Genomic DNA, 72,089 nt, shown 5'->3' on the forward strand with positions numbered 1-72,089 from the left:
ACATTAAGATCCTTTTGGGATCTTCGGTGTCTGACCAATGGAACAGGAACTCCTGTAATCACAGAATGTTAAGAATTTAGACAAAAAACTCATAAATCATAACAAAGGTAAAGATCCCGAAATTCCTATATGGAGGGATCTGCATGGGATTATGATTATCCACATGGTGTATTTACCTAATTTTTGTGTTAACCACTAGTGACCAGGCCCTTTTTTACAAATCGGCACTCCACAACTTTAACGCTTTATTGCTCGGTCACGCAACTTGGCACCCAAATGAATTTTACCTCCTTTTCTTCTCACAAATACAGCTTTCTTTTGGTGGTATTTGATTGCTCCTGAGATTTTTCGTTTTTCTGATATTAATCAAAATAGACCACAATTTTCTCAAAAAAAGTGTATTTTTAAGATTTTCTGGTAAAATTGTTCAAATATAATTATATTTCTATACAAGTTTATGTCAGAATTTATTGTGCTACATGTCTTTGATAAAAAAAAATCCAATAAGTGTATATTGGTTTGTGCAAAAGTTATAGCGTTTACAAACTATGGTACAAAAATGTGAATTTCCGCATTTTGAAGCAGCTCTGACTTTCTGAGCACCTGTCATGTTTCTTGAGGTGCTAGAATGCCAGGATAGTATAAATACCCCCCAAATGACCCCATTTTAGAAAGAAGACACCCCAAAGTATTCGCGGAGGGGCTTGGTGAGTTCATGTATGATTCAAATTTTTTTACAAGTTAGCGGAAAATGACACTTTCTGAGAAAAATAAAATTAAAATAAAGTTTCCATTTCTGCTAACTTCTGGCCAAAAAAATAAAAATCTCCCACGGACTCACTATGCCCCTCAGTGAATACCTTGGGGTGTCTACTTTCCAAAAAGGGGTCATTTGTGGGGTGTGTTTACTGTTCTGGCATTTTGGGCGTGGCTAAATTGTGAGCAACCCTGTAAAGCCTAAAGGTACTCGTTGGACTTTCGGCCCCTTTACGCACCTAGGCTGCAAAAAAGTGTCACACATGTGGTATCGCCGTACTCAGAAGAAGTAGGGCAATGTGTTTTGGGGTGTATTTTTACATATACCCATGCTGGGTGAGAGAAATATCTCTGTAAATTGACAACTTTGTATAAAAAAAAATGTAAAAAGTTGTCATTTACAGAGATATTTCTCACACACAGTATGGGTATATGTAAAAATACTCCCCAAAACACATTGCCCTACTTCTTCTGAGTACGGCGATACCACATGTGTGACACTTTTTTTTATTGCAGCCTAGGTGCACAAAGGGGCCCAAATACCAATGAGTACCTTTAGGATTTCACGGGGCATTTTTTACACATTTGGATTCTCATGCTTTAGGGCCCCTAAAATGCCAGGGCAGTATAAATACCCCACAAGTGACCCCATTTTGGAAAGAAGACACCCCAAGGTATTCCGTGAGGGGCATGGCGAGTTCATAGAATTTTTTTTTTTTGGCACAAGTTAGCGGAAAATGATTTATTTATTTATTTTTATTTTTTTCTTACAAAGTCTCATATTCCCCTAACTTGTGACAAAAAATTAAATCTTACATGAACTCACCATACCCCTCACGGAATACCTGAGAGAGCTGCCGCACTGACGCCTTTCGGCGTTAGTTTGATGGCAGGAGGTTAAATAACATGCCAAAACCAGTGTTACAGATGGGTAAAACTAGCCTAAGTTACAACGTAGGATGAGGCAACAGGGGATTTGTTAGGAAGGTGCCCTATAGGGTATTGTGGCTGGGTTATTGACGTGTAGGGAAACCAAGCAAAAGTTTGGAAATGAGATAAGGGGTTATTGGATGGTGTTATGTTGGGTATATAATTTTTTGTGGCTGCCAGTGTTATGAAGATCTGCTGCCAGCCCGCCCTCCCTCCCTGTTGATTTAGTTGTCACGGTCACTTTTTTATTAGAAGGAGGGGTAAAGTCGCTTGCTGATAGGTGGCGAGCTGACTAGATTTTTATATGCTATTTAGGCAGAGTTTATCGCTGGTCTATTCAGTGGTTAAAGGGAGTCTTTCATGTAAAATCATTGTTTTACACCACTAACATCAGGATCTCCCTTACCTTCCCCCTATTACAATCTTACCTTTCATATTGCATTTAATTAGTGGTTTATGAGGTTAATTTACTGGGGTGTGTGTGTATATACAGTACAGATCAAAAGTTTGGACACACCTTGTCATTCAAAGAGTTTTCTTTATTTTCATGACTATGAAAATTGTAGATTCACACTGAAGGCATCAAAACTATGAATTAGCACATGTGGAATTATATACATCACAAACAAGTGTGAAACAACTGAAAATATGTAATATTCTAGGTTCTTCAAAGTAGCCACCTTTTGCTTTGATTACTGCTTTGCACACTCTTGGCATTCTCTTGATGAGCTTCAAGAGGTAGTCCCCTGAAATGGTTTTCACTTAACAGGTGTGCCCTGTCAGGTTTAATAAGTGGGATTTCTTGCCTTATAAATGGGGTTGGGACCATCAGTGGCGTTGAGGAGAAGTCAGGTGGATACACAGCTGATAGTCCTACTGAATAGACTGTTAGAATTTGTATTATGGCAAGAAAAAAGCAGCTAAGTAAAGAAAAACGAGTGGCCATCATTACTTTAAGAAATTAAGGTCAGTCAGTCAGCCGAAAAATTGGTAAAACTTTGAAAGTAAGGGCTATTTGACCATGAAGGAGAGTGATGGGGTGCTGCGCCAGATGACCTGGCCTCCACAGTCACCGGACCTGAACCCAATCGAGATGGTTTGGGGTGAGCTGGACCGCAGAGGGAAGGCAAAAGGGCCAACAAGTGCTAAGCATCTCTGGGAACTCCTTCAAGACTGTTGGAAGACCATTTCAGGGAACTACCTCTTGAAGCTCATCAAGAGAATGCCAAGAGTGTGCAAAGCAGTAATCAAAGCAAAAGGTGGCTACTTTGAAGAACCTAGAATATGACATATTTTCAGTTGTTTCACACTTGTTTGTTAGGTATATAATTCCACATGTGTTAATTCAGTTTTGATGCCTTCATAGTCATGAAAATAAAGAAAACTCTTTGAATGAGAAGGTGTGTCCAAACTTTTGGTCTGTACTGTACATAAATACTATTCAATATTTTTTTATCAGAAATATATTTCCACATCTTTACTTTATTTTGGCTGCACTCACAATAAATTTTTACTTTTTATTTTTTTATTTAGGAGACTTTAAATTTTAACATAAATTTTAAAATTTAAAACCCATTTATCTATGGGTGTAATGAGTTTTTAGACCCCCTAGTTTTTTAAAGAAATTAATGCTAAGAAGGTGAAAAAAAAAATTCATTTTCATTTTTTACACAAAAGTGTCAATTTAAAGACAGATTTTTTTCTACAGAGCACATAAAAATGAAGATGTACACTGCAAAATGTATCACCCCGTTTCTCCTGTCTTCAGAAATACCCCCATTGTGGCCCTAATCTTATGTCTTGACAAACGGCAGGGCCCAAACATAAAGGAACACCCAGTTGTTTTCAGAACACAAAATTTGCTTGAAAATGGTTCAGGCCCCATTGCACACTTGTAATGGCGTTGAGCTGCCAAAACAATAGAAAACCCCCATAATGGACCCCATTTTGAAAACTAGACCCCCTAAGGTATTCATCTAGGGGTGTAGTGAGCATTTAGACCCCCTAGTTTTTGTATAAATTAATGCTAAGGTGAAAAAAAATGTAATTTTCATTTTTTACACAAAAGTGTCAATTTAAAGACAGATTTTTTTTCTACAGAGCACATGAAAATGAAGATGTACACTCCAAAATGTAAGGAAACAAATCAGAAAAGGTAAAATTAATTCCAATGCCTGGAAAAAAAATTTGGCTCCACGACCCATCCCAAAGGGATCCCTCCCTCCCTGGAAAGCCCACAAACTAAAGAGAGAATGAGAATAAATTGAATTCCTGAACCTCCCCCCCCCCCCCCCCCCCCCCCCGTATGGTACGTTTCAAAGCAGGGGTAATTACAGAGGCCTGGTTGTGATGGGCAACTGGAGCAGTAAATCCGGGTGTCCCTCCTCCTTCCATGTTTGCTACACACCCGGCATCTTTTCTGTCGATAAGTTTTGCTGGTAGTGGCAGGGACGGGGTGAGGGAAATGGCGTTCTGAAAGCCTTTGAACGTCCTCCGATTCGAAGGCTTGCCTAGGTGCGGGGGACTCAAACAGGAGACTCTCAATCACCTTCTCCTGGTACTCGAGGAAGTTGAGGTTTCCCTGGGACTTTTTAAATAAAATAAAACTATTGTAGGTAGCAATCTGGATGAGGTAGATTGCTACCTTTTTATACCAGGCCCTGTTTTTTCGCTTCACCGGGTAGGGGTGAAGCGCCTGGTCCGAGAGGTCTACACCTCCCATAAATTTATTATAGTCTGTCACACAGATTGGTTTGTGCTTGTCTGCCGTAGCCCCCCTCTCCCTAACTGCCACTGTGGTGTCTGCATGCAAGGTGGTCAGTATGTAGACATCCTTCCTGTCCTTCCACTTCACAACAAGCAGCTGTTCACTTGCGAGGGCGAAGGATGTTCCTTTCTCCAAACGTTTGGAGACCAGCGGTTGTGGGTATCCAACTCTATTTTTGCGGACTGTCCCACAAGCCCCTGTGTTTGCAGCATAGAGGGATTTATAAAGGGGTATACTGTTATAAAAATTATCTGTGTACACATGGTACCCTTTGTGCAGGAATGGCGGCAATAAATCCCACACAATTTTTCCCGATGTCCCAATATTTTCGGGGCAGCCTGGGGGTTAAGTTGGGAGTCTCTGCCCTCATAAATAGACAGACCACAGGTGTAGCCGGTTGTGCTCTCGCACACCTTATACAATTTTACCCCATATCTGGCACGCTTGGAGGGAATATATTGACGGAAGGAAAGGGCGGCCTTTAAAACTAAAAAGGGATTCATCAATGGATAATTTTTTCTCAGGGGTATATCATTTCAAGAATAAATCTGTAAGGAGGGAAATAAGGGGTCTCAATTTATTTAGGCGGTCGAAGGCTGGGTCAGTTCTGGGGGGGACTTGGGAATTGTCAGAAAAATGCATGAACCGCATTAGGACTTCATAGCGGTTACGGGACATAACTGCTGCAAACACAGGGGTTGAGTGGACAGTACTCGCAGCCCAACAGGATTGGACAGAGGTTTTTTTTACAATGCCCATGTCCAGGGTAAGCCCCAAATTTTTTTTTATTTCAGGGACACTTGTGGGGATCCACCGTCTTACATAAATAGACGTGGGCTTTTGTACAGCAAACTGTGTGGTGTACAAATTAGTTTGCTGCACAATTAACTCAAGGACGTTATCATCCAAAAATAAATGAAAAAAATCATAAGGGGTAAAATTGCCGACATCCACATTAATTTGGGGAGTGGATAAAAATGTAGGTACTTGGGGGGAAAATTAAGTTGCAGGAACCCACGTAGCAGAAGGGACGGGACCGCTGGGTGGAGAATGAGAGGAGGTGGCGACTTCTACCACCATAGGGCTATGGGGTCTGGGGATGGAATCGGAGTCCCCGCTATCTGAAAATATTTCCGCCTCTGAAGCGGTGCCAGATTCAGAGTGGTCAGAGCAGAGAAATTCGTATGCCTGCTCCGCACTTAACAATCTCCGAGCCATTTCTTTTATTTATGTACAGCTCAGAAAGAAATTCAAATAACTGACCGTCCCTAAAAATGACTGACACCCACCGACTGACTGACACCCACTGACGGAATGACACCCACCGACTGACGGAGTGACACCCAACAACTCACTGATACCCACCGACTGACTGACACCCACTGACCGCCAGTAACAGACGGACACAGGGTCCCTAATAAAGATAATTGACCGTAACTAATAGACGTCTAATGACGGACGCCTAATCACGGACACCCACTGACCGCCAGTTACTGATGGACAGTTTATAATTTGATTTTTTTTCATTTTTTTTTTCACACTATGTATTCACAGAGCCAGGACAGAAGTCTGATCTCTTTCGCCTCACAGAACAACTGCGCTGAGGGGAGAGAGAAGCACAGCCCCTGTCCTGGCTCTGTTTTGTAAATATAATGGATGTGATCTCCATGATAGGTTTATCATGGAGACCACATGATCAGGGACCATTATTGGTCCCTGATGGTTACTGTGCTGAAGGCAGATCTTCAGCACAGTAACCAGTGCGCATGTTTGCGCCATTTTTTTTTTATTAGATGGGGGGGCGCCCTAATAACTTTATTGAAATATATCTGAGGGCCATATTGACCCGATCGGGGTGCTGGGGGACCCGATCGGGGCATAATTTGAACTTCTCTCTCCTCTCCTGAGGAGAGAGACCTTACAGTGAGCGGCGGCAGCCGGCTTTAAGTCTGCGCATGCGCCGGGCCGCCATCTTCCTTGAGGGTAAGAGGGAGTGGGGGGTGAGGATCGGGACCCAGCTTAGGACCTGAAGCGGTGGGGGACCCGATCCTAGCACTGGAGACTTTCTCCCTCCTCTCTTACATGAGAGGAGGGAGAAAGTTTAGTGCAGGCATCTCCTCTGCCGGCATTTTCGGTGATCGCCGTGACAAAGTGTATCACGGCGATCACGTGATCAGAGACCGCTTGTCACGGTCTCTGATCACTGCCCCGAGCCCCAGCTACCTCCGGTAGCTGCGGGCACGGAGCTACAGCGATAGATTTTATCGCTAACTTGGGCTGAAGTGCCGCCGTAAAAAGGCGGCGCTCCAGCCCAAGGCCCCTTAGTGACCGCCGTAAAAACACGTATGGGTGGTCACTAAGGGGTTAAACGTTTGGTAAATCAAATCGAAGAAAAACAACAGTAGAACTCAGGGCTATGTTTAATAGTGAAAGTAAGAGCATTTTCACACGCACAATGCAAAGGGGAACTCAAGGGATTGGGACTGAACAGCTGTGTAGCTGTAAGAAAACCACTAATCAGTGAGGCAAACCAGAAAAAACGGCTTCAATTTGCTAGGGAGCATAAAGATTGGACTCTGGAGCAATGGAAGAAGGTCATGTGGTCTGATGAGTCCCGATTTTCCCTGTTCCAGAGTGATGGGCGCATCAGGGTAAGAAGAGAGGCAGATGAAGTGATGCACCCATCATGCCTAGTGACTAATGCACAAGCCTGTGGGGGCAGTTCTATGATCTGGGGTTGCTGCAGTTGGTCAGGTCTAGGTTCAGCAACAGTATGTGCTCCAAGAATGAGGTCAGCTGACTACCTGAACATACTGAATGACCAGGTTATTCCATCAATGGATTTGTTCTTCTCTGATGGCACGGGCATATTCCAAGATGACAATGCCAGGATTCATCGGGCTCAAATTATGAAAGAGTGGTTCAGGGAGCATGAGACATCATTTTCACACATGGATTGGCCACCACAGAGTCCAGACCTTAACCCAGGGATGCTCAACCTGCGGCCCTCCAGCTGTTGTTAAACTACAACTCCCATCATTCCCTGACAGCCTACAGCTATCAGCCTACAGAAGGGCATTGTGGGAGTTGTAGTTTTTCAACAGCTGGAGGGCTGCAGGTGGAGCATCCCTGCCTTAACCCCATTGAGAATCTTTATTTTTATTTTTATGGCGACTTTTTTTGTGGACAGGCTGTTTTTGCAGTAGCCTTTTTTCCCATTTTAATAAATTTTTTCCAGTAACAAAGCAAGGCTTAACAGCCAAACAAAACTCTATATTTATTACCCTGATTCTGTAGTTTACAGAAACACCCCATTTGTGATTGTAAACTGCTGTACGGGCACACGGCAGGGCGCAGAACGAAAGGAATACCATATGGTTTTTGGAGGGCAGATTTCACTGGGATAATTTTAAGTTGCCATGTCACATTCGAAGACCCCCTGATCCACCCCTAGAGTAGAAACTCCAAAAAAGTGACCCCATTTTGGAAACTACAGGCTAAGGCGGCAGTTTTGTTGGTACTATTTTAGGGTACATATGATTACACTTTTTGTAAGGCAAGGTGACAAAAAAATTGCTGTTTTGGCACTGTTTTTATTTTTTGTTTTTTACAATGTTCATCTGACAGGTTAGATCATGTGCTATTTTTTAGAGCAGGGTGTTACGGATGCAACAATACCAAATATGATTTTTTAGTGTCTCCATATTCTGAAAGCCATACTTTTTTTTTCCAGCAACTGTCTTATGTAGGGGCTCATTTTTTGCAGGATGAGATGAAGGTTTGATTGGTACTATTTTGGGGTGCGTATAACTTTTTGATTGCTTGGTATTACACTTTTTGTGATGTAAGGTGACAAAAAATGGCTTTTTTTACACTTTTTTTATTTAATTTTGTTTACGGTGTTCATCTGAGGGGTTAGGTCATGTGATAATTTAATAGACCTGGTTCTTACGGACACAGCGATACCTGATATGTCTACTGTTTTTTATTTTTTTTCACTTTCAACACAATAAAAGCATTTTTCTAACAAAAAAAATCATGTTTTAGTGTCTCCATATTCTGAGAGCCATAGGGCCAGATTTATCATGACTCTGACAGCTCACTCCACTTTCACATATGGCTAAAGTCAGTTTTAGCCAAGTCAGATTTATGATCGGCCCTTTAAGACTGTAATAAATGTGGTTTGACGGTAGCAGTTTATCCGTCAGTAAGCAGCTTTACAAAAGTCGCACGTTTTTATGAAAAAGTCGCACGTTTTTATGAAAAAGTCGCATGTTCTATTAAAAAGTCTCATAAGATAAGCATGGTCCTCACTGGAGTGAAATTGCGACTTCTTTGCGACTTTTTAAATAGTCCCAATAGTAAATCTGTCTAGAGATTAATTTACATAAGAAAACACGCCCACTTTCAGAAAACTGGCGAGCATAGTGCAGAACAGAAAAAAGTCGCAAATTTGTGGGACTTTTTCACACCATTATTCTGACCTGAGCTAATGATAAATCTGGCCCATAGTGTTTTTATTTTTTGCCCAATTGTTTTATGTGGGGACTCATTTTTTGCGGGATGAGGTGACGATTTGATTGGTACTATTTTGGGGGGCATATTTTGATCGCTTGGTGTTTCACTTTTTGTGATGTAAGGTGACAAAAAAAATTATTGTTTTAGCAGTTTTTATTTTACTTTTTTCTACGGCATTCAGGTGAGGGGGTGGATCATGTGATATTAACACTCCTTTAAAAATTGCCCTTACTAGTTTACTGTTTCTAATAGACTGTGACCCTATTTAAAAATCTTAGCTAGTTTTTGATCTATTGCTGCTGTTATTATCTTTCACAGCAGCCCTGAGTCGTTTGAAACACTGTAGCTATTTAGCCATGTGCACTTGGGCTGGCTACATTTTACTCCGCTGACATTCTAATTGCTTTCTTTTTTTAGACTACCTGTTCGCCACTGAACCAAAAACCACACATAGACAAACGCCCTGCTTCCCAACATGTTTTGCTGGAAAACCAGCATCTTCAGGGGATCATACAGGTATGTGTGTAGGTATAGGACGTCATAATTTTCCAGCGTACTACGCTGGTTTTTACTCCCAGCGTACTCCAATATTTCACAAACCTGCGCCGCCACTGGTCAGTCCTGTCTCCTTTTTAAAGGAGTGTTAATAAAAGTTGTGTTTTAATTAGCAGCACATGAAAAGGACGAAATATGGTCTAAAGACGAATATGAAAGTATACATCCTACATATGCTGAGAGGTCCTATTATTTTTCTATAATTAAAAAAGTTATTTTGGGAATACTTAATTTTTTTATTATGAAAAACACTTTTTTATACTTTTCTTTCTACTTTTTATTTTTGTCCCACTCTGGGACTTCAACTTATGGCGTTTGATGCCCTCTGCAAAGCATTACAATACAACCTGTATTGTAATGCATTGGCTGTCAGCTTTTATGCTGGCAGCCTGCCTGTGAGACCCAGCCTAAGGGCTAGATCTCACAGGCTTCTGTAGAAGGCAAGCCCTGATGCCTATGGAAGGCATCGGGCTGCCTTCTCTGCCATTAGGTTCCCACCACGGCAGCGCGGGGACCCGATGGAGATGCAGAGGGCACGCAAACCCTCGGAATGCCACGGTCAGCTTTGACCGCAGCATACAAGGGGTTAATACGCCGGCATCAGTATTTTCACCGATGCCGGCATATGCAGCAGGGGCCTGGCTGTCAGTGACTGCCGGGTCCATACCGCTGATTGGGCGGGTGCAGCTCCTGCACCCGCCTGATCCGCCTGCCATACATGTCATTATATGTTCTTATATTAAGGGGTTAATATACACAAAATCTCCAAATATATCTCCAATTCTCTCACTATAATCTTCTAATACTGTCCCTATCACATTATATCAGTGACTTACATATGCAATTGTTTTTTGGCAGACAGAGCCACAGCACAACATCCTTTACGTAAAGTTTGGAACAAATCAGGTTCTATTAGAATCAGTTAGCTCTATTCAATGCAATTTATTTGCATTGCACTTATTTAATATTAAAACATTTTTCCAATAGATTTTCATAAAAAAATAAATGTTTGAGCGTTTGTCTTCTACAGCCTGCATGCTATCTCATATAGTCTGCTCTCTCCCCTTTGGAGTGAAATTCGTCGGAGTGAAATCCTTTGGATGTGAAACCCCTTTCTCTGCTCTCTTGACAGCTCATAAACACTCATGTAAGCAGAATTCTGATTTATTTGATAATAATTCAATGAAAATATGTTTTTATGAGCTCTTAGAAGTACAGAAACATACAATTACACTTACTGGTAATAATTTTCTAAAAGTCTCCACGAGAGCACTACTGAAATCGCCACACCCTGAAGGGACAGGAAAAACACATGCAGAGAGGATAAAAGGCCCCATCCCCTAAGCTTGACACCTTGCTGAGTACCTTTCTATCCTGTTTTACTCGGCTAGCTCTGGAGCTCCCATATAAATTAATGGAACAGCTGTATGCATGTGTGAACAGCTGCTCCGTTCATTTCAGGGGGAGCTGCAGGGGGTATGAGGCGCCCATTCTCATGATCAGCAGTAGGACCCCCAAGTTATCCCCTATCCTGTGGAACAATACCGGCTGCATGCACAAAGCACTGAAGCTGCAAGCCAAAACACAGAGGCAGGTCCACACATCCCTCACTCATAGAAAAAAATGGCTTTAAGATATTTTAAGTAAGTTCCTATGGAATCATTGCACACCCCGTATTGTGTATAGGGTGCTTATTTAGCGGAGGAGGCAGGGCAGTTTTGGTCTACCAGATATTTTTACCTTGTACCAGGCTGTTATCATGTTCCACACTGGTTTTTGCATTTAAAATATCTTGAATCCACACCAGCCATAGGATAGCTGTAGAGTTCAATCTGTCGCACTGTCTGCTACAAGAAGCACCAAACTTATGTAGAGGCCTACACCTCTATAAAACTTTGGCACTTACTCCAGCAGCGCAGAGGGACTTGAGACCAGCATGGAAAACGCCAGTCTTAATAAATGTCCCCCACAGAGTCCCAATACTCTTGACCTCTTCTTCCATTATTCCACATTATTAGCTACGGATACATAATTCTGACACACGGTCACCTAAGCTTTCTAAAAATGTATAACCCCTGCTCTCATCCTCTGCGGCTCCTCTTCTTAGGTTTCAATAGCTTGAAAAATACGGTTTAAACTTTTTTCTCATCAGAAAGATATCTGCACAGAAATTTAAAGCAGTAACTGAACCATGGTTTTTCGGATAAAAATCTGGTTTTATTTATAAAAATCACAATAGTTTCCATCTAAAGCAAAAGAGATGTTACTTGTATTGCTAAATTGCTAGATATGATTCATGATTCAGGTGGATATCAGGTTAAGATTTTCTCTGCACGGACCAACGAATTGCACCATTTTAATGTGTCCATCTGCTGTCAGGACAGTACATGGATGAAAAATACTGTTGTGTGGGTAAAGCCTTAAAATATTTTCTGTGTTTGTGGAAATCCAGACATAATCCCGAGAATATGCTAGTTTTAGTGCTCTCCCTTTGCATGTTGTGCTTGTCCCACCCTCCAACTGAATATGACCCTTTCTAATGATTGTTTGCATCTCAGAGGGTAATTCCCATAGAGTTTTATGATATGTTCTATCATAATTTTGTAGCAATATAAAATGGTATATCTTCTTATTTAAATCCATCAGCCTATGTCTAATTTTCCATAACACCTTAGAATTTGCATACCAACTACTCTTATATCTATAAGGACAGGCATTTAGAATTTTATTAGACTTTGTGAGGTCCACCATGTGCCCATTCATTTTTAAGAGTAGATGTCTTAGGCTACTTTTACACTTGCGTTTTGGCTTTCCGTTCCTGAGATCCGTTCAGGGCTCTCACAAGCGGTCCAAAACAGATCAGTTTTGCCCTAATGCAATCTTAATGGAAAAGGATCCGCTCAAAATGCATCAGTTCAGTCTCCATTCCGCTCTGGAGGTGGACACTAAAACGCTGCCTGCAGCACTTTGCTGTCCGCTTGACGAAACTGAGCCAAACGGATCCGTCCTGTCACACAATGTAAGTCAAGTCACAAAGTAAGTCTGGCACAATAGAAAACGGATCCGTCTCACATTGACTTTTAATTGAGTTCAAGACGGATCCATCTTGGCTATTTTACAGATAATACAAACGGATCCGATCATGACAGATGCATGCGGTTGTATTATAGTAACGGATCCGTTTCTGCAGATCCATGACGGATCTGCCCAAAACGCGAGTGTGAAAGTAGCCTTAGTCACACCCATGTTAATAATGCCACTGAATAATAGTTTTCTTCTTTGTTGCAAAATCCAAGAGGACAAACAATAAAATTCAAGAAAGTAACTGTTCATATACTGTATTTACTAGACTATATATGTGTTCTATAGAGATGGACTTTATGCTCAACTTTTTAAATATCTAAGGCTATATTCACATGGCAATGAAAAATGGCCATGCGACGGCCATTTTCAAAACAATTCAGATCTATGGGTGTATTTACATGTACAGGTGAAACTCGAAAAATTTGAATATCGTGGAAAGTTCATTTATTTCAGTAATGCAACTTAAAAGGTGAAACTAATATATAAGACTCATTACATGCAAAGCAAGATATTTTAAGCCTTTATTTGTTATCATTTGGATGATTATGGCTTACAGTTTATGAAACCCCAAAGTGACAATTTGAGGTACCCTTTGCTCAGGAGATATGGATTAATGAGTTGATTAGTGTGTGACACTTTGAGCCTAGAATATAGAACCTTTTCACAAAATTCTAATTTTAAGCTGCATTAATGCTATTCCTTTTAATTTGCATTACTGAAATAAATAGACTTTTGCACGATATTAAAATTTTTCGAGTTTCACCTGTATATTGTTTCAACGGACTGATGAACCCCATAGAAGTCAACTGGCCTGTTTTAACAGCTGTTCTACAGAATGGAATCCAGCTGATAGAAAAATGGGTTGGCTGCTAGGAGATGCTGAGGAAATCCCCTGTGGAGTATTGTTTGACTGTATATTCACACAACAGTAAAGAAAAATTGGGCATAAAAAATGGATGGTGAATAGATGCCAAACAGCCATTAGAAACGGCTAGATGGATAGGAAATGGACTGACAAAAACAGACAATTTAAACGGGTTGTCTTTTTTAAATTTTTTATATTGATGACCCAGCACTCACAATATCAGATTAACGAGGGGGACGGGTTCCGGCACCCCCACCGTTCAGTTGTTTGATGAGAACGCAGAACTTGTACGAGCACTGCCTTCTCTTTATTGTTTACCTGCTTGCTGTCGCAACTGCAGTGGTGTGCAGGTGTAATTACACCTAAGCAGTCCCACTCACTTCAATGGGATGGCTTCTTCTTATTCACTTGAATCCAGAGCCATCCCAATTAAGTTAATGGGGATGGCTTAGTTGTTATTACACCTGCTCCCCACTGTGTTTGCGACGGTGAGCAGGTAAACAATGAAGAGAAGGAAGCACTTGTAAGAACACTGTTTTCTGTTCATATGCACAAAGAAAGTCCAGCTCACCCAATTATCCAAACACCCGCGTGCACGGAAAAGGCTGGTGAGCCTGTATATCCTTAATATGAAAACAAATGAAGTTCCAGCACTCACGATTTTTGGTAGCTAAAATCTTCGTCTTTTATTCAGGCAGTAGACAAAATAGAAAGGACATCCACCCACAAGTGTAGCAAACTTGACGCGTTTCGAACAGAAGTTCATAGTCGTAACAATGAATAGTGTCTCCTCAGGTGATTTTATACTAGTCTTAGAAATAATTACTCTCCCCCCACCTGGAGGGCGGGGGAATAAAGGAGGAGGAAAGCATTTTAACCTCTTGTTTCCTGGTTGAGGCACTATAGATAAATTACGCATCCATATAAAGTCACTAATTTTTAAATATATATATATAGATATAAAGTGAAAATAACCACAGATAAAACAGTGAACATATTTAAAATTGCAATAATGTATCAAATGTCGAGATAGAGATATAATACAACACTAAGTATACATGAACAACTTAATTAATATAGATTCATATGTGTTGATATTATAATATTGATCTCGACATGAAACCTATATCTCTATTACTATTCTTAGTGGAAATGGAAATTGGATGGACAAAAGGTGAGAGGGGAGATGAAAGTAGAAAAATCGAGTAAAAAAAAAATGCATGAACTCGTTTTTCATATTCAGGTCGTTTGGTCCATTCACACGTCCGTTGTTTCTTTCCTGATCTGTTCCGTTTTTTGCGGAACAGATCTGGACCAGATCTGTACCCATTAATTTTCAATGGGTCCTGAAAAAAAAATCAGACATTGAGCTATCCGATTTTTTTCAGGACCCATTGAAAATGAATGGGTACAGATCTGGTCCAGATCTGTTCCGCAAAAAACGGAACAGATCAGGAAAGAAACAACGGACGTGTGAATGGACCCTACAATGGGTCCTGAAAAAAAATCTGACATTGAGCTGTCCGATTTTTTTCAGGACCAATTGAAAATGAATGGGTCCAGATCTGGTCCAGATCTGTTCCGCAAAAAACGGAACAGATCAGGAAAGAAACAACGGACGTGTGAATGGACCCTTAGTCTCGCAAGTCGTTTAAAATCTCCCCCTCTTCTTGGTAGTCTCACTTGTTCGATTGCAAAAGCTTTGAAATTTCGCACTTGGCGTTCATGTTTGCAGATAAAATGTTTAGCCGCATTGGATGTGTTCACACTGTGCAGATTTTTGATGTAGTTGAGATGCTCCAAAATTCTAACTTTGAATTTTCTAGTGGTGCATCCCACATACATCATGTCACATTTTATGATGTATATTACCCCTATTGAGTTACAATTAATATATGATTTGATTGGATATATATGAGAATTATTTGCATCATGAAAGGTTTTCGTATTTACTGCATATGTACAAGTGCGGCAGCGTGAGCCTCCGCATCTAGTAAAACCTTTATATATGAGCCAATGATCCTTTTTTTGTTTATCCCGTTGTATATACATCGAGGGGGATAGGTCATTTCCTATGGTTCTTGGTCGTCTTGACACAATTCTACAACCTTGTTTCAGCATACAGTGCAATACTTCATCATCATAAAGAATAGGCAGATACTTTTTAATTGTTTGTTGGATTACTTCGAACTGCCTGCTGTATGTTAGAACAAGTGTAGGTAAGTTTTCGTTTTTGTCTTTTTTTTTTTTTGGTGTCTGTTTGTAAATTCTTTTCTTTTTGCTTTCTTTTTTGTCTTTTTTATCACCACTGGCAGGAGGGGCAGGGGTTAAAAAAAAAGGTAGATCTTCTCTATTTTTCTTCTTAGTTATAGCTAAGCCTCTAGATATCATCCATTTAGGGTATGCTCTCTGTACCAATCTATCTTCAATAATCTGAGCCTCCCTTTCAAAAGCCGCTGCGGTACTGCAGTTTCTGTAGGCACGTGTGAATTCTCCCACAGGGATTGATTTTATCGTGTGGGCAGGATGATGGCTATCTGCACGTAATAGTGTGTTTCCTGTTATTTCTTTACGAAAAGTTTTTGTTTATATAATCTGATCGGGTATTCCCGAAAGTGTAAGATCAAGAAAATTAATATATTCGGGATGCTCAGTATATGTGAATTTTATATTATATGGATTATTTTTGAGATATTGCATGAAGTGTTGTATGGCAGGCACATCGCCTCTCCATATTAGGAGCATATCGTCAATGTACCTGCCATACCAGACCACATGATTGGATAATTGTTTGGATAATTGGGTGAGCTGGACTTTCTTTGTGCATATTCACACCGCTGGTGTATTCCGTGACTCACCCTCACACCTGATGGTTGAAAAGCTAATCGTATCAGGCAACACAGCACATGGGCTGTGAGGACTGAAAAACCCACGTCAAGTGTTATGCAACTTGTTTTACAATGGCCTTTTCTCTATTACCGGACCGAATGTCTAAAGCTGACCTAGTATTTTCTGAAAGTGATAAACAAATACAAGATGTCTATGATGTGAAAAACAAGATGTCTGAATTGGAAAAATTATTATCACAGGAAACAAGATTATGGTGGGATCACACCACCTTGGTCAAATATCTACAAAAGTCCATGATTCCCAGAGGCCTCAGGATTAAAAAAAATTCCTACAACTATATATTCGGCCGATTTTACAATACAATGGAACCAGCTACTCTCAAATTGTTCGTTACAACTTATGTCACTTAGAGTAAAATGTGAAAGTGAAAAACTGCTACAACTGCAGGATGAAATCGAGCTTTGTAAATCGTCTCTAAAACCCTTTGAATCTAGTGCTGATTTCGAAAGTCTGCAAACAGAAATGTTGAATACTATACATCAAATGGAAGAATATATCACAGATATTAAACACAAAAAATTTCAAAGAGATCTTTATGATTACAAACATGATCAAGTATAAGAATGGGGCAGGAAGGAAAATATCTACTCGACCCCTAGATCTATTCTTAAAAATAAAAATAAATCGAATAAAGGCAATCGAAATTATAAATCAAAGCCACAAAGTAAATCGCCAAGAGTGAGTTTTTCCTCTGAGTTAGATACTGTCGATACTTCTGACTGCTCACAGGATTCATCACAAAGTCTTCAACAATCTATAGAATATGGAGCTAAACCCAAATTATCGTATTACAAAAAATCCAAAAACATCAATATGGAGACCAACAAGAAAGAGGACATTGCGACAACTTCTTCAAAAAACGAATACGCCGGGCGGGACGCAAACATAAAAATGCCACAAACCAGGTCCACACGCCATCAGCAAAGATAGTCGATTGTGCACAATTAGATGTGATAAATTTGTCTGCTACAGTCCTCTCGACTGAACAAATTGAAGTTCTTAAATTGGGTTTAAATTTTGTACCTTCTGTTAATTTTGATTTGTTTTCCATTCTGTTAGACATAAATAAGTTTATAAGACAACTGATAGTTGCTAGACATTTCAGTGACATTGACACGAATGAACCCATACAGGGTATCGCTCAGACATGTTTGGAGAATAAGATCAAAAACGAATATCTTCATTTATCATTCCAAGAACAATTGGCTCTAACATGTCTCAGCGATCTTTACGGGGAATCATTCGATCATGATACGAATATTAATGCTCAAAAGTTTAAAACCTATAACCCAGGTTTTTATCCAATTATGTCCAGAACAAACAAACATGGACTTTTTCAGGATATTATAGAGAGGGAGCTGAAACAAATACATAGTCGCATCCAGGACGAGGGGGGACATACCAACCTGTCGACCAACCATAAAAAGGCGATCAAGGAACTATCTGACAATGACCGCATAGTCATTAAGATGGCCGACAAGGGGGGTTCCGTTGTCGTCCTGGACAGTGACATGTATTGCGATCAAATGATCAAACTTCTTTCGGATTCCACAGTGTATCAAAGGCTGGACTTTGATCCTTTGCCCAAATACAAGGTGGAATTTCTTGAAATTTTGCGAATGGGCTTGGAACATGGCCATATTAATCAGAAACAATTCACTTATTTAAATGTGGAGACCATAGTTACGCCCATAATGCATGCCCTCCCTAAAGGTCAGTTCCCTCCCCCCTTACGTCCCATAGTCAGTGGGATTGGATCTTTGACAGAGAGGCTGGGTGATTGGCTAGATTGTAGCCTACAGCCCCTTGTTAAAAGAATCCCAGGCTATGTTAAGGACACCTCATCGATTTTAAAATCCTTCTATGATATGACCTGGGTTAAAAACTATAGATGGTTGTCTATTGATGTGGTGTCACTTTATCCATCGATACCACACCATGTGGCGATGTTAGCACTCGAATTTACCTGCATAAATATAGCGGTTTTTCCGATGATCTTATCGATTATACTCTGGCCGTCACTCAATTCCTCATGTCTCACAATTATTTTTCGTTTAATTCTACATATTATGTACAAATCTCAGGTGTATCAATGGGTGCGAAATACTCACCTTCCTTGGCTAATTTGACTATGTCCTACTGGGAGGAGGCATATGTATATAATATCAAAAATCCTTTTGCAGAACATGTGGTCTGGTATGGCAGGTACATCGACGATATGCTCCTAATATGGAGCGGCGATGTGCCTGCCATACAACACTTCATGCAATATCTCGAAAATAATCCATATAATCTAAAATTCACATATACTGAGCATCCCAAATATATTAATTTTCTCGATCTTACACTTTCGGGAATACCCGATCAGATTATATAAACGAAAACTTTTCGTAAAGAAATAACAGGAAACACACTATTACGTGCAGATAGCCATCATCCTGCCCACACGATAAAATCAATCCCTGTGGGAGAATTCACACGTGCCTACAGAAACTGCAGTACCGCAGCGGCTTTTGAAAGGGAGGCTCAGATTATTGAAGATAGATTGGTACAGAGAGCATACCCTAAATGGATGATATCTAGAGGCTTAGCTATAACTAAGAAGAAAAATAGAGAAGATCTACCTTTTTTTTTAACCCCTGCCCCTCCTGCCAGTGGCGATAAAAAAGACAAAAAAGAAAGCAAAAAGAAAAGAATTAACAGACACCAAAAAAAAAAAGACAAAAACGAAAACTTACCTACACTTGTTCTAACATACAGCAGGCAGTTCGAAGTAATCCAACAAACAATTAAAAAGTATCTGCCTATTCTTTATGATGATGAAGTATTGCACTGTATGCTGAAACAAGGTTGTAGAATTGTGTCAAGACGACCAAGAACCATAGGAAATGACCTATCCCCCTCGATGTATATACAACAGGTTAAACAAAAAAAGGATCCTTGGCTCATATATAAAGGTTTTACTAGATGCGGAGGCTCACGCTGCCGCACTTGTACATATGCAGTAAATACGAAAACCTTTCATAATGCAAATAATTCTCATATATATCCAATCAAATCATATATTAATTGTAACTCAATAGGGGTAATATACGTCATAAAATGTGACATGATGTATGTGGGATGCACCACTAGAAAATTCAAAGTTCGAATTTTGGAGCATCTCAACTACATAAAAAATCCGCACAGTGTGAACACATCCAATGCGGCTAAACATTTTATCTGCAAACATGAACGCCAAGTGCGAAATTTCAAAGCTTTTGCAATCGAACAAGCGAGACTACCAAGAAGAGGGGGAGATTTTAAACGACTTGTGAGACTTAGAGAGGCTTTTTTGGATTTTTAAGTTGAATACCAGACATCCAAACGGCCTGAATATGAAAAACGAGTTCATGCATTTTTTTAACTCGATTTTTCGACTTTCATCTCCCCTCTCACCTTTTGTCCATCCAATTTCCATTTCCACTAAGAATAGTAATAGAGATATAGGTTTCATGTCGAGATCAATATTATAATATCAACACATATGAATCTATATTAATTAAGTTGTTCATGTATACTTAGTGTTGTATTATATCTCTATCTCGACATTTGATACATTATTGCAATTTTAAATATGTTCACTGTTTTATCTGTGGTTATTTTCACTTTATATCTATATATATTTAAAAATCAGTGACTTTATATGGATGCGTAATTTATCTATAGTGCCTCAACCAGGAAACAAGAGGTTAAAATGCTTTCCTCCTCCTTTATTCCCCGCCCTCCAGGTGGGGGGAGAGTAATTATTTCTAAGACTAGTATAAAATCCCCTGAGGAGACACTGTTCATTGTTACGACTAAGAACTTCTGTTCGAAACGCGTCAAGTTTGCTACACTTGTGGGTGGATGTCCTTTCTATTTTGTCTACTGCCTGAATAAAAGACGAAGATTTTAGCTACCAAAAATCGTGAGTGCTGGAACTTCATTTGTTTTCATGTTTTCTGTTCAAACGGCTGATCTGCGGGAGTTGGCCGCCCCCCGCCGATCTGATATTGATGACCTATCCTGAGGATAGGTCATCAATATAAAAAATTAGAAAAAAACAGACAAACCTTTTAACCGTTTTTTAATGGCTGTTTTTCCTCCACTGTTATGTGAATATAGCCTAATTCCTACTACAGTTTCCATTTCATTTTGAGCAAGAACTCCTTAGAGACCATTCTACAATTTCCCCTCTCTATGAAGTCGCTCATGTTTTCCTAAAGAAGATTTGTCACTGTAACATTTTCCACAGTATGAACAAACAAATGGCTTCTCCCCGGTATGAAGCCTCTGGTGGATTACTAGGGATGACTTATCACAGTAATTTTTGCCACACTCCATACACATAAACTTCTTCTCTCCAGTGTGAGACCGGTAATGCCGCACCAAATTCCGTTTCTCACTGAAATGTCGCCCACATTCCGTACAAGTGTACTGATTCTCCTGTGAGTGGATGTTCTCATGTTTTGTTAGAGAGGACTTGTACGTATAGCATTTACCGCACTTAGAACAAACATATGGTTTCTCACCAGTGTGTATCCTCTGATGAATGATGAGTGACAACTTATTGCTCAAATCTTTACCACATTCAGAACAACGAAATTCTTTCTCTTCCAAGTGAGTTCTTTGGTGTCTGGACAACTTACCTTTCTCTGCAAAACATTTTCCACATTGTTTACATTCAAATGGTCTCTCACCAGTGTGAGACCTTTCATGCCTCACTAGTTTACCTTTTTCAGTAAACCGTTTGCCACACTGCATACACGCAAAAGGTTTTTCACCTGTGTGGCTTCTCTGATGCACCAAGAGTTGGTTATTGCTCTGAAAACATTTGTCACATTCCGAACACTCGAAAGGTTTCTCTCCTCTGTGAATTCGCTGATGTACGGCAAGTTGGGTAGTATCTAGAAAATGCTTTCCGCTTTCTGAGCATCTTTCATCTTTGTGAGTTTTTTTATGCCTGTCTAGTTTGCCTTTCTCAGCAAACTGTCTACTGCACTCTACACAGGCATACGGTCTCTCGCCAGTGTGAGTTTGTTCATGTCGGACTAACTTTCCTTTCTCAGAGAACCGCTTTCCACAAGTACACTTAAACGGCTTTTCTCCTGTGTGTTTTTTTTTATGGACAAGCAGTTGAGAATTAGCGTGGAAAACTTTATAACACTGTAGACATTCATATGAACTCGGATTTTGGATGTCTTCAGACTCTGAGTCAGAATTGTGAAATACCTTCTGCTTAACATGATGACACTGATGTTTTCTCAGATCTGAGATATCACTAAAACTTCCTTCACAGTCAACACATATAAACTCACAGTCTTCAATGTTCCTGCTGCTTTTATTGGGAGGAATAACTGAGTTGTCCTGCTTAATGTGAACACCCTGAAGATGAGATAAATCTGTACTCTCTCTAAGTGCATACCAGTTTTTGTCCAACATATTCTTTTCACTAAATGAATCTGGTCCCTGCTTTATGTGAGTCAACAGGCACTTTGTATCACTTATGACTGAATTAATGTCAGTGTTTGGCGCGTCATTTAAATTGGACTCCTTAATATCATGTGGCAGATATTCTTGTGCAAGATCTACTGGCTTATATACTTTAGGATTTATTATATTTTCTCCATCCCATGAGGCTGGTTCCTTTTTCATTTTAACTAGTTCCTGTTCTGTATGACATAAAGTGGTGAGACCACCACTATGAAATGGGTCTGATTCTTCCTTAATAGGAGAGGACAGATCTTGTTTTCTATAGTCTGTGGGTATACAGCTGTCTGCATTGATAGAACTACTTCTGTCAGATGAATCATGTTCCTCCTTAGGAGTAGATGTTTTTAGTGTATGATCATTCTGTGTACATGTGGCATTGTTCCAGAGATGTGTGATATCACATGAGGTTGGTTCTTCTTTAATGTAAGAAGATGCTTCTTGCAGTTTATGATCTGTGATTGTATAGACAGCACGGTATGTAGGATTATCTGTATCACATGAGACTGGCTCCTCCTTGACGATTACAAATGAATATTGTCTTGAATTATCTACTGTGCCATTGCCATCTTCAGATAAGGTGAACTGCTTGTCTGCCATCCTTACAGATGGTTGCATCCCATTTGGGTAGTATATTTTAAGGATTTCTGTTCTGTTTACAGATAATGATTCAAATCCTTGTCAGCAGCTATGAGATCAGTTTTTTGGTGTGACAGGTTTCCAAATACATCTGTTGAGGTGAAAAATGCATTTGTTAAATATTGCTATCATTCTAGTATAACAATTATACCTGTTATTTGACAGGCAGAGGTATAAGAAAAAGTATGTCTACAAATATTATCCTTACGCTGGATTCCAGATTAACAACTGCAACACATGACTATGTGCACTAAGTGCCATATATACATGTATCACATGGGCATTAGGACCACTGGAGACATGGACCAGAATAGTGCAAGCCCAGAGGAATTCATTTCACCATGGATGTGTTTGGTCTGTGTGCAGTCCTCTTCGCACACAGATGGAAAATATGGTTGTAGCTCCTCACATGTCATCATAAAATTACTCTAGTACCTTTCTCTTTAATGTTTAGTAATCATCAACGTGATCGAGTTACACAAGTGTCCAAGGCTACATTTCAGAACTTCAGATCCCCACTAATCCTAAACTTTTGCACTATTTTGCTATGGCTATCATATAGGTATGGATTCTGCAGGAATATCATTGTCTACAAGTGTAAATGTATCATCAATCAACAGTTTAGTGGGTTTTCTGGACTTTTGTTTGCTTCTTAAAGGGGTATTCCGGTTATGTAAAGTTATCCCCTATCCATAGGGTAGAGAATAACTAATACATTGGTGGAGGCCCTATCCCGTAGTCGCCCCCCGAAATGAATGGAGTGGGCGACGGGCAAGCGCACAGCCGCTCTATTCATTTCTGTGGGAGTTCCCGAGATAGCTGAGTACCACACTCGCTATCTCCAGAACTCCCATAGAAATGAATGGAGCATCTGAGCACATACCCGACCAGCTGCTCCATTTATTTCGGGAGGCCCCCACAGGTTATAGGATCCCCTTTCTTGTGATTGGTGGGGGTCCCAGCGGTAGGATCCCCACCGATCTAATACCAGTAGCCATCTCCTAATCTGTAGGTGGGTGATAACTTTACATAACCAGAATACCCCTTTAATGTCTAATAAAAATTTACCTCCGAATAATGGGTTTATACACTCTTGGCATTCTCTCAATAACCTTCATGAGGTGGTCGATGGGAGTGGTTTTCAATTTCTTGCCTTCGTAATGAGTTTGAGACCATCAGTTGTGTTGTGCAGAAGTAGGACAGTTACACAGTTTCATACATTATGGAACTCTCTGCCTGAGGAGGTGGTGATGGTGAATTTGAGGGGCCTGGACGTATTTCTGAAATGTAATAATATTACAGGTTATAGTTACTAGAGAGGGGTTGTTGACTTTTTTTTTTTTTGCCTTCCTCTGGATCAACTTGCAGGATAACAGGCTGAACTGGATGGACGGGTGTCTTTTTTCCACCTTACAAACTATGTTACTATGTGTTTAGCCCTATTCTACTAAACAGTGCCTTGAAAAAGTATTCGTACCCCTTAAACTTTTCCACTTTTTCCCCACAAAGGGATTTTGTGAGCAGCAAATGAGCAAGTATGTGTGAAGTGAAAAGAAAATGATACATGGTTTTCCAAATTTGTAATAAGTATGGGATGCATTTGTATTTAGAACCCTGAACCCTGATATCCCTAAATAACATCCAGTGTGAACAACTGCCTTCAGAAGTCACCTAATTAGTAAATAAAAGTGTTTCCTGTGTGTCATTTATTCTCAATATAACTACAGCTGTTCTGCGAAGGTCCCAGAGGTTTGTTACAGAACATTAGTGAATAAACAGCATCATGAAAACCAAGGAACACACCAGACAGGTGAGGGATAAAGTTGTGGAGAAGTGTAAAGCAGGGTTAGGTTATACAAAAATATCCTAAGCTCTGAAGATCTCATGGAGCACTGTTCAACCCATAATCTAAAAATGGGAGGAGTAACGCTCAACTGCAAACCTACCACCACATCCGTCCACCTAAACTGACAGCCCAGGCAAGGATAGCACTAATTAGAGAAGCAGCCAAGAGGCCCTTGGTTACTCGGGAGGAGCTGCAGAGATCCACAGTTCAGGTGGGAGAATCTGTCCACAGGACAACTATTGGTCACGTACTCAATAAATCTAGCCTTTATGGAAGAGTGGCAAGAAGAAAGCTGCAGATGGATCTGGATAGATTGGAGGCTTGGGCAGAGAAGTCGCAGATGAGGTTTAACACTGACAAATGTAAGGTTATGCACATGGGAAGGAATAATGCAAGTCACCAGTACATACTAAATTGTAAAACACAGGGTAACACTGACATGAAAAAGGACCTAGGAATTTTGGTGAACCGCAAACTGAGCTGTAGAAGCCAGTGTCAGGCAGCTGCTGCCAAGGCCAATAAGATAATGGTTTGCATCAAAAGGGGCATAGATGCTTGTGATGAGAACATAGTCCTAGCACTTTACAAATTACTAGTCAGACCACACATGGAGTACTGTGTACAGTTCTGGGCTCCTGTGAACAAGCTAGACATAGCAGAGCTGGAGAGGGTTCAGAGGAGGGCAAATAAAGTAATAACTGGAATGGATGGACTACAGTACCCTCAAAGATTATAAAAATTAGGGTTATTCACTTTACAAAAAAGACGACTAAGGGGAGATCTAATAACTATGTATAAATATATCAGGGGTCAGTACAGAGATCTCTCCCATCATCAATTTATCCCCAGGACTGTGATGAGGGGTCTGGGTCTCTGCGTCTGGAGGAAAGGTTTGTACACAAACATAGAAGAGGATTCTTTATGGTAAGAGCAGTGAGACTATGGAACTCTCTGCCTGAGGAGGTGGTGATGGTGAATTCATTAAAAGAGTTCGAGGGGCCTGGATGTATTTCTGGAGTGTAATAATATTACAGGCTATAGCTACTAGAGATTGGGTTGTTAATCCAGGGAGTTAATCTGATTACCTAATTGGAGTCGAGAAGGAATTTTTTCCCCTAAAGTGGGGAAAATTGGCTTCTACCTCACAGGTTTTGCCTTCCTCTGGATCAACTTGCAGGATAACAGGCTGAACTGTATGGACAGATGTCTTTTTTTCAGCTTTATAAACTATGTTACTATGTAAAAGCAATCCATAAGGAGTCTCATTTGCAATTTACCACAAACCATTTAGGGGACACAGCAAACATTTAGAAGAAGGAGCTCTGGTTAGATGAGACCAAAGTTGAACTTTTAGGCCTAAAAACAAAACGCTATGTGTGGTGAAAAACTAACACTGCACATCACCCTGAACACACCATCTCCACCGTGAAACAAGGTGGTGGTAGCATCATGCTGTGTGGATGCTTTTCTTCAGCAGGGACAGGGAAGCTGATCAGAATTGATGGGAAGATGGATGGAGCTAAATGCAGGGCAATCCTGGAAGAAAACCTGGTAGAGGCTGCAAAATACTTGACACTGCGGAAGAGGTTCACATTCCAGCAAGACAATGACCCCAAATATACAGCAGAGCTACAATGGAATGGTTTAGATCAAAGCATATTCCTGTGTTAGAATGGCCCAGTCAAAGTCCAGACCTACAGTCAGGTCCATAAATATTGGGACATCGACGCAATTCTAACATTTTTGCCTCTAGACACCACCACAATGGATTTGAATTGAAACAAACAAGATGTGCTTTTACTGCAGACTGTCAGCTTTAATTTGAGGGTGTTTACATCCAAATCAGGTGAACGGTGTAGGAATTACAACAGTTTGCATATGTGCCTCCCACTTGTTAAGGGACCAAAAGTAATGGGACAGAATAATAATCATAAATCAAACTTTCACTTTTTAATACTTGTTTGCAAATCCTTTGCAGTCAATTACAGCCTGAAGTCTGGACCGCAAAGACATCACCAGACGCTGGGTTTCATCCCTGGTGATGCTCTGCCAGGCGTCTACTGCAACTGTCTTCAGTTCCTGCTTGTTCTTGGGGCATTTCCCCTTCAGTTTTGTCTTCAGCAAGTGAAATGCATGCTCAATCGGATTCAGGTCAGGTGATTGACTTGGCCATTGCATAACATTCCACTTCTTTCCCTTAAAAAACTCTTTGGTTGCTTTTGCGGTATGCTTTGTGTCATTGTCCATCTGCACTGTGAAGCACCGTCCAATGAGTTCTGAAGCATTTGGCTCAATATGAGAAAAGAATATTGCCTGAAACACTTCAGAATTCATCCTGCTATTTTTGTCAGCAGTCACATCATCAAATAAATACAAGATAACCAGTTCCATTGGCAGCCATACATGCCCACGCCATGACACTACCACCACCATGCTTCACTGATGAGGTGGTATGCTTAGGATCATGAGCAGTTCCTTTCCTTCTCCATACTCTTCTCTTCCCATCACTCTGATACAAGTTAATCTTGGTCTCATCTGTCCATAGGATGTTGTTCCAGAACTGTGAAGGCTTTTTTAGATGTTGTTTGGCAAACTTTAATCTGGCCTTCCTGTTTTTGAGGCTCACCAATGGATTACATCTTGTGGTGAACCCTCTGTATTCACTCTGGTGAAGTCTTCTCTTGATTGTTGACTTTGACACACATACACCTACCTCCTGGAGAGTGTTCTTGATCTGGCCAACTGTTGTGAAGGGTGTTTTCTTCACCAGGGAAAGAATTCTTCAGTCATCCACCACAGTTGTTTTCCGTGGTCTTCCGTTGTTGCTGAGCTCACCAGTGCATCCCTTCTTTTTAAGAATGTTCCAAACAGTTTTTTTTGGCCACGCCTAATGTTTTTGCTATCTTTCTGATGGGTTTGCTTTGTTTTTTTCAGCCTAATGATGGCTTGCTTCACTGATAGTGACAGCTCTTTGGATCTCATCTTGAGAGTTGACAGCAACAGATTCCAAATGCAAATAGCACACTTGAAATGAACTCTAGACCTTTTATCTGCTCATTGTAATTGGGATAATGAGGGAATAACACACACCTGGCCATGGAATAGCTGAGAAGCCAATTGTCCTATTACTTTTGGTCCCTTAACAAGTAGGAGGCACATATGAAAACTGTTGTAATTCCTACACCGTTCACCTGATTTGGATGTAAATACCCTCAAATTAAAGCTAACAGTCTGCAGTTAAAGCACATCTTGTTCGTTTCCTTTAAAATCCTGTGTGGTGTATAGAGCCAAAAATGATAGAATTGTGTCGATGTCCCAATATTTATGGACCTGACTGTAAATCCCATTGAGAATCTGTGGCAAGACTTGAAGATTGCTGTTCACAGACACACTCTCCATCCAATCTGACTGAGCTTGAGCTATTTTGCAAAGAAGAACGGGCAAAAAATTCAGCCTCTAGATGTGCAAAGCTGTTAGAGACATACTCCAAAAGACTGGCAGCTGTAATTGCAGCGGAAAATGGTTCTACAAAGAATTGACTCGGGATTGAATACAAATGCACGCCACACTTTCCAGATCTTTATTTATAAAAAAAAATTAAAACCATGTATCACTTTCTTTTCATTTCACACATACTTGTTACTTTGTGTTGGTCTATTACATAAAATCCCAATAAAATACATTTAAGTCTACTTTCACACTGGCGTTTTGGCTTTCAATTTGTGAGATCCGTTCAGGGCTCTCACAAGCGGTCCAAAACGGATCAGTTTTGCCCTTAATGCATTCTGAATGGATAAGGATCCGCTCAGAATGCATCAGTTTGCCTCCGTTCAGTCTCCATTCCGCTTTGGAGGCGGACATCAAAACGCTGCTTGCAGTGTTTTGGTGTCCGTCTGATGAAACTGAGCCAAACGGATCCGTTCTGACACACAATGTAAGTCAATGGGGACGGATCCGTTTTCACTGACACAATCTGGCACAATAGAAAACGGATCCGTCCTCCATTGACTTTTAATGGTGTTCAAGGCGCATCCGTCTTGGCTATGTTAAAAGATAATACAAACGGATCCGTTCAGAACTGATGCAGACTGTTGTATTATGTGAACGGATCCGTCCATGACTGATCCACACAAACCGAGAGTGTGAAAGTAGCCTAAGTTTGAGGGTGTAAGGTGAAAAATTCAAGGAGTATGAATACTTTTTCAAGGCACTGTACATCATCATCAAAAGGGCACTCACTCAGCTCTTTTCAGAAATCCCATAGAAGTGAATGAAGTAGGGCTGCAGCTAACGATTATTTGAATAATCGATTAGTTGTCAATAATTTCATCGATTAATCGGGAAAAACACCAAAATAACAAAAAAGGGGTTTATATGACTTTACTTGAAAAATTTGGTTCAAAGACCATATTAAAACAAATTTAGGACTTACATATGTCCACATGGTCAGGGCTGAGGCTAGCTCTCTTCTTACACGCTATGTTGCCTGTAGCAGAGAAGAGGCGTTCCGATGGTGTGGATGTACTTGGGATAGACAAGTATGATATTACAAGTTTAACTTTTATGGGGGATCTGTGGATGACACACTGTTATAGGGGATCTGTGGATGACACACTTATGGGGGATCTATGGATGACACACTGTTATGGGGGATCTGTGGATGACACACTGTTATGGGGGATCTGTGGATGACACACTGTTATGGGGGATCTGTGGATGGCACACAGTTATGGGGGATCTGTGGATGACACACTGTTATGGGGAATCTGTGGATGGTGCTGTTATAAAGGGGATCTGTGGATGGCACTGCTATGGGGAAGGGGATCTGTGGATGGCAGTGGCACTATTATGGGGAGGGGGATCTGTGGATGGCACTGTTATGGGGGGGGGATCTGTGGATGACACTGCTATGGGGGGGATCTGTGGATGGTGCTGTTATGGAGGGGATCTGTGGATGGCACTGCTATGGGAGGGGGATCTGTGGATGGCACTGTTATGGGGGGGGATCTGTGGATGACACTGCTATGGGGGGGATCTGTGGATGACACTGCTATGGGGGGGATTTATGGATGACACTGCTATGGGGGGGATCTGTGGATGACACACTTTTATTGGGGATCTGTGGATGGCGCTGTTATGGAGGGGATCTGTGGATGGCACTGCTATGGGGAGAGGGATCTGTGCACTGCTATGGGGAGGGGGATCTGTGGATGGCAGTGGCACTGTTATGGGGAGGGGGTTCTGTGGATGGCACTGTTATGGGGAGGGGGATCTGTGGATGGCACTGTTATGGGGAGGGGGATCTGTGGATGGCACTGTTATGGGGAGGGGGATCTGTGGATGGCACTGTTATGGGGAGGGGGATCTGTGGATGGCACTGTTATGGGGAGGGGGATCTGTGGATGGCACTGTTATGGGGAGGGGGATCTGTGGATGGCACTGTTATGGGGAGGGGGATCTGTGGATGGCACTGTTATGGGGAGGGGGATCTGTGGATGACACTGTTATGGGGAGGGGGATTTGTGGATGACACTGCTATGGAGAGGGGGATCTGTGGATGACACTGCTATGGGGAGGGGGATCTGTGGATGACACTATATAGCATCTTATGCTATATGTGTTGTCCACAGATCTCCCCCATAACAGTGTCTTCCGAGTCCCAATACATCGGCCCCGCCGCTCACAGCAATATCTAAAGAGTATTCCTTAACCGTTATCCTGCAGTCATTTTTACACCTGGTTCACACTTGAGCATTTTTGATATGCGCGTTTTACGCAAGTTTTTGTTGGACGTATTCGGGGCGTATTACAGCGCGTTTTTGGAAATGGGAAACGCGCATCGTACGCGCGTTCTTGCGATTGACCACAGAGGCGTCTAATGAAAAAAAGAGGTGTTTATGTACAGAACGCGCGACAATACGCCCCAAAGAAGCTCCTGTACTTCTTTGGGCGTAGGGCGTTTTACAGCGCTCAGGTGTAAACCAGGCCTTACTTAAACTTTAAATCAGCACTATGAATTGATCTTTAATACCTTACAAAATCAAATACAATGAAGCTCCGGTAACAGGCAGAGCGGGCGGCGGCGTAATGTCACTCACTCACGTGACGCGCCTCCTCCGCCCACTTTATGAATGACGCAGGCGGAGCAGGCGCGTCACGTGAGTAAGTGACGTTACACCGCTGCCCGCTCTGCCTGTTACTGGAGCTTCATTGTAAGGTAAAATAAAGATGCGCTAATTTAAAGTAAACCGTCCGCCCGCATAGCATCGAAACAGCAATCATTCGATAACGGGATTCATCGACAACGAATCCAGTTATCGAATATTATCGATAAATTTGATTAATCGTTGCAGCCCTAGAATAAAGAGCTTATGCCCTGTATGCCAGAGGTCGCACAAGGTTTTTTCAATAAGAGTAAAAACACTCCTCTTACAATTTTTGAGGAGTATTTTTACCCGAGGAGGAGTACGAAAGTTGCGGTAATTCAAATACATAGTACATAGGCCTGCACTTGCCCACATCCGCTTTGAAGGCTGCGTTTGGAGCCTCTGTGGCAGATTCTGTCGAAAGACTAGACAAAAAAGCCTCATATGCAGCACTTTTTTATAATCTGGTAAAAAGACAGATCCCGAACGGAAACTGAACAGACTCCATCATAGTCGGCTGAGTCTGTTGTGCTTCTTCCCTGTGGGGTGACAGGAAGAGGGGGCAGGGTCACCAGTGGGGTGACAGGAGGAGGGGGGTGCAGGGTCACCAGTGGGGTGACAGGAGGAGGGGGGAGCAGGGTCACCAGTGGGGTGACAGGAGGAGGATGGTGCAGGGTCACCAGTGGGGTGACAGGAGGAGGGGGGTGCAGGGTCACCAGTGGGGTGACAGGAGGAGGGGGTGCAGGGTCACCAGTGGGGTGACAGGAGGAGGAAGAGGGGGGAGCAGGTTCACCAGTGGGGTGACAGGAGGATGGGGCAGCAGGGTCACTAGTGGGGTGACAGGAGGATGGGGCAGCAGGGTCACTCACTAGTGGGGTGACAGGAGGACGTGGCAGCAGGGTCACTCACTAGTGGGGTAACAGGAGTACTGGGCAGCAGGGTCACCAGTGGGGTGACAGGAGGATAGGGCAGCAGGGTCACTCACTAGTGGGGTGACAGGAGGACGTGGCAGCAGGGTCACTCACTAGTGGGGTGACAGGAGGATAGGGCAGCAGGGTCACTCACTAGTGGGGTGAAAGGAGGACTGGGCAGCAGAGTCACCAGTGGGGTGACAGGAAGATAGGGCAGCATGGTCACTCACTAGTGGGGTGACAGGAGGACGGGACAGTAGGGTCACTAACTAGTGGGGTGACAGGAGGACGGGGCAGCAGGGTCACTAGTGGGGTGACAGGAGGACGGGGCAGCAGGGTCACTCACTAGTGGAGTGACAGGAGGACGGGGCAGAAGTGTCACCAGTGGGGTGACAGGAGGATAGGGCAGCAGGGTCACTCACTAGTGAGGTGACAGGAGGACGGGGCAGCAGGGTCACCAGTGGGGTGACAGGAGGATAAGGCAGCAGGGTCACTCACTAGTGGGGTGACAGGAGGACGGGGCAGCAGGGTCACCAGTGGGGTGACAGGAGGATAGGGCAGCAGGGTCACTCACTAGTGGGGTGACAGGAGGACGGGGCAGCAGGGTCACTCACTAGTGGGGTGACAGAAGGACGGGGCAGCAGGGTCACTCACTAGTGGGGTGACAGAAGGACGGGGCAGCAGGGTCACTCACTAGTGGGGTGACAGGAGGACGGGGCAGCAGGGTCACTAGTGGGGAGACAGGAGGATGGTGCAGCAGGGTCACTCACTAGTGGGGTGACAGGAGGACGTGGCAGCAGGGTCACTAGTAGGGTGACAGGAGGACGGGACAGCAGGGTCACTCACTAGTGGGGTGACAGGAGGACGGGACAGCAGGGTCACTCACTAGTGGGGTGACAGGAGGACGGGGCAGCAGGGTCACTAGTGGGATGACAGGAGGACGGGGCAGCAGGGTCACCAGTGGGGTGGCAGGAGGATAGGGCAGCAGGGTCACTCACTAGTGGGGTGACAGGAGGACGTGGCAGCAGGGTCACTCACTAGTAGGGTGACAGGAGGACGGGGCAGCAGGGTCACTCACTAGTGGGGTGACAGGAGGACGTGGCAGCAGGGTCACTAGTGGGATGACAGGAGGATGGGGCAGCAGGGTCACTAGTGGGGTGACAGGAGGATGGGGCAGCAGGGTCACTCACTAGTAAGGTGACAGGAGGACATGGCAGCAGGGTCACTAGTGGGGAGACAGGAGGACGGGGCAGCAGGGTCACTCACTAGTGGGGTGACAGGAGGACGGGGCAGCAGGGTCACTAGTGGGGTGACAGGAGGATAGGGCAGCAGGGTCACTCACTAGTGGGGTGACAGGAGGACGGGCAGCAGGGTCACTCACTAGTGGGGTGACAGGAGGACGGGGCAGCAGGGTCACTCACTAGTGGGGTGACAGGAGGACGGGGCAGCAGGGTCACTCACTAGTGGGGTGACAGGAGGACGGGGCAGCAGGGTCACCAGTGGGGTGACAGGAGGATAGGGAAGCAGGGTCACTCACTAGTGGGGTGACAGGAGGACGGGGCAGCAGGGTCACTCACTAGTGGGGTGATAGGATGACGGGGCAGCAGGGTCACTCACTAGTGGGGTGACAGGAGGACGGGGCAGCAGGGTCACTCACTAGTGGGGTGACAGGAGGACGTGGCAGCAGGGTCACTAGTGGGGTGACAGGAGGATGGGGCAGCAGGGTCACTAGTGGGGTGACAGGAGGATGGGGCAGAAGGGTCACTCACTAGTGGGGTGACAGGATGTCACGAGGGTATCAAGAGCCACGTCTGACTCCGTTATACCCGGGGTCAGGAGGTCGCAGCGGGTGGCTGCGCGCTCTATATCTAAAGATCACGTTGTTTCTTAGTGATTGTTTTCTGTGTTTGCCTTGCTATCCTTTTTGTCTCAATCAGGGATCCGTAGCTTCTCCTCCTCAGCTGTTTCTTGTCTGCCACTCCCAACCTCCTTATATTCTCCCCTCACACTTCTCTAGTTGCCAGTTATAGAGCTTCCTGCCTGGACATCTATACTGACCCACTGGAGTTGTGAATCCTGGTTGTCGTTCCAGAGTGCTACCCTCCGGATCCCTGTTGGGCTTCTTGTTGTCTCCTGTTGTCGCCCACCTGGGATTATATGTTGAGTTTGTATTGTCTGTCCTTCCCTTGGTGTTTTCCTTTAGAGCTAGTGGTGCGGACTAGTGTTCCCACCGCCCTGTTCACTATCTAGGGCTCAGCTTAGGGAAAGCCAGGGCTTTAGGCACGTGATCGGCGTACGGGTGAGGAACCCGTCTAGGGACGTCAGGGCAGCCAGGTGCCAGCCGCTAGGTGAGTCAGGGGTCACCACCTTCCCTCTCACTTGGGCAGGGCCTTCCTTGTTCCCTCCCTCTGCGTCACGTATGTGATAGTCACGCCGACCGTGATACAGGAGGACGTGGCAGCAGGGTCACTCACTAGTGGGGTGACAGGAGGAATGGGCAGCAGAGTCACCAGTGGGGTGACAAGAAGATAGGGCAGCAGGGTCACTCACTAGTGGGGTGACAGGAGGACGGGGCAGCAGGGTCACTCACTAGTGGGGTGACAGGAGGACGGGGCAGCAGGGTCACTCACTAGTGGAGTGACAGGAGGACGGGGCAGCAGGGTCACCAGTGGGGTGACAGGAGGATAGGGCAGCAGGGTCACTCACTAGTGGGGTGACAGGAGGACGGGGCAGCAGGGTCACCAGTGGGGTGACAGGAGGATAGGGCAGCAGGGTCACTCACTAGTGGGATGACAGGAGGACGGGGCAGCAGGGTCACCAGTGGGGTGACAGGAGGATAGGGCAGCAGAGTCACTCACTAGTGGGGTGACAGGAGGACGGGGCAGCAGGGTCACCAGTAGGGTGACAGGAGGATAGGGCAGCAGGGTCACTCACTAGTGGGGTGACAGGAGGACGGGGCAGCAGGGTCACTCACTAGTGGGGTGACAGGAGGACGGGGCAGCTGGGTCACTCACTAGTGGGGTGACAGGAGGACGTGGCAGCAGGGTCACTCACTAGTGGGGTGACAGGAGGATGGGGCAGCAGGGTCACTCACTAGTGGGGTGACAGGAGGACGGGGCAGCTGGGTCACTCACTAGTGGGGTGACAGGAGGACGTGGCAGCAGGGTCACTCACTAGTGGGGTGACAGGAGGATGGGGCAGCAGGGTCACTCACTAGTGGGGTGACAGGAGGACGTGGCAGCAGGGTCACTCACTAGCGGGGTGACAGGAGGACGGGGCAGCAGGGTCACTAGTGGGGTGACAGGAGGATGGGGCAGCAGGGTTACTAGTAGGGTGACAGGAGAACGGGGCAGCAGGGTCACTCACTAGTGGGGTGACAGGAGGACGGGGCAGCAGCGTCACTAGTGGGGAGACAGGAGGACGGGGCAGCAGGGTCACTAGTGGGGTGACAGGAGGACGGGCAGCAGGGTCACTCACTAGTGGGGTGACAGGAGGACGTGGCAGCAGGGTCACTCACTAGCGGGGTGACAGGAGGACGGGGCAGCAGGGTCACTAGTGGGGTGACAGGAGGATGGGGCAGCAGGGTTACTAGTAGGGTGACAGGAGAACGGGGCAGCAGGGTCACTCACTAGTGGGGTGACAGGAGGACGGGGCAGCAGCGTCACTAGTGGGGAGACAGGAGGACGGGGCAGCAGGGTAACTAGTGGGGTGACAGGAGGACGGGGCAGCAGGGTCACTAGTGGGGTGACAGGAGGACGGGGCAGCAGGGTCACTCACTAGTGGGGTGACAGGAGGACGTGGCAGCAGGGTCACTCACTAGTGGGGTGACAGGAGGACAGGGCAGCAGGGTCACTCACTAGTGGGGTGACAGGAAAATGGGGCAGCAGGGTCACTCACTAGTGGGGTGACAGGAGGACGTGGCAGCAGGGTCACTCACTAGCGGGGTGACAGGAGGACGGGGCAGCAGGGTCACTCACTAGTGGGGTGACAGGAGGATAAGGCAGCAGGGTCACTCACTAGTGGGGTGACAGGAGGACAGGGCAGCAGGGTCACTCACTAGTGGGGTGACAGGAGGACGGGGCAGCAGGGTCACTCACTAGTGGGGTGACAGGAGGACGTGGCAGCAGGGTCACTAGTGGGGTGACAGGAGGACGGGGCAGCAGGGTTACTAGTAGGGTGACAGGAGGACGGGGCAGCAGGGTCACTCACTAGTGGGGTGACAGGAGGACGGGGCAGCAGGCTCACTAGTGGGGAGACAGGAGGACGGGGCAGCAGGGTCACTAGTGGGGTAACAGGAGGACGGGCAGCAGGGTCACTCACTAGTGGGGTGACAGGAGGATAGGGCAGCAGGGTCACTCACTAGTGGGGTGACAGGAGGATAGGGCAGCAGGGTCACTCACTAGTGGGGTGACAGGAGGACGGGGCAGCAGGGTCACTCACTAGTGGGGTGACAGGAGGATGAGGCCGCAGGGTCACTAGTGGAGTGACAGGAGGACGGGGCAGCAGGGTCACTAGTGGGGTGACAGGAGGACGGGGCAGCAGTTCTACCCTCCGGATCCCTGTTGGGCTTCTTGTTGTCTCCTGTTGTCGCCCACCTGGGATTATATGTTGAGTTTGTATTGTCTGTCCTTCCCTTGGTGTTTTCCTTTAGAGCTAGTGGTGCGGACTAGTGTTCCCACCGCCCTGTTCACTATCTAGGGCTCAGCTTAGGGAAAGCCAGGGCTTTAGGCACGTGATCGGCGTACGGGTGAGGAACCCGTCTAGGGACGTCAGGGTAGCCAGGTGCCAGCCGCTAGGTGAGTCAGGGGTCACCACCTTCCCTCTCACTTGGGCAGGGCCTTCCTTGTTCCCTCCCTCTGCGTCACGTATGTGATAGTCACGCCGACCGTGATATTATAACTGGCCCTTACTTTTTGAGAAAAAATAAAATAAATTTTTTTTTGTTGTTTTTTTTTCTCTACTTAGAATCCAATATGGATCCTATTGCTGCCTTGGCAAAACAGCTTCAAGGCCTGTCTTTGGAGGTGGCAGGATTGAAGTCGTCTGTCCTCCAACAACAGCAGCAAATGCAGCTGACCGCACCCCCAGCGGTTGCTATGGGTAACCAGGTAGTTACAGAACCCAAGGTTGTTCTTCCTGACAGATTTTCTGGGGGAAGGGACAAATTTGCGACGTTCTGTGAGGCCTGCAAATTATACTTTAAGTTGCGCCCTTACTCCTCAGGTAATGAAGAACAGCGGGTAGGGATTGTCATTTCCCTGCTTCAGGGGGACCCACAATCCTGGGCGTTCTCGTTACCCCCTGGTTCCCAGGCTCTCCGGTCAGTGGAGGTATTTTTTGGGGCTTTGGGTCTCATATATGATGACCCTGACCGAGTCGCCCTGGCTGAGTCGAAGTTACGGAGACTCCTACAGGGAGATCGGTCAGCAGAGGAATATTGCTCAGAGTTCCGTAGGTGGGCTACGGATACTCAGTGGAACGACCCGGCTCTTAGGAGTCAGTTCTGCTCTGGGTTATCTGAAAGGGTTAAGGATGCACTGGCGCTGTATGAGACCCCCCTTTCCCTTGATGCTGTTATGTCCCTCTCTATCAGAATAGATAGGCGTCTTAGGGAGAGATCGAAAATTCCTGAGCAATTGGTTACCTCTCCCAAACAACAATTAGTCTGTACTGACTTAGATGAGCCTATGCAGCTAGGCGGAACTTCTCGTCAGGTCCGTCCTCCTGAGGTTCGCCGCAGGGCGGGGGCTTGTTTTTTCTGTGGGGGGAAGGGTCATTTCATTAATGTCTGTCCCTCTTTTCTCAAAAACAAAAGACCGTCGGAAAACTACTAACCCCAGGCTGTGCGGAGGATGTCAGCCGGGGGGTATACGTTTCCTCCATACGAACATCTCAATTTGTGTTACCAGCGGTTATTGTTTTTGGTGTTAAGACAGAGTCTATTTCTTTTTTTCTAGACAGTGGAGCAGGGGTAAATTTGATAGATGCCCATTTTGCCCGCACTATGGGTTTGTCTCTCTGCACGCTGCAGAGACCTATTCCCGTATTCGCTATAGATTCGGCTCCTCTGTCTCAGAGAAACCTCACCCACATTGTTCATAATTTACACCTTCGGGTAGGGGACCACCATAATGAGTGTCTTTCATGTTACGTTCTGGAGGGCCTTCCCTCTCCTGTGGTATTGGGTCTCCCCTGGTTGGTAGCGCACAATCCAGTGGTGGATTGGCAGGCCAGGGAGATATTGGAGTGGAGTGAGCATTGCAGAGAGAATTGCTTAAATAACAATTGCTTAATCGCCTCCATAGCTTCCCTACCTACATTTATTTCGGACTTTGAGGACGTTTTTTCTGAAAAGGGTTGTCAGAAGCTACCACCTCATCGTCCTTATGATTGCCCGGTTAACCTGATTCCCGATGCAAAATTACCCAAGTCCAGGTTGTATAATCTTTCGGGTCCCGAGAGACAAGCCATGAAAGATTATATCTCCGAGAGTCTGGCTAAGGGACACATCAGACCCTCTTCTTCACCCGTGGCTGCAGGGTTTTAATTTGTTAAAAAGAAAGATGGGGGCCTGCGTCCTTGCCTAGATTTCCGTGAGCTAAACCAGATAACCATCCGAGACCCATACCCTCTTCCTCTCATTCCTGACCTTTTTAATCAGATTGCGGGTGCTAGGTGGTTCTCCAAACTTGATCTTAGGGGGACCTACAATCTGATTCGTATCAGGGAAGGGGATGAGTGGAAGACAGCTTTTAACACCCCTGAGGGGCATTATGAAAATCTAGTTATGCCTTTCGGTCTGACCAATGCCCCCGCTGTCTTCCAACATTTCGTTAATGATATTTTTAGTCATCTCATCGGCAGGTTTGTAGTCATATACCTAGATGATATCTTAATTTATTCGGCTGATCTGAAAACACATGAGGTGCATGTCAGGCAAGTACTGCAGGTCCTACGGACGAATAAATTATATGCGAAAATTGAAAAATGTGTCTTCGCCGTTCAGGAAATACAGTTCCTGGGATATCTATTATCTGCTTCAGGTTTCCGTATGGATCCTGGGAAGGTCCAGGCAATTTTAGATTGGGATCTTCCTGAGAACCTTAAAGCCCTACAACGGTTTTTAGGTTTCGCAAATTTCTATAGAAAGTTCATTAAAAATTATTCAGTGATCGTTAAACCCCTTACCGACATGACTAGGAAGGGGACTGATTTTTCCAAATGGTCTGACGCCGCTAAAAATGCATTTTCCTCTCTAAAAGAGAGGTTTACCTCGGCACCTGTTCTAATTCAACCTGATGTCTCCCAGCCTTTTATTGTTGAGGTAGATGCGTCAGAGGTGGGAGTGGGGGCTGTATTGTCTCAGGGTCCGTCTCCTGGCAAATGGCGCCCTTGCGCTTTCTTTTCCAAAAAATTATCTTCTGCAGAGAAGAACTATGATGTTGGAAATAGGGAACTGTTGGCGATTAAACTGGCGCTTGAAGAGTGGCGTCACTTCTTAGAGGGAGCAATCCACCCCGTCACGGTGATTACGGATCACAAAAACCTTCTGTACCTAGAATCGGCTAAGCGTCTCACCCCTAGACAAGCTAGGTGGTCGCTATTCTTTACCAGATTTAACTTTGTAATCACCTATCGTCCTGGGGCAAAAAATACCAAGGCAGACGCGTTATCTCGTAGTTTCCCTGGAGGGGGTAATGTTAGTGATCCGGTACCTATTTTACAAAGAGGAGTGGTTGTCTCTGCTGTACACTCTGTTCTAGAGGGAAAGGTGTTAGAGGCCCAGGGGGACGCCCCGGCCTCTTGCCCCTCAGAGAAATTGTTTGTACCGTTAAACCTGCGTCTTGAATTATTAAAAGAACATCATAATTCGGCACTTGCTGGGCACCCGGGTAGTAAAGCAACCTTGGAGCTATTATCTCGTCGTTTTTGGTGGCCAAGGTTGCGTCAGGATGTAATGGATTTTGTGTCTACTTGCTCTACTTGTGCACGCGCGAAAGTCTCTCATACACGTCCAGCAGGGTCTTTATTGCCACTTTTTATCCCCAATAGGCCATGGACACATCTGTCAATGGATTTCATCACTGACTTACCGTTGTCTGCGGGTAAAACAGTTATTTTGGTAGTAGTAGACAGGTTTAGCAAAATGGTACACTTTATTGCGCTACCCGCACTTCCTAATGCTAAAACTCTTGCTCAGGTGTTTACCAGTGAAATCGTGAAGCTTCACGGGGTCCCTTCCGATGTGGTTTCGGATCGGGGAACCCAGTTTATTTCTAAGTTTTGGAAAGCTTTTTGTTCCCGTTTGGGGGAACACTTGTCCTTTTCCTCAGCTTTCCATCCTCAGTCGAATGGACAGACTGAGCGTACCAACCAAAACCTAGAAACATATTTAAGGTGTTTTGTGTCTGAAAACCAAGAGTTGTGGTCATCATATTTACCGTTAGCTGAGTTTGCCATAAATAATCATTATCAGGAGTCCACTGGCAAGTCACCATTCCTTGGTGCATACGGTTTTCATCCCCAATTTTGTACTTTCAAAGAGGGGGGGTCTTCTGGGGTTCCCGAAGAGGAAAGGTTTTCTTCATCTCTTTCATCGGTATGGCAGAAGGTGCAAGTTAACTTGAAAAAGATGAGTGGTAAATATAAATGCATGGCCGATAAGAAACGGTCGCCAGGTCCGGACCTAGGAGTGAATGACTATGTGTGGTTGTCTACTAGGAATATTAAGTTGAAGGTTCCCTCTTGGAAACTGGGCCCTAGGTTCATTGGTCCTTATAAAATAGTAGCCGTTATTAACCCTGTGGCTTTTCGCCTGGAGCTACCTCAGACTTTTAAGATCCATAACGTCTTCCATAAATCGTTACTCAAGAAGTATGTTCCACCTCTAGAACCATCACCACTGCCACCTCCTCCTGTTATTGTGGATGGTAATCTGGAGTTTCAAATAGCCAGAATTGTTGATTCTCGTCGGGTCCGCCGCTCTCTTCAGTATCTGGTGCATTGGAGGGGTTACGGTCCCGAGGAAAGAATGTGGGTTCCAGCGTCAGAGGTAAACGCCAACAGGTTAATTCAGGCTTTCCATACCTCTCATCCGGAGAGACCTGGTCCTGAGTGTCGGGGGGCCCCTCGTGAAAGGGGGGGTACTGTCACGAGGGTATCAAGAGCCATGTCTGACTCCGTTATACCTGGGGTCAGGAGGTCGCAGCGGGTGGCTGCGCGCTCTATATCTAAATATCACGTTGTTTCTTAGTGATTGTTTTCTGTGTTTGCCTTGCTATCCTTTTTGTCTCAATCAGGGATCCGTAGCTTCTCCTCCTCAGCTGTTTCTTGTCTGCCACTCCCAACCTCCTTATATTCTCCCCTCACACTTCTCTAGTTGCCAGTTATAGAGCTTCCTGCCTGGACATCTATACTGACCCACTGGAGTTGTGAATCCTGGTTGTCGTTCCAGAGTGCTACCCTCCGGATCCCTGTTGGGCTTCTTGTTGTCTCCTGTTGTCGCCCACCTGGGATTATATGTTGAGTTTGTATTGTCTGTCCTTCCCTTGGTGTTTTCCTTTAGAGCTAGTGGTGCGGACTAGTGTTCCCACCGCCCTGTTCACTATCTAGGGCTCAGCTTAGGGAAAGCCAGGGCTTTAGGCACGTGATCGGCGTACGGGTGAGGAACCCGTCTAGGGACGTCAGGGCAGCCAGGTGCCAGCCGCTAGGTGAGTCAGGGGTCACCACCTTCCCTCTCACTTGGGCAGGGCCTTCCTTGTTCCCTCCCTCTGCGTCACGTATGTGATAGTCACGCCGACCGTGATACAGGAGGACGTGGCAGCAGGGTCACTCACTAGTGGGGTGACAGGAGGAATGGGCAGCAGAGTCACCAGTGGGGTGACAAGAAGATAGGGCAGCAGGGTCACTCACTAGTGGGGTGACAGGAGGACGGGGCAGCAGGGTCACTCACTAGTGGGGTGACAGGAGGACGGGGCAGCAGGGTCACTCACTAGTGGAGTGACAGGAGGACGGGGCAGCAGGGTCACCAGTGGGGGATAGGGCAGAAGGGTAACTCACTAGTGGGGTGACAGGAGGACGGGGCAGCAGGGTCACCAGTGGGGTGACAGGAGGATAGGGCAGCAGGGTCACTCACTAGTGGGATGACAGGAGGACGGGGCAGCAGGGTCACCAGTGGGGTGACAGGAGGATAGGGCAGCAGAGTCACTCACTAGTGGGGTGACAGGAGGACGGGGCAGCTGGGTCACTCACTAGTGGGGTGACAGGAGGACGTGGCAGCAGGGTCACTCACTAGTGGGGTGACAGGAGGATGGGGCAGCAGGGTCACTCACTAGTGGGGTGACAAGAGGACGGGGCAGCAGGGTCACTCACTAGTGGGGTGACAGGAGGATGGGGCAGCAGGGTCACTCACTAGTGGGGTGACAGGAGGACGGGGCAGCAGGGTCACCAGTAGGGTGACAGGAGGATAGGGCAGCAGGGTCACTCACTAGTGGGGTGACAGGAGGACGGGGCAGCTGGGTCACTCACTAGTGGGGTGACAGGAGGACGTGGCAGCAGGGTCACTCACTAGTGGGGTGACAGGAGGATGGGGCAGCAGGGTCACTCACTAGTGGGGTGACAAGAGGACGGGGCAGCTGGGTCACTCACTAGTGGGGTGACAGGAGGACGTGGCAGCAGGGTCACTCACTAGTGGGGTGACAGGAGGATGGGGCAGCAGGGTCACTCACTAGTGGGGTGACAGGAGGACGTGGCAGCAGGGTCACTCACTAGCGGGGTGACAGGAGGACGTGGCAGCAGGGTCACTCACTAGCGGGGTGACAGGAGGACGGGGCAGCAGGGTCACTAGTGGGGTGACAGGAGGATGGGGCAGCAGGGTTACTAGTAGGGTGACAGGAGAACGGGGCAGCAGGGTCACTCACTAGTGGGGTGATAGGAGGACGGGGCAGCAGCGTCACTAGTGGGGAGACAGGAGGACGGGGCAGCAGGGTCACTAGTGGGGTGACAGGAGGACGGGCAGCAGGGTCACTCACTAGTGGGGTGACAGGAGGACGTGGCAGCAGGGTCACTCACTAGTGGGGTGACAGGAGGACAGGGCAGCAGGGTCACTCACTAGTGGGGTGACAGGAGGACGTGGCAGCAGGGTCACTCACTAGTGGGGTGACAGGAGGATGGGGCAGCAGGGTCACTCACTAGTGGGGTGACAGGAGGACGTGGCAGCAGGGTCAATCACTAGCGGGGTGACAGGAGGACGGGGCAGCAGGGTCACTCACTAGTGGGGTGACAGGAGGATAAGGCAGCAGGGTCACTCACTAGTGGGGTGACAGGAGGACAGGGCAGCAGGGTCACTCACTAGTGGGGTGACAGGAGGACGGGGCAGCAGGGTCACTCACTAGTGGGGTGACAGGAGGACGTGGCAGCAGGGTCACTAGTGGGGTGACAGGAGGACGGGGCAGCAGGGTTACTAGTAGGGTGACAGGAGGACGGGGCAGCAGGGTCACTCACTAGTGGGGTGACAGGAGGACGGGGCAGCAGGGTCATTCGTGGGGAGACAGGAGGACGGGGCAGCAGGGTCACTAGTGGGGTAACAGGAGGACGGGCAGCAGGGTCACTCACTAGTGGGGTGACAGGAGGATAGGGCAGCAGGGTCACTCACTAGTGGGGTGACAGGAGGACGGGGCAGCAGGTTCACTCACTAGTGGGTGACAGGAGGATGAGGCCGCAGGGTCACTAGTGGAGTGACAGGAGGACGGGGCAGCAGGGTCACTCACCAGTGGGGTGACAGGAGGATAGGGCAGCAGGGTCACTCACTAGTGGGGTGACAGGAGGACGGGGCAGCAGGGTCACCAGTGGGGTGACAGGAGGATAGGGCAGCAGGGTCACTCACTAGTGGGGTGACAGGAGGACGGGGCAGCAGGGTCACTCACTAGTGGGGTGACAGTAGGACGGTACAGCAGGGTCAATCACTAGTGGGGTGACAGGAGGACGTGGCAGCAGGGTCACTAGTGGGGTGACAGGAGGACAGGGCAGCAGGGTCACTCACTAATGGGGTGACGAGGCCGTGGCAGCAGGGTCACTAGTGGGGTGACAGGAGGACGGGGCAGCAGGGTCACTCACTAGTGGGGTGACAGGAGGATAGGGCAGCAGGGTCACTCACTAGTGGGGTGACAGGAGGATAGGGCAGCAGGGTCACTCACTAGTGGGATGACAGGAGGACGTGGCAGCAGGGTCACTCACTAGTGGGGTGACAGGAGGACGAAACAGCAGGGTCACTCACTAGTGGGGTGACAGTAGGACGTGGCAGCAGGGTCACTAGTGGGGTGACAGGAGGACGGGACAGCAGGGTCACTCACTAGTGGGGTGACAGTAGGACGGGGCAGCAGGGTCACTCACTAGTGGGGTGACAGGAGGACGGGGCAGCAGGGTCACTCACTAGGGGGGTGACAGGAGGACGTGGCAGCAGGGTCACTAGTGGGGTGACAGGAGGACGGGGCAGCAGGGTCACTCACTAGTGGGGTGACAGGAGGAAGGGGCAGCAGGGTCACTCACTAGTGGGGTGACAGGAGGACGTGGCAGCAGGGTCACTAGTGGGGTGACAGGAGGACGTGGCAGCAGGGTCACTAGTGGGGTGACAGGAGGACGGGGCAGCAGGGTCACTCACTAGTGGGGTGACAGGAGGACGTGGCAGCAGGGTCACAAGTGGGGTGACAGGAGGACGGGGCAGCAGGGTCACTCACTAGTGGGGTGACAGGAGGACGGGGCAGCAGGGTCACTAGTGGGGTGACAGGAGGACGTTGCAGCAGGGTCACTAGTGGGGTGACAGGAGGACGGGGCAGCAGGGTCACTCACTAGTGGGGTGACAGGAGGACTGGGCAGCAGGGTCACTAGTGGGGTGACAGGAGGACGGGGCAGCAGGGTCACTCACTAGTGGAGTGACAGGAGGACGGGGCAGCAGGGTCACCAGTGGGGTGACAGGAGGATAGGGCAGCAGGGTCACTCACTAGTGGGGTGACAGGAGGACTGGGCAGCAGGGTCACCAGTGGGGTGACAGGAGGATAGGGCAGCAGTGTCACTCACTAGTGGGATGACAGGAGGACGGGGCAGCAGGGTCACCAGTGGGGTGACAGGAGGATAGGGCAGCAGGGTCACTCACTAGTGGGGTGACAGGAGGACGGGGCAGCAGGGTCACTCACTAGTGGGGTTACAGGAGGACGGGGCAGCAGGGTCACTCACTAGTGGGGTGACAGGAGGACGGGGTAGCAAGGTCACTCACTAGTGGGGTGACAGGAGGACGTGGCAGCAGGGTCACTCACTAGCGGGGTGACAGGAGGACGGAGCAGCAGGGTCACTAGTGGGGTGACAGGAGGACGGGGCAGCAGGGTCACTCACTAGCGGGGTGACAGGAGGACGGGGCAGCAGGGTCAATAGTGGGGTGACAGGAGGACGGGGCAGCAGGGTCACTCACTAGTGGGGTGACAGGAGGATAGGGCAGCAGGGTCACTAGTGGGGAGACAGGAGGACGGGGCAGCAGGGTCACTCACTAGTGGGGTGACAGGAGGACGTGGCAGCAGGGTCACTAGTGGGGTGACAGGAGGACGGGTCAGCAGGGTCACTCACTAGTAGGGTGACAGGAGTATAAGGCAGCAGGGTCACTCACTAGTGGGGTGACAGGAGGATAGGGCAGCAGGGTCACTCACTAGTGGGGTGACAGGAGGACGGGGCAGCAGGGTCACTCACTAGTGGGGTGACAGGAGGACGTGGCAGCAGGGTCACTAGTGGGGTGACAGGAGGACGGGGCAGCAGGGTTACTAGTAGGGTGACAGGAGGACGGGGCAGCAGGGTCACTCACTAGTGGGGTGACAGGAGGACGGGGCAGCAGGGTCACTAGTGGGGAGACAGGAGGACGGGGCAGCAGGGACACTAGTGGGGTAACAGGAGGACGGGCAGCAGGGTCACTCACTAGTGGGGTGACAGGAGGATAGGGCAGCAGGGTCACTCACTAGTGGGGTGACAGGAGGACGGGGCAGCAGGGTCACTCACTAGTGGGGTGACAGGAGGACGGGGCAGCAGGGTCACTAGTGGAGTGACAGGAGGACGGGGCAGCAGGGTCACTCACCAGTGGGGTGACAGGAGGATAGGGCAGCAGGGTCAATCACTAGTGGGGTGACAGGAGGACGTGGCAGCAGGGTCACTAGTGGGGTGACAGGAGGACAGGGCAGCAGGGTCACTCACTAGTGGGGTGACAGGAGGCCGTGGCAGCAGGGTCACTAGTGGGGTGACAGGAGGACGGGGCAGCAGGGTCACTCACTAGTGGGGTGACAGGAGGATAGGGCAGCAGGGTCACTCACTAGTGGGGTGACAGGAGGATAGGGCAGCAGGGTCACTCACTAGTGGGGTGACAGGAGGACTGGGCAGCAGGGTCACTAGTGGGGTGACAGGAAGATAGGGCAGCAGGATCACTCACTAGTGGGGTGACAGGAGGACGGGGCAGCAGGGTCACTCACTAGTGGGATGACAGGAGGACGTGGCAGCAGGGTCACTCACTAGTGGGGTGACAGGAGGATGGGACAGCAGGGTCACTCACTAGTGGGGTGACAGTAGGACGGGGCAGCAGGGTCACTAGTGGGGTGACAGGAGGACGGGACAGCAGGGTCACTCACTAGTGGGGTGACAGTAGGACGGGGCAGCAGGGTCACTAGTGGGGTGACAGGAGGAATGGGCAGCAGAGTCACCAGTGGGGTGACAAGAAGATAGGGCAGCAGGGTCACTCACTAGTGGGGTGACAGGAGGACGGGGCAGCAGGGTCACTCAATAGTGGGGTGACAGGAGGACGGGGCAGCAGGGTCACTAGTGGGGTGACAGGAGGACGGGGCAGCAGGGTCACTCACTAGTGGAGTGGCAGGAGGACGGGGCAGCAGGGTCACCAGTGGGGTGACAGGAGGATAGGGCAGAAGGGTCACTCACTAGTAGGGTGACAGGAGGACGGGGCAGCAGGGTCACCAGTGGGGTGACAGGAGGATAGGGCAGCAGGGTCACTCACTAGTGGGATGACAGGAGGACGGGGCAGCAGGGTCACCAGTGGGGTGACAGGAGGATAGGGCAGCAGAGTCACTCACTAGTGGGGTGACAGGAGGACGGGGCAGCAGGGTCACCAGTAGGGTGACAGGAGGATAGGGCAGCAGGGTCACTCACTAGTGGGGTGACAGGAGGACGGGGCAGCAGGGTCACTCACTAGTGGGGTGACAGGAGGACGGGGCAGCTGGGTCACTCACTAGTGGGGTGACAGGAGGACGTGGCAGCAGGGTCACTCACTAGTGGGGTGACAGGAGGATGGGGCAGCAGGGTCACTCACTAGTGGGGTGACAGGAGGACGGGGCAGCTAGGTCACTCACTAGTGGGGTGACAGGAGGACGTGGCAGCAGGGTCACTCACTAGCGGGGTGACAGGAGGACGTGGCAGCAGGGTCACCAGTGGGGTGACAGGAGGATAGGGCAGCAGGGTCACTCACTAGTGGGGTGACAGGAGGACGGGGCAGCAGGGTCACCAGTGGGGTGACAGGATGATAGGGCAGCAGTGTCACTCACTAGTGGGATGACAGGAGGACGGGGCAGCAGGGTCACCAGTGGGGTGACAGGAGGATAGGGCAGCAGAGTCACTCACTAGTGGGGTGACAGGAGGACGGGGCAGCAGGGTCACCAGTGGGGTGACAGGAGGATAGGGCAGCAGGGTCACTCACTAGTGGGGTGACAGGAGGACGGGGCAGCAGGGTCACTCACTAGTGGGGTTACAGGAGGACGGGGCAGCAGGGTCACTCACTAGTGGGGTGACAGGAGGACGGGGTAGCAAGGTCACTCACTAGTGGGGTGACAGGAGGACGTGGCAGCAGGGTCACTCACTAGCGGGGTGACAGGAGGACGGAGCAGCAGGGTCACTAGTGGGGTGACAGGAGGACGGGGCAGCAGGGTCACTCACTAGCGGGGTGACAGGAGGACGGGGCAGCAGGGTCAATAGTGGGGTGACAGGAGGACGGGGCAGCAGGGTCACTCACTAGTGGAGTGACAGGAGGATAGGGCAGCAGGGTCACTAGTGGGGAGACAGGAGGACGGGGCAGCAGGGTCACTCACTAGTGGGGTGACAGGAGGACGTGGCAGCAGGGTCACTAGTGGGGTGACAGGAGGACGGGTCAGCAGGGTCACTCACTAGTAGGGTGACAGGAGTATAAGGCAGCAGGGTCACTCACTAGTGGGGTGACAGGAGGATAGGGCAGCAGGGTCACTCACTAGTGGGGTGACAGGAGGACGGGGCAGCAGGGTCACTCACTAGTGGGGTGACAGGAGGACGGGGCAGCAGGGTCACTCACTAGTGGGGTGACAGGAGGACGTGGCAGCAGGGTCACTAGTGGGGTGACAGGAGGACGGGGCAGCAGGGTTACTAGTAGGGTGACAGGAGGACGGGGCAGCAGGGTCACTCACTAGTGGGGTGACAGGAGGACGGGGCAGCAGGGTCACTAGTGGGGAGACAGGAGGACGGGGCAGCAGGGAGACTAGTGGGGTAACAGGAGGACGGGCAGCAGGGTCACTCACTAGTGGGGTGACAGGAGGATAGGGCAGCAGGGTCACTCACTAGTGGGGTGACAGGAGGACGGGGCAGCAGGGTCACTCACTAGTGGGGTGACAGGAGGACGGGGCAGCAGGGTCACTCACTAGTGGGGTGACAGGAGGACGGGGCAGCAGGGTCACTAGTGGAGTGACAGGAGGACGAGGCAGCAGGGTCACTCACCAGTGGGGTGACAGGAGGATAGGGCAGCAGGGTCAATCACTAGTGGGGTGACAGGAGGACGTGGCAGCAGGGTCACTAGTGGGGTGACAGGAGGACAGGGCAGCAGGGTCACTCACTAGTGGGGTGACAGGAGGCCGTGGCAGCAGGGTCACTAGTGGGGTGACAGGAGGACGGGGCAGCAGGGTCACTCACTAGTGGGGTGACAGGAGGATAGGGCAGCAGGGTCACTCACTAGTGGGGTGACAGGAGGATAGGGCAGCAGGGTCACTCACTAGTGGGGTGACAGGAGGACTGGGCAGCAGGGTCACTAGTGGGGTGACAGGAAGATAGGGCAGCAGGATCACTCACTAGTGGGGTGACAGGAGGACGGGGCAGCAGGGTCACTCACTAGTGGGATGACAGGAGGACGTGGCACCAGGGTCACTCACTAGTGGGGTGACAGGAGGATGGGACAGCAGGGTCACTCACCAGTGGGGTGACAGTAGGACGGGGCAGCAGGGTCACTAGTGGGGTGACAGGAGGACGGGACAGCAGGGTCACTCACTAGTGGGGTGACAGTAGGACGGGGCAGCAGGGTCACTAGTGGGGTGACAGGAGGACGGGGCAGCAGGGTCACTAGTGGGGTGACAGGAGGACGTGGCAGCAGGGTCACTCACTAGTGGGGTGACAGGAGGACGTGGCAGCAGGGTCACTCACTAGTGGGGAGACAGGAGGACGGGGCAGCAGGGTCACTCACTAGTGGGGTGACAGTAGGACGGGGCAGCAGGGTCACTAGTGGGGTGACAGGAGGACGGGGAAGCAGGGTCACTAGTGGGGTGACAGGAGGACGGGGCAGAAGGGTCACTCACTAGTGGGGTGACAGGAGGACGGGGCAGAAGGGTCACTCACTAGTGGGGTGACAGGAGGACGGGGCAGCAGGGTCACTCACTAGTGGGGTGACAGGAGGACGGGGCAGCAGGGTCACCAGTGGGGTGACAGGAGGATAGGGCAGCAGGGTCACTAGTGGGGAGACAGGAGGATGGGGCAGCAGGGTCACTCACTAGTGGGGTGACAGGAGGACGGGGCAGCAGGGTCACTCACTAGTGGGGTGACAGGTGGACGGGGCAGCAGGGTCACTCACTAGTGGGGTGACAGCAGGACGTGGCAGCAGGGTCACTAGTGGGGTGACAGGAGGACGGGGCAGCAGGGTTACTCACTAGTGGCGTGACAGGAGGACGGGGCAGCAGGGTCACTCACTAGTGGGGTGACAGGAGGACGTGGCAGCAGGGTCACTCACTAGTGGGGTGACAGGTGGACGGGGCAGCAGGGTCACTCACTAGTGGGGTGACAGCAGGACGTGGCAGCAGGGTCACTAGTGGGGTGACAGGAGGACGTGGCAGCAGGGTCACTAGTGGGGTGACAGGAGGACGGGGCAGCAGGGTCACTCACTAGTGGGGTGACAGGAGGACGGGGCAGCAGGGTCACTCACTAGTGGGGTGACAGGAGGACGGGGCAGCAGAGTCACCAGTGGGATGACAGGAGGATAGGGCAGCAGGGTCACTCACTAGTGGGGTGACAGGAGGACGGGGCAGCAGGGTCACCAGTGGGGTGACAGGAGGATAGGGCAGCAGGGTCACTCACTAGTGGGGTGACAGGAGGATGGGGCAGCAGGGTCACCAGTGGGGTGACAGGAGGATAGGGCAGCAGGGTCACTCACTAGTGGGGTGACAGGAGGACGGGGCAGCAGGGTCACTCACTAGTGGGGTGACAGGAGGACGGGGCAGCAGAGTCACTCACTAGTGGGGTGACAGGAGGACGTGGCAGTAGGGTCACTCATTAGTGGGGTGACAGGAGGACGTGGCAGCAGGGTCATTCACTAGTGGGGTGACAGGTGGACGGGGCAGCAGGGTCACTCACTAGTGGGGTGACAGGAGGACGGGGCAGCAGGGTCACTCACTAGTGGGGTGGCAGGAGGACGTGGCAGCAGGGTCACTAGTGGGGTGACAGGAGGACGTGGCAGCAGGGTCACTAGTGGGGTGACAGGAGGACGGGGCAGCAGGGTCACTTACTAGTGGGGTGACAGGAGGACGTGGCAGCAGGGTCACTAGTGGGGTGACAGGAGGACGGGGCAGCAGGGTCACTCACTAGTGGGGTGACAGGAGGACGGGGCAGCAGGGTCACTAATGGGGTGACAGGAGGACGTTGCAGCAGGGTCACTAGTGGGGTGACAGGAGGACGGGGCAGCAGGGTCACTCACTAGTGGGGTGACAGGAGGACGGGGCAGCAGGGTCACTAGTGGGGTGACAGGAGGACGGGGCAGCAGGGTCACTAGTTGGGTGACAGGAGGACGTGGCAGCAGGGTCACTCACTAGTGGGGAGACAGGAGGACGGGGCAGCAGGGTCACTCACTAGTGGGGTGACAGGAGGACGTGGCAGCAGGGTCACTAGTGGGGTGACAGGAGGACGGGGCAGCAGGGTCACTCACTAGTGGGGTGACAGGAGGACGGGGCAGCAGGGTCACTAGTGGGGTGACAGGAGGACGGGGCAGCAGGGTCACTCACTAGTGGGGTGACAGGAGGACGGGGCAGCAGGGTCACTAGTGGGGTGACAGGAGGACGGGGCAGCAGGGTCACTCACTAGTGGGGTGACAGGAGGACGGGGCAGCAGGGTCACTAGTGGGGTGACAGGAGGACGGGGAAGCAGGGTCACTAGTGGGGTGACAGGAGGACGGGGCAGAAGGGTCACTCACTAGTGGGGTGACAGGAGGACGGGGCAGCAGGGTCACTCACTAGTGGGGTGACAGGAGGACGGGGCAGCAGGGTCCCCAGTGGGGTGACAGGAGGATAGGGCAGCAGGGTCACTAGTGGGGTGACAGGAGGACGGGCCAGCAGGGTCACTCACTAGTGGGGTGACAGGAGGACGGGGCAGCAGGGTCACTCACTAGTGGGGTGACAGGAGGACGGGGCAGCAGGGTCACTCACTAGTGGGGTGACAGGAGGACGTGGCAGCAGGGTCACTAGTGGGGTGACAATGTTGCCAACTCAAAGTCAATTAGGACTGAGATTATATAAGAAAAGATGCTCACATTCATTTGAATTCATATTCCCTATACAACAGGCATACATCACACCTAAACAGGGTTTTGTCAATGGTGACATTTCTATATCTATAGTATACAAGGAAGTACACTTACCTCCCCACTGCCTGCACACACCAGATTGGCAGCCCTAGCCGAAAATGGGACTGGGCGCAGAAAGGGTTTATGGGAAATGTAGTTCTCCCGAAGACTGAAGCTGAGCTACAAAAATATGGCCGTCAGTCTTTGACATACAGTTATGTCTCTTTGGGAAAATTTGCGAGCTATATCCGCAGCATGGCTCATAATACAGGCATACCTTGGTATTGTTCTTCACATTTAATACATATATGCACAATGGCAAAATGTCAGGGGCACGTCATACAGAAAAGCCGACATTTATTTCTAGGAGATGCTAGATTATTGTATGCTAAAGGACCTTTGAGATGTCAAGACCATGTGACCAGTCACGTGTGTACAAAGAGGCTCCGCCTGCCTGCGTCTGTATACAATCATCGGGTTGCGCGTTGTTGTGTACAGCATGCACCGCGCAGGGCTCAGTGTATTGCTGGTTGTGCCGGAGACCTGGATGTAGAATGAGCGTCCGCACGTCTAGAATGAGAATAGGGAATGACATTCATGGCGCAGGGCTGTAGGGGGAGGGCGGCTGATTACTGATTTCACAGATTTTTTTCTTGCTTTAGGGCATTTACTTTGAAAAATTTAATATCGAGATTTTCACCCCAAATATACTTTGTGTCTTTGACAGCATTTGATCCAAACATAAACAGTACCAGCCCTAGGTATATGTGCATGGAGGGCATGACTGGTTAACCCTTAGGATACTGTTTTTTTTCACTATCATTTTTCTTCACTATCTTCCTTGAGCCATAACTTTTTTATATTTCCGCTCCCATAGCTGTACGGGACAAGTTGTACTTTCTAATGCCAGCATTAATAAAGCAATGTAGCAAAACGCAATTCCTCCACTGTTTTACGGGTTTTGTTCCCACAGCATTCCGTTTATGACAAACCTGACCCATGCGCTTCATTCTCTGGGTCAGTATGATTACAACAATATGTATAGGGGTTTTTTTATGTCTAAATAGAGCAAAAAGGTATTCAAACTTTGATTTTACATCGCCATATTCTGACCTCTATAACTTTTTTTTTTATAGTTATATCTACTGAGCTGTGTCGGGGACAATCTGTAGTTTTTATTGATACCATTTTGCAGTGTGTGTGACTTTCTGATCACATTTTATTACATTTTTGGGGGTAAGAGAAGCGATAAAATAATGAATATTGAAAAAAGAGTCGACATGCAGTTCTTTTAGCTTAGGGGAGCAGGCAGAAGCAGGAGCCCACTCAGCTAATCCTGCATAGTGCACTGGTACAGAGTAACCATGCTATGCCAGGAGTTAGTAATCCTCCAGGGAGCACGGGCAGGAGCAGCAATATCCGCTCCTGCCCGTACTCCCTGCGCTCCGTACTCTGTACACCGCTGACCGTCAGCGGTGTACAGAGAACTGAATTATAAGTGCACCATTCCCTGGGAGGGAGGTAAAAGTGTAGTAAAAATAGAAAATCTATTAATAAATTATATTAAAAATAGTTTTATTAGGGCATTAGGGACAACATATTAAAAATTGTAACAAAGGTTTAGTTACTCTTTAACAGAGAACACTTGTTAAGAGAAAACCAAATTCACCCCATAAGCGGCTCATCCTGCCATTGTCTTGAGTAATCTTGGACTAAGCCTTTTGAATTGAATTTTGAAATTGAATTAAATCTTCTAGAATATGTGGAACTGTTCGAGTACCTCTTCCCTAAATCTAGGCTGTACCAGTTGTTTCATAGAGCTGGGACTGGCAACCTCAGCAGTGTACAGGGACTGCCCAAGTTAATCACTAGGTGTGGTAAGACACAACTTTCGGTGACCTGACTGCCACCTGACAAGAAAAGACTTCTGCCATGCTGAACAATGCCTTGCTGCTTGTACTACAGCTGGCCAGGGGTAGACCTCAAAGGTAATTATCTGCCCAAGACTTCCTGACCAACCAACAGGGCCGATGCAACAACCTGCAGACCAGTGAGGGGACGAGGACCCAATGTCAAAGTTTCTCCCACTGACAAGGTTATGAACTGTCTTACAACCACTGAAAAGAGGCTCTGAAACCTGCACTCAGGGTTGTGATTACACCTGCAATCTCTTCCACATCAACACAAAGAAAGGAGGGGTAAGAGACTGAACTTTGTAAAGAGCTGTAAACAACATATGTGTTGAGGTGTATGGTGCACAAAACAACAAAAATGGAGAATAGGGGCGGGGGAGATCTGAGCTGAGGCTAATGGAGGCTGGAGAGGGTCTGATGGGGGTCTGCTATGAGGCTGGGGGTCTGATCTGTGGCTGATTGAGGCTGGGGGGGTCTGATTGGAGGTTGATATGAAGCTAATGGAGGTTGGGGAAGGTCTGATGGGGGTCTGATCTGAGGCTGGGGGTCTGAACTGAGAGTGATGGAGACTTTGGGGGTCTGATGGGGGCAGATCTGAGGCTAGGGAGGGTCTGATCTGAGGCTGGGAGGTAATCTGAGGCTGATGTAGGATGGGGGTCTGATGTGAGGCTGATGGAGGTTGGGGGGCAGATCTGAGGCTGAGAAAGGGACAACGGCAGGTACAGTGACAGGCAGAGTGAAAGCTGGATGAACCCCTCTCTGGATGCCTCTGGGATGATTTTGGCTGCCATTAATGCCAAATAAAGAACTAAATATATAACATTCTCAATAAAAAAAATTAGACTACTATATTTGGTCAAAATGGCACCTATACTATATAATATATATATATATATATATATATATATATATATATATATATATATATATAAAGATGAAAGACGGACAGCACTCCAAGTAAAAATAGTAGTGTTTATTCACCCATGTGGATGGCAACGTTTCAGCTCATACAAGAGCCTTTTTCAAGCAATGAACACAGTGCAAAGTGGGGTATATATAGTCCAACCCCTATTACATCACAATATAATCAATTAACAACAAAATATACAATTAAAGTGCAAATAGTGCATATAAAAAGTCAAAATACATGTACAAATGTGTCTTACTCATCAGCGGTGAAGCGCATCAATATTGTATCAAAATTACAGTACGAGGTAAATATATTATACCATAAAAGTATATTGATTGGTAAGTGAATACAGGTGCACAAAGTGTGGGAGGAGGGAAAGGAATGATGCTGCAGAGGGGAGGGGGGAGCGGTGACATACCCAGTGCTGTTCCCCGTGCCACACATGTCACATGCCACCGAATCCGGCGTTCCGATGGAAACACTGCGCAGGTGCCAAGTCACGTCAAGATTATGGCATGATCTCATCACATGAGGTTGCCGGAGCATGCGCACAAGTGTAGAATCACTCCGTCGGCCATCTTGAAAAAGGTAAAAGCCTCCCAATGGAAACACTGCGCAGGCACTAAGTCGCATCAACAATACAGCATATTGTCATCGCATGTGATAGCGAGAGCATGCGCAGAACTGTAAGATCACTCAGTCAGCCATCTTGCAAAAGGTAAAAAACCTCCCAACAGTGTGTGTGCGCATGTCCATGTAAAGAATGGACAGGACAGCGCAACACGGAAATAATACCGTGTTCTATAGCGTGTACCCATGGGGGACAAGGGAGAGGCTGCAGCTCAATAAAGATACAAACCCACATCCCAAGTGGGCATAATGTAATGATGACCGCAGCGGAGTACGTCGCGGACATCATACATGAATTCCACCGGATCCCTAATGGGGACACTCTCAATATATGACACACAATGAGGGGCATCAAAGGTTAATGAACAAAATGAATATGTTGCTGGCATAACTTTAAAAGTGAAACAAAGCTAAAAACAATCATGTGAACTGAATAAAGACATGTAGGCACACTCAAAACACACAGGGTACGTCCCACTTCTCGATCCCGCAGCCTCATTCTTATCTGTGAAAATAAGAAGAAAAAAGAATAAGAAAAAATGGCTTTTTAATAGTGTTCATAGTACACTATGCAACACCAGAGGAGAATCACATATCGCATAGAAAACAATGTAGGGCAAACTGCTCATCTAGACATACACTGCGTGCAGAATTATTAGGCAAATGAGTATTTTGACCACATCATCCTCTTTATGCATGTTGTCTTACTCCAAGCTGTATAGGCTCGAAAGCCTACTGCCAATTAAGCATATTAGGTGATGTGCATCTCTGTAATGAGAAGGGGTGTGGTCTAATGACATCAACACCCTACATCAGGTGTACATAATTATTAGGCAACTTCCTTTCCTTTGGCAAAATGGGTCAAAAGAAGGACTTGACAGGCTCAGAAAAGTCAAAAATAGTGAGATATCTTGCAGAGGGATGCAGCACTCTTAAAATTGCAAAGCTTCTGAAGCGTGATCATCGAACAATCAAGCGTTTCATTCAAAATAGTCAACAGGGTCGCAAGAAGCGTGTGGAAAAACGAAGGCGCAAAATAACTGCCCATGAACTGAGAAAAGTCAAGCGTGCAGCTGCCAAGATGCCACTTGCCACCAGTTTGGCCATATTTCAAAGCTGCAACATCACTTAAGTGCCCAAAAGCACAAGGTGTGCAATACTCAGAGACATGGCCAAGGTAAGAAAGGCTGAAAGACGACCACCACTGAATAAAACACACAAGCTAAAAAGTCAAGACTGGGCCAAGAAATATCTCAAGACTGATTTTTCTAAGGTTTTATGGACTGATGAAATGAGAGTGAGATTGGTAAAGGGCAGAGAGCTCCAGTCCGACTCAGACGCCAGCAAGGTGGAGGTGGAGTACTGGTTTGGGCTGGTATCATCAAAGATGAGCTTGTGGGGCCTTTTCGGGTTGAGGATGGAGTCAAGCTCAACTCCCAGTCCTACTGCCAGTTTCTGGAAGACACCTTCTTCAAGCAGTGGTACAGGAAGAAGTCTGCATCCTTCAAGAAAAACATGATTTTCATGCAGGACAATGCTCCATCACACGCGTCCAAGTACTCCACAGCGTGGCTGGCAAGAAAGGGTATAAAAGAAGAAAATCTAATGACATGGCCTCCTTGTTCACCTGATCTGAACCCCATTGAGAACCTGTGGTCCATCATCAAATGTGAGATTTACAAGGAGGGAAAACAGTACACCTCTCTGAACAGTGTCTGGGAGGCTGTGGTTGCTGCTGCACGCAATGTTGATGGTGAACAGATCAAAACACTGACAGAATCCATGGATGGCAGGCTTTTGAGTGTCCTTGCAAAGAAAGGTGGCTATATTGGTCACTGATTTGTTTTTGTTTTGTTTTTGAATGTCAGAAATGTATATTTGTGAAGGTTGAGATGTTATATTTGTTTCACTGGTAAAAATAAATAATTGAAATGGGTATATATTTGTTTTTTGTTAAGTTGCCTAATAATTATGCACAGTAATAGTCACCTGCACACACAGATATCCCCCTAAAATAGCTAAAACTAAAAACAAACTAAAAACTACTTCCAAAAATATTCAGCTTTGATATCAATGAGTTTTTTGGGTTCATTGAGAACATGGTTGTTGTTCAATAATAAAATTAATCCTCAAAAATACAACTTGCCTAATAATTCTGCACTCCCTGTACATCCCCGGGTTGTAATCCACATTGAGCCCATTGGGTTTCAGACTATTTAGAGTATAAATCCAAAAGACCTCTCTCTTTCTAAGGATCGACACCCTGTTGCCCCCACATCTGGGCATGGGTACATGGTCAATGGCCCAACATTTACGATCTTTCTCGGAGTGTTTAAGCTCTGTAAAATGTTTGGCAACAGGGAGATCCTTTCTTTTTTTACGTATAGAAAATCTATGTTTATTCAACCGCGTCTTAAGATCAGTTGACGTTTCACCCACATATAATAACTTACACGGACAGATCAAAACATAAATCACGTAATTGGAATTACATGTAAGGTGAAATCGGATCGAATGTGAAACTCCAGTAGTGGGATGGACAAAAACACTGCCCTTACCCATATATTTACAGTCAGTGCAACAAAGGCAGGGAAAACTGCCCTTGCCATGTGTAGTCAAAGAAGTTTGAATAGACTTGACCTGGGGCCAATATCTGCTCTAACAAGTTGATCACGCAAGTTTCTGGACCTGCAGTAAGAAAAAAGGGGAGGGGATCTAAATTCTAAGATCTCACTATGGCAGTGGTCGGCAAGCCGCGGCTCGCGAGCCACATGCGGCTCTTTTGATCCTTCACTGCGGCTCTTTGGTTCGGGCTGGCGGGTGGGCGGCCGCGCAGCCATATCGCGCCGCTCAAGCTGCTTGTAAATTGTCCGGCATGCGCCTGCTGTCCCGTCTGTCTGCTCCTTCCACTTTATGAATGAAGCAGGCAGGCGGGGCAGAAGGCGCATGACGGAGGGAGAGATGTCACGCTGCGCACAGCAGCAGAAGGGCGGGCAGCGCGGCTCTAGTTCGGCTGCCCACTGTGAGGAGGGGTGGAGTGGTGAAGAGGCCGCCGCTCAGGAGGAACGAAATGTCCTGCAGCAGAAAGGTAGGAGCTGCCCCCGGTGTGTGCACTGCACCGGCCCCGCCGCAAGTGTCCCTGCCCCCTTCCTTCCCCCCACTAATACATTACTTACTGGAAGGCACTTATGGGGGATATCTGTGGATGGCTCACTTATGGGGGATATCTGTGGATGACGCACTTATGGGGGATATCTGTGGAGGGCACTTATGGGGGATATCTGTGGATGACACATATATAGCATCTTATGCGATATATGTGTCATCCACAGATATCCCCCATAAGTGCGTCATCCACAGATATCCCCCATAAGTGCGTCATCCACAGATATCCCCCATAAGTGCGTCATCCACAGATATCCCCCATAAGTGCGTCATCCACATAACATCCACATCTGCAGACAAGTTTAAGAAAAGCAAAAAATGATAAAGATAAAATGAAATAATAATCAAGATCCAAATAAAAGAAAGTACATATAAAAGTATTCAAAAACACACTCTGGGCTCATGCCCACGAATGTAAGGGCGCCGTGCCTGTGCTGCGGACCGCAAATAGCGGTCCGCAATGCACGGACACAGACCATGGGGCAGCTGCATGAGGATCGCGGACCCATTCACTTGAATGGGGTTCGCGATCCGCATCCGACTGCCCACACCGCAAAAAAGTAGCGCATGCTGAAGTGAATGGGTCCATGATGCGGGCTGCACACGGCCTTGTGCAGCCCGCATCATGGACCCATTCACTTCAATGGGTCCAGGATCCGGGATATGAGTGCTACAGTGTGCTTCCGTGGTGCTTCTGGCTGTGCCTCCGCACCGCAAAAAAGTAGTGCATGCGCCCGGATCCTAGACCCATTGAAGTGAATGGGTCCTTGATGCGGGCTGCACACGCATCATGGACCCATTCACTTCAGCATGCGCTACTTTTTTGCGGGCACACGTTCGTGTGCATGAGCCTAATAGTCCTCACTGGTACTGTTGATGCAATATTTTAGGTTTTAAAAATGTGGCTCTCGAAAGAAATTCCAATCGTGGTTTTGGCGATATTTGGCTCAGTTGACAAAAAAGGTTGCCCACCACTGCACTGTGGCAACCACCCAAAATTCCCCAATGTCGCTTGATAATGCGATTGATCTCCTCGCTTTGTTCCGTGTATTTGGAGATAAAGGGAATCCGGGTGGAAGACCTACCGGACGTCCTCCTCTCCAAAATACTGCTCCTATCCAAGCTAAGAACCTTATTTTTATGGGAATCGAGTAGTTGGGCAGGATACCCCCTTTTTTGGAATTTACTAGCCATGTTATTCAAAGCTAAATCAACCTTCTCAGGTTCAGAAACTATGCGTTTAACCCTAAGAAATTGTGAAAAGGGTAAATACTTAAGCATACTACGTGGGTTGCCACTATTGAAGCAAAGGAGAATATTTTTATCCGTGGGCTTAGTGTATAGTTGTGTATGCAACTTTCCCTGATTGAATATGACTGTAGTGTCTAGAAACTGTAATTCAGTTTCAGAGTCGACTAGGGTAAATTGAAGATCCTTATTGACACTATTGAGGAACATATGAAACTCCGTAAGTTGGGCAACACTACCAGTCCATATGAGGAAGATGTCGTCGATGTATCTCCACCACGGTGGTGTGACACATGGACGACATCCTCCTCAAAGCACCTCATAAAGATGTTGGCGTAGGTGGGTGCTACATTAGACCCCATCGCCACGCCTCTTTTTTGCTGGAAAAACGTGTCCTGAAACAGGAAATAATTGTGTCTTAAAAAAATCTGCAATAAATCAATGATAAATTGTCTAGCAGCTGCAGAGTAAGGCTACTTTTACACTAGCGTTCGGGGCTCCGCTTGTGAGTTCCGTTTGAAGGCTCTCACAAGCGGCCCCGAACGGATCAGTCCAGCCCTAATGCATTCTGAGTGGATGTGGATCCGCTCAGAATCCATCAGTTTGGCACCGTTTTCCTCCGCTCCGCTCAGCAGGCGGACCCCTGAACGCGAAATCAGTCGTGCAAAATCTTATCCAGGAAAATGGCAATGCAACTGAAAATAGAATCCGAGCCGGAAACAATCGGACGTCCGGGAGGATCCCTGAGAGACTTGTGCACTTTGGGGAGTATGTATAGAACCGGCGTAACCAGATGATCTACAGTGAGAAATGTGCACAAGTCCTCATCGATAGTGCCTGCCAGCTATCTAGCTATCTCAAATTTTGGGTCAGTCTGAAGAACAGAATAAACATCAGTGTCATCCAGCTGACGTTGAATCTCAGTCACATATTTACTGGTGTCCATGACGACCACTGCGCCACCCTTATCTGCAGGTTTAATTGTCAAAGAAGGGTCCTGTCTTAATTGGTCTAGTGCCTCAATTTCCAACCTAGAAAGGTTTGGATTTTGAAAACACTATTATTACATCTCAACTTATATGCAGATATATCAGACTTGACAGCAGTGATAAATGCATCAACAGAGGCCTCATTAACAAATGGAGTAAAATGGCTCTTCACGGATAGATCGAGGTGTCTCAGGGAGAACTCGCTAACCTGAGGCACCGCTATCTGTGTCCTAGTGTTGAACCACACTTTCAGCTTAATTCTACGATAGAATGCATATAAATCAGCGTCCAGATCAAACCAGTTAGAGGAAGACATGGGACAAAAAGAAAGTCCTCTATTGAGAACACTCACTTGAGCTGGAGTGAGCATCCTAGATGACAGATTGATCACAGTCACTTCCTCTTGTTCATCTGTAGTTTATTGGTCTGTGCTCTGGTTTTGTTGTTTCTGGATTTGGCTGGTTCTGTGGTGTCTACGACCCCCTCTCCTGGTCCGACCTCGTGTTTCCTTTGTGGCTCCACATGTTCCCTAAAAAAGGGGAGATAGTGTAGAGGTAGCCAGTGTATTTCTCTTCTTCTTCCTTGGATCCTTATAATTAAAGTTGCTTGTGTCTGACTGCCAGGTATACACTGCATCCTTTTTATAGTCATCGGAGTCACGATTCCATTTGGACCTTTTGCCTTCCTCCAATTCCATTTTAGCTCGTGCCACATGAGCCAATACATTATCACTGAATAGTGAATACTCCTCTGTGGACATGGATGTCCGTAGTAAAGAATTAAATACGGGAACCGTGCTGTATTTTTGACAGTTTATGAGAGTAGTTGAAATGAAGAACCATAAACGTGGGGAACTGAGTTCATATCCAGCTGTCGAAAGTGGCAATCACAAGTCCGTACTTCACATACAATGAACCTGCTATCCACCTCCAGCCTGTCGTCAGATCTCGCCTTGAGCCACCGACCGCCCACTCCAAACCGGGTCAAGATTACATATTCCAAAGTTTTCACATGCATATAAGAATGCCCGACCCGGGTTTCGCAGTTAGCTTCTGACGTTCTGACATTGTTTTCTATGCGATATGTGATTCTCCTCTGGTGTTGCATAGTGTACTATGAACACTATTAAGCCATTTTTTCTTATTCATTTTTCTTCTTATTTTCACAGATGAGAATGATGCTGCGGGATCGAGAAGTGGGACGTACCCTGTGTGTTTTGAGTGTGCCTACATGTCTTTATTCAGTTCACATGATTGTTTTTAGCTTTGTTTCACTTTTAAAGTTATGCCAGCAACATATTCATTTTGTTCATTAGCCTTTGATGCCCCTCATTGTGTGTCATATATTGAGAGTGTCCCCATTAGGGATCCTGTGGAATTCATGTATGATGTCCGCGACGTACTCCGCTGCGGTCATCATTACATTATGCCCACTTGGGATGTGGGTTTGTATCTTTATTGAGCTGCAGCCTCTGCCTTGTCCCCCATGGGTACACGCTATAGAACACGGTATTATTTCCGTGTTGCGCTGTCCTGTCCATTCTTTACATGGACATGCGCACACACACTGTTGGGAGGTTTTTTACCTTTTGCAAGATGGCTGACTGAGTGATCTTACAGTTCTGCGCATGCTCTCGCTATCACATGCGATGACAATATGCTGTATTGTTGATGCGACTTAGTGCCTGCGCAGTATTTCCATTGGGAGGCTTTTACCTTTTTCAAGATGGCCGACGGAGTGATTCTACACTTGTGCGCATGCTCCGGCAACCTCATGTGATGAGATCATGCCATAATCTTGACGCGACTTGGCGCCTGCGCAGTGTTTCCATCGTAATGCCGGATTCGGCGGCATGTGACATGTGTTGCACGGGGAACAGCACTGGGTATGTCACCGCTCCCCCCTCCCCTCTGCAGCATCATTCCTTTCCCTCCTCCCACACTTTGTGCACCTGTATTCACTTACCAATCAATATACTTTTATGGTATAATATATTTACCTCGTACTGTAATTTTGATACAATATTGATGCGCTTCACCGCTGATGAGTAAGACACATTTGTACATGTATTTTGACTTTTTATATGCACTATTTGCACTTTAATTGTATATTTTGTTGTTAATTGATTATATTGTGATGTAATAGGGGTTGGACTATATATACCCCACTTTGCACTGTGTTCATTGCTTGAAAAAGGCTCTTGTATGAGCTGAAACGTTGCCATCCACATGGGTGAATAAACACCATTTTACTTGGAGTGCTGTCCGTCTTTCATCTTTATTATATACGGGGTAAGCTGCTACATCCCTGGACCTAGCACCCACATGGTTTTCTTCCGGTGCCGCCATTTGTTTTCTCTTTTTTTATATATATATATATATATATATATATATATATATAGTGCAGGTGCCATTTTGTGCTGCAAAAATACAGCGCTCTGGATGCTTTTTTAATTGTAGCGCAATTTCTGTAACTTACCCGTAAGTCAATTATATGTTTGACCAAATATAGCAGTCAAATTGTTGAGAATTTTGTATGGCCCGTGAACAATGTTACGAATATCCAAATGGCCCAGGGCAGCAAAAAGGTTCCCCACCCCTGCCCTACAGTCTCAAAACAGTCTCCCTGCACTGTCCCTGCACTCTCCCTCTCCAATATTCTTTTTTAAACCAGTTTTCAGAAACATTGTCCCTAGGACAGGAGCGCTTGCCATGCCTCTCCCTATGCTCAGCTCACAGTGACCGTGCGGGATGAGGCTTTAATAGGGATGTGACATCACAAGGGGATGGATAACAGCGGATTAGCTGACTGTACGGCATTATGGGTCATATCGCGTTCCCAGGCTTCTTAATTTTACTTTGTAGCATGTGCAACTGACATTTTTGGAACAAAACTGATTAGTTACCACGAAGTGTGAGGAAATTCGGATTAGTGACAAATTAAATTTTTCCTTAAACTTCAGATCGAATTCCACTTCGATTCGCACAACATTAGTGTTGATGCTGGACACTTGAGCCAACATTAGCACCCTGGCCTCACCTTCTGCCCACATATCTAATGTCCCCCAGCGACTTGCTAAAAAATTCCTACACTGCCGAATATGGCATTTTCCCTTCACCACTGTGTGTTGCCTGCTTCCATGGCACGCTGCCACCCAGCTATCTTACAGGCACGCTGCCACCCTGCAGTATCACAGGCATGTTTCCACCCTGCTGTCTCACGGGCATGCTTCCACTCTCGCCCCCCGATGATGACAATGCCCCCTCTTCACCCAGCTCCCACATGCAATCGACTACATCTACATCGGGTTGCTCTTCACTAATGTTACCTGTCTCTTGCGCACGTACCTCTCGCAACATGTGCTCCCACCCAACTGTTATCATCGGTAGTTGCACGCCTAAAGGAGTCCGTAGTGGACCTCTCCTCCAAGTCTGTGGTGGCCTGTAACTAACTTTCCTCAAAAAGCTCATCCTCTCTGAAAAGTGAAGCAGAGCCGGTGGCATACATTACTTGGATAGCAGAAGGGGCAGCTGTCACGACCATGGTTATGGTCGTGACTCCTGGATCCGCATGGTTGCCTGCGGTTTGGTTTTATTGTCAACCACATGGTGAGGGCTGCTTGTATGTTGCCTCACGTGTGGTTGCCGCTGGCAACATGATTGTATTTGGCAGTATAGCAGCCTGAGCTGTTGCTAGGCAGCTTGCTGTCAAGTGCATGCGGTTACACCTGGCAACCTCTCTTTGTATGTGTGCACTTTCCCGGTTTGTTGTGCACGAGGTTTTGTATGTGTGCATTGTGACACTTTTCGTCACTTGCGGTTGTCCGTGGCAACATCTGGTGTTTTGTACATGTGGTGGCAGTGTCTCGGCCTTCTGGCTGTTTTCCAGGACATGGTTGCCACACATGTTGTTGCAGGCGGTAACAGCTGCAGTTTGATAGTTATTTGTACACTTCCCCTTTAAGTAGCTTTCTTCCTTTGCCTGGTGTAGGAAGGGTTAACTCCCTTCTTTGTGTGTCTGTGTGTGGGTGTGGCTACTTGGGCTATTTAGCTTCCGCTGGATGCCTGTATCTGAGGGGTACTTCAGCCATGGTTAGCTGGAGTCATCCTCCTGGTTATTTACCATCTGTCCAGTGAGGGCAACCCTTGTGGTCATAAGTTTATGTATGAAGTTATGTTAGACATTCTTGTTCTTGTATTGTTATATGTCTAGTGGTGTCTGTATCTTTATTGCAGCTTATGGTCCTGGGTTCCTGTGTGATGTGTGGTGTGGGCTGTGTCCGTTTGTGTTCTTGTGGACAGCAGCACTCGTGCATGGGTTCAAGGCTGTGTGTCTGTGGCAGGTACGTGTAATACTTGTTTACTTACCTGCCATTGCCATATGCTGTACATGTGCCCCTTACCTTTGCAGCCTGGCCAGTGAGACTCCTGTTGCTCCGTGTCTAGGAGGAACAGGTTGTCGTACCCTGCTCCTAGTCCAGGGCCACCCTGAGGGCTAGTAGGAATCTTAGGTTCCTGAGTATGAGCCCTCCTACCATCAGGGTCTGCTCATACGGCTAGGAGACAGGGTCAGATTTAGGGATGTGATAGGAGGTGACCTGCTCCCTGATTCCTGTCCTGGCCAAGCAGATATCTTTCATATTGACATCCCACGGATTAGAGTTACCCCCACTCTAGTCCGTGACAGCAGCAGAAGCAAGAGGCAGGTTCAGGACAGGTGAGGGCATAGAGGCAGTTCCTTCACCATGCCAATTAAGCGTGGTGTCAGAGGAACCCATCGATTCCTGGCTGTGTGTATCTGTTGTCACCTGAGATGATGTTGAAGAGCGAATCAACCATTCCAGTACAGCTGGATTTTTGCTCAAAACACGACTGCTGGATGACAGTGGCCTGTTGCTGCGGCTTCTTATATCACCAACCCTTATTCTGCTGCTACTTTTGCTGGCTACAGCAACATTTTTGCCATTGGCCGTTCTTTTGGAGGGCCCAGGCAACTGTCTGTTGGCCATAGTGTACAGTAACTGTATCAGTAATGTAACAGATTTACTGCAAATGTGTCAGCAGTTTAACAAGATGCAGACGGCGATATATTAAAGCGCCTTTTAATACTGAGGAACAGTTATTTTATATATCAACTAAAAGATTAACGGGAATTGTATTGGCAGTTGAAAAAGATGCACACAGCAATATATTAGACCGCCCTTTAATGCTTAGGAACAGTCATTAAATATATAAAATAAGATATTAACTGAGAATGTGTCAGCAGTTCAACAAGATGCAGAAGGGGATATATTAGACCGCCCCTTTAATACTGAGGCACAGTAATTCTAAATATAAAATAAGAGATTAACTACAAATGTGTCAGTACTTCAAAAAGATGCAGAAGGCAATATATTAGACTTCTTTATTACTGAGGCACAGTAATTCTCTATATAAAATTATAGATTAACTGGAAATATTTCAGCAGTTCTACAAGATGCAAACGGCGATATATTAGACCGCCCTTTAATACTAAGGCACAGTAATTCTATATAGAAAATAACAGATTAACTGCGATTGTGTCAGCACTTCAACAAGAAGCAGACAGTGATATATTAAATCGCCTTTTAATACTGAGGAACAGTAATTCTATATATCAACTAAAAAATTAATGGGAATTGTATTGGCAGTTGAAAAAGATGCACACAGCAATATATTAGACCACCCTTTAATACTGAGACACAGTAATTCTATATATAAAATATACAGATTAATGGGGATTGTGTCAGCAGTTCAACAAGATGCAGAAGGTGATATATTAGACCGCCCCTTTAATACTGCTTCACAGTAATTCTATATCTAAAATAAGAGATTAACTGCGAATGTGTCATCAGTTCCACAGGATGCAGACAGCAATATATCAGGCTGCGCTTTAATACTGAGGCACAGTAAATCTATATATTATCTAAAAGATTAATGAGATTGTGTCAACAGTTGAACAAGATGCACATGGCGATATATTAGACCATCCTTTAATACTGAGGCACAGTAATTCTATATATAAAATAAGAGATTAACTGCAAATGTGCCAGTAGTTCAACAAGATGCAGACAGTGATATATTTGACCAGCCATTTTACCCCTTGGATACTGGAGGTTTTTTAGTTTTTGCGTTTTCATTCTTCTTCCCCATCTTCCTGGAGCCATAACTTTTTTATTTTTCTGTTCACATAGCCATATAAGGGCTTGTTTTTTGTGGGATAAGTTGTAATTTTTAATGCCACTTTTTAATATGGCATACAATGTAGTGGGAAGCAGAAATAAAATTCCAAATGGGGTGGAATTGGAAAAAACATCAATTCCTCCACAGTTTTGCGAGATTTGTCCCTACGGTGTTCCCTTTGGGGCAAAACTGACCTGTGACCTTCATTCTCTGGGTCAGTATGATTACAATGATACCACATACAGTACAGACCAAAAGTTTGGACACACCTTCTCATTCAAAGAGTTTTCTTTATTTTCATGACTATGAAGGCATCAAAACTATGAATTAACACATTTGCCTTCACTCTGCAGTCCAGCTCACCCCAAACCATCTCGATTGGGTTCAGGTCCGGTGACTGTGGAGGCCAGGTCATCTGGCGCAGCACCCCATCACTCTCCTTCATGGTCAAATAGCCCTTACTTTCAAAGTTTTCCCAATTTTTCGGCTGACTGACTGACCTTCATTTCTTAAAGTAATGATGGCCACTCGTTTTTCTTTACTTAGCTGCTTTTTTTCTTGCCATAATGCAAATTATAACAGTCTATTTAGTAGGACTATCAGCTGTGTATCCACCTGACTTCTCCTCAACGCAACTGATGGTCCCAACCCCATTTATAAGGCAAGAAATCCCACTTATTAAACCTGACAGGGCACACCTATGAAGTGAAAACCATTTCAGGGGTCTACCTCTTGAAGCTCATCAAGAGAATGCCAAGAATGTGCAAAGCAGTAATCAAATCAAAAGGTGGCTACTTTGAAGAACCTAGAATATGACATATTTTCAGTTGTTTCACACTTGTTTGTTATGTAGATAATTCCACATGTGTTAATTCATAGTTTTGATGCCTTCAGTGTGAATCTACAATTTTCATAGTCATGAAAATAAAGAAAACTCTTTGAATGAGAAGGTGTGTCCAAACTTTTGGTCTGTACTGTAGGGTTTATATGTTTATATGTCTAAATAGTGTAAAAATAAATGAAAACGTTAAAAAACTTTTTTTTTTTACATCACAATATTGTGACCCCCATAACTTTTTTTTATAGTTATGTCTACTGAGCTGTGTGGGGGCTCATTGTTTGCAGGACGACCTGTAGTTTTATTGATACTATTTTGGAGTGTGTGTGACTTTTTGATCACATTTATTTGGGTAAGAGAAGCAATTAAAAAAATGTCGACTTAGCCATTTTGATTCTTTTCTCCATTACGCCATTCACCGTATTTGAAAAATATTTTAATAGTACGGCCGTTTTTTGATGCAGTGATGCCCATGATGTTAATATTTTTTGTTATTTATGTATTAATTTTTTATTCTAAGGAAAGGGAGGTGAAATCTTCATATTTAAAAAGGCTACAATACTTAATAATATTTTTTTTTATTGAATATTACCACACTCCATACAGGAGCATGGTAATATGCTGCTGGCCAACATAAGAATTGCAGCTCTAATACGCTGGGTCTCTTCAGATAGACCCAGTGTATTAAACCCCAATAAAAGCAAATTCTCCAGCATCCGTCAGTATTAGTCGTCTTTATTGTAGATCGGTATAAAAGTACATACTGCAATCTTCACCACCCTCCACCAATTGCTGGCATGGGGATGCAAGGTTTAGATGCCGTGATCTCACTTGATCACTGCATCTACATTTCCTCTCACTTCGTGGTAATGAATCAGATTTTTTCTAAAATAGCTGCTGCACGTGTTACAAAGTGAAAGTAAGAAATCTTGGGATGTGATATGACCCAATCAGCTAGCCAATCAGCCCCATACTACGCGGTCCTAACCTTCAGATCAAATTCCACTTTGGATGCCTTGACAGGACTTTTCCCCTCTCTGTTATATGCCAGACTGGTGCCCTGTGCCTGGTCTGACCATGATATGCTTCTGGCAGAATTTAATTTGGACTCTCCAGCTAGATGTCCCTATATTGGAGATTAACCCCTTAAGGACACAGCCTTATTTCACTTTAAGGACCAGGCTATTTTTTGCAAGTGGTGATAACTTTAAAACGCTTTGACTTATCCAGGCTATTCTCAGATAGTTTTTTCGTAAAATATTGTACTTCATGACACTGGTAAAATGAAGTCCAAAAAAATTTTTTTTTTGCATAAAAAAATACATAATTTACCATAAATTTTGAAAAATTAGCAAATTTCAAAGTTTCAGTTTCTCTACTTCTGTAATACATAGTAATACCCCCAAAAATTGTGATGACTTTACATTCCCCATATGTCTACTTCATGTTTGAATTATTTTGGGAATTATATTTTATTTTTTGGGGATGTTACAAGGCTTAGAAGTTTAGAAGCAAATCTTGAAATTTTTCTGAAATTTACAAAAACCAAATTTTTAGGGACCACTACAGCTCTAAAGTCACTTTGCGAGGCTTACATAATAGAAACCACGCAAAAATGACCCCATTCTATAAACTACACCCCTCAAGGTATTCAAAACTGATTTTACAAACTTCGTTAACCCTTTAGGTGTTGCACAAGAGTTATTGGCAAATGGGGATGAAATTTGAGAATTTCATTTTTTTGCCTAATTTCCCATTTTAACCCATTTTTTCCACTAACAAAGCAAGGGTTAACAGCCAAACAAGACTGTATCTTTATTGCCCTGACTCTGCCGTTTACAGAAACACCCCATATGTGGCCGTAAACTACTGTATGGCCACACAGCGGGGCGTAGAGTGAAAGGTGCGCCATTTGGTTTTTGGAAGGCAGGTTTTGCTGGACTGGTTTTTTTGACACCATGTCCCATTTGAAGCCCCCCTGATGCACCCCTAGAGTAGAAACTCCATAAAGGTGACCCCATCTAAGAAACTACCCCCTCAAGGTATTCAAAACTGATTTTACAAACTTTGTTAACCCTTTAGGTGTTGCACAAGATTTAATGGAAAATAGAGATACAATTTCATTTTTTTGGCAGATTTTCCATTTTAATATATTTTTTTCCAGTTACAAAGCAAGGGTTAACCGCCAAACAAAACTCATTATTTATGTATCCGATTCTGTAGTTTACAGAAACACCCCATATGTGGTCGTAAACTGCTGTACGGGCACACGGCAGGGCGCAGAAGGAAAGGAATGCCATACGTTTTTTGGAAGGCAGATTTTGCTGGACTGTTTTTTTTGACACCATGTCCCATTTGAAGCCCCCCTGATGCACCCCTAGAGTAGAAACTCCAAAAAAGTGACCCCATTTTAGAAACTACGGGATAGGGTGGCAGTTTTGTTGGTACTAGTTTAGGGTACATATGATTTTTGGTTGTTCTATATTACACTTTTTGTGCGGCAAGGTAACAAGAAATAGCTTTTTTGGCACCGTTTTTTCTTTTTTTGTTATTTACAACATTCATCTGACAGGTTAGATCATGTGGTAATTTTATAGAGCAGGTTGTCACGGACGCGGCGATACCTAATATGTATCCAATTTTTTTTATTTATGTAAGTTTTACACAATGATTTCATTTTTAAAACAAAAAAAAGTTTTAGTGTCTCCATAGTCTAAGAGCCATAGTTTTTTCAGTTGTTGGGCGATTATCTTAAGTAGGGTCTCATTTTTTGTGGGATGAGATGACGGTTTGATTGGCACTATTTTGGGGTGCATATGACTTTTTGATCGCTTGCTATTACACTTTATGTGACATAAGATGACAAAAAAGGCTTTTTTTACACCGTTTTTTTTTATTTTATTTTTACGGTGGTCACCTGAGGGGTTAGTTCCTGTGATATTTTTATAGAGCCGGTCGATACAGACGTGGCAATACCTAATATGTATACTTGTTTTTTCATTTATGTAAGTTTTACACAAGGATTTCATTTTTGTAACCAAAAAAAATCATGTTTTAGTGTTTCCATAGTCTAGGAGCCATAGTTTTTTCAGTTTTTGGGCGATTATCTTGGGTAGGGTATGATTTTTGCGGGATGAGATGACGGTTTGATTGTTACAATTTTGGCGTACATGCAACTTTTTTGATCACTTTTATTACCTTTTTTGGGAAGTAAGGTGGGCAAAATTTCAATTTTATCATAGTTTTTTATTTTTATGGCGTTCACCGTTCGGGTAAAGTAACATGACTGTTTTATAGATCAGGTCGTTACGGACGCGGCGATACCAAACATGTGTAGGAAATTTTATTTTTTTCATTTTTAATCAGTGATAAATGTGTTTTTTGATTTTTTTACTTTTTTTTTTTTTTTGACCCAGACCCACTTGGTTCTTGAAGATCCAGTGGGTCTGATGTCTGTATAATACAGTACAGTACACTATATAGTGTTTTGTACTGTATTTTACTTACACTTTGTCTGAACAGATCTATGCCTTTAGCACAGATCTGTTAAGCACCATGGACAGCAGGATGCCTGAGAAGGCGTCCTGTTGCCATGGGAACCTTCCCCGTCTGCTCAGTTGTGGCCACCACTGCGCAGACGGGGAAGGGTAAGGATGGGGGCTCCCTCTCTCTGTCACCCCATCCTGTCTGGGGGCTGCAAAGGCACAGCAGCCCCCCGATGGGAGAGGGAGGGAGCTCCCAACTGTTAACCTCTGCTTTTCCATACCGTGGTCCGTATGGACCGCGGTATGGAAAGGGTTAAACGGCTGACATCGCATCACAGATGTCAGCCGTTTATACCAGGGTGTCAGCAATGTGCTGACACCCTGGTATACCCACTGGCCACCAACGATTATTCAAGGGGAGGCGGGCGGGGGATCGCGATCTCGCCTGCTGCAGCGCCCGCCTCCCGCACCGCTCGCACCACCCGCAACCCCCCCTGCACCTCCCGCCACCATAAAATCATTCAGGGGTGCAGGGGGGGTTGAAAAAAACTATATTTTAGGCATATAAAGTTTCTGATCGACCGTGGGGATCAGAAACTGCTGAAAGCGCAGCAAACCGCAGGTCTGAATTGACCTGTGGTTTGTTGCGATCGCCGACATGGGGGGGTCACGGGACCCCCCCGCGCATTTAGCCGAGGTGCCTGCTCAATGATTTGAGCAGACACCTTGTTCCGATCACAGCCGGCCGGGCGGCAGTGATCAGAACAACACATGACGTACCGGTACGTCATGTGTCCTTAAGTGCCAGGACATCATAACGTACCGGTACGTCATGTGTCCTGAAGAGGTTCAATTAATATTTTCTTCCCTCCTTCTGTTAAAGACATACTTGGAAAACATTACATACAGTGCTACAAAACATACGGGGTAATATATGCCACATACCTCTTAGATCCAGTGATGTCTCCTTTGATGTAGATATTCTCTTTCCTCATCTTCTCCTTTCAGACCAGACCGCCATGCTGATTTCTTTCAGCCATCTTTGGTCTCTGGAGAATTCGACAACAAACATGAAAGTTTCCTACTTTTCCAACACCTAATCCTGCCACTCTCAATACTGTGGCGACTGTGCTCCCCAATACTTTACTGCACAAACAGTTAGCACAGATAGTGCCCCCTTCAATAATTATTGGCACACAGTGCCCTAAAAAAATAACTCTGTAAAGCAATATCACATATCACACCTCAAATCAGACCCCCATATCAGATCGTCAAATCAGACCCCCATATCAGATCCTCAGACCCTCAAACCCAGTTCAAATATTTCTGGACCTAACTGTAGGACAGTTTGCTGGCGGGCATTATACCAAATTCCCAAACAACTCCTTTAACAGCTTATA

The 72,089-nt window shown here is 46.6% G+C and overlaps 1 protein-coding gene across 2 annotated transcripts; it reads right to left on the bottom strand.

Annotated features, from left to right (window-relative positions):
• Positions 1-20,348: 20,348 nt before the first annotated feature.
• LOC121004975 (gastrula zinc finger protein XlCGF57.1-like) lies at positions 20,349-51,467 on the bottom strand. 2 transcript variants are annotated; one of them, XM_040437450.1, is made up of 2 exons: positions 51,387-51,467; positions 20,349-22,626 (listed from the first exon to the last, which is right to left on the bottom strand). In XM_040437450.1, the coding sequence occupies exon 2, from the start codon at positions 22,512-22,514 to the stop codon at positions 20,589-20,591; it is 1,926 nt and encodes a 641-aa protein (XP_040293384.1). In that variant the 5' UTR covers positions 22,515-22,626; positions 51,387-51,467; the 3' UTR covers positions 20,349-20,588. The 2 variants fall into 2 exon arrangements, with proteins under 2 accessions (XP_040293384.1, XP_040293385.1); XM_040437451.1 differs by lacking the exon at positions 51,387-51,467 and adding an exon at positions 23,604-23,703.
• Between the last annotated feature and the right edge of the window lie 20,622 nt (positions 51,468-72,089).

The sequence above is a fragment of the Bufo bufo genome, chromosome 6, assembly GCF_905171765.1.
Source record: "Bufo bufo chromosome 6, aBufBuf1.1, whole genome shotgun sequence".
Taxonomy (NCBI): Eukaryota; Metazoa; Chordata; class Amphibia; order Anura; family Bufonidae; genus Bufo; species Bufo bufo.

Excerpts from the sequence above, each read along its gene's own strand:
- LOC121004975 (XM_040437450.1), bottom strand. The coding sequence starts at position 22,514 with ATGCAACCATCTGTAAGGATGGCAGACAAGCAGTTCACCTTATCTGAA.